The following is a 72,089-nucleotide window of genomic DNA, read 5'->3' on the forward strand; positions in this document are numbered from 1 at the left end:
AAAGACAAAAACATACACTTCTCTTGTTTGGAATTATTTCCACGCAAATCCAGACAATTGTCAAGCCATCTGTAAAGTATGCAAAGCAAGAGTGAGTAGAGTTAAGGAGCTTAACCATCTAGGAACCTCCTCCCTGTTATGTCACTTGCAGCGCATTCATCAAATTCCAAAGTGTTTGCAAAATTCTGAAACTTTGGCTAAAAATTTAACAATTAGTCCAGCGTCACCTAGCTGCTCCCTTCTCTCTGTTAGATCCAAGCTCCTGCAATCTCCACCACCAACACCTGCATCATCAACATCCTCAATCATGATCAGAAGTAGTCCTGCTGCATCTAATTTCATAAGCATGATTAACTCCTCTCCTATCCATGATTCCTCAGAAGGATCCTTGAGTGCTATGCCTGTTGCTGCTGCTGCTGCTGCTGCTGTGAGCGTATCTTCATCCCAGAAGGAGACCAGGAAGAAGATTACTTTTAGTAGTTTAATAAAACAATTGACTGTCAAAAAATCCTTTGTAAGGGGGGAACAATTATGACAACAGTCTCCCAGTTGCACAGTGGATTACTGATGCCATAACAGCTATGCTGGTATTAGACGCACAGTCCAGTATCCGTCACTAATGCAGTCAGTTTAAGACAGTTAATTAAGGTCTTGTGTCCCCGCTACCATGTCCTTTCTAGATTCCAGAACAGCAATTTCCAGTCTGTACAAGGACATTAAAAAAAAACTTATTAGTGTCCTCAAAAAATGCCATTGTACCCACTTTCCACTTGACCATAGATATGTGGACAAGCGGAACAGGGGAAACTAAAGATTACATGACTATGACAGCCCACTGGGTAGGTGTATTGCTAGTGCAAACATCAACAGCAACAGCAGCAACAACTAACAAATGCCAGCTCATTCAGAGGCAGGCTACTCTGTGTATCACTGGTTTCACTAAGAGGCATACCGCTGATGGTGTTGAGAACCTCTTAGAAAAACTCAGTGAAATCATTTTAAAATGACTTACCCCGCTTGGACTCTCATCAGGATTTGTGATTTCTGACAATGCCACCAATATTGTGAGAGCATTACATCTGGGCGAATACGCACGCGTTCCATGTTTTGCTCACACAATTAACTTGGTGGTGCAGGTTTTTTTTTAAATGACAGGGGCATGCAGGAGATGCTCTCGGTGCCCTGAAAAATTTTGAGAAATTTTTCGACATTCAGCAACTGCATGTCAAAGATTGCAGCACCAGCAAGTACTGTAGAATTTGCTCTGCCATCAGCTGAAGCAAGAGGTAGTAACTAGTTGGAATTCTACCCTCTATATGCTTCAGTGGATGGAGGAGCAACAAAAGGCCATCCAAGGCTACACAATGGCCTATGACATAGGGAAAGGAGTGGGAATGCACCTTAGTCAAGCCCAGTGGAGAATAATTTTCGTGTTGTACAAGGTTCTCAAATCCTTTGAACTTGCCACATGTGAAGTTAGTCCAGACACTGCCAGCTTGAGTCAAGTCATTCCCCTAATTCAACTTTTGCAAAAGCAGCTGGAGAAACTGAAGGAGGAGCTGAAATGGAGCAATTCCGCTAAGTATGTTGGACTTGTAGTTCAAGCCCTTCATTCACTTTGCCAGGATCCAAAGGTCATCAATCTCTTGAAATCAGATCACTATATTTTGGCAACCATACTTGATCCTAGGTTTAAGTCATACCTTGTGTCTTTCTTTCCAATGGACACAAATCTGAAGAGATGAAAAGAGATGTTGGTGAAAAATTGTCAGCTCAAGTGGCACATGACACGGCAGCATCTCCTCCTTCAGTTTCTGCGGCTGCCAGGAAAAAACTAAATTTTCCTAAGAGACCCACTGCTGGTGATGCAGATGAGTCAGTAAAACCTAATGATATCTGGTCGGGCCTGAAAGAACTGCCTACAATTAGTGACATGTCTACCGTGACTTTGTCTGATATGGTCACCATTCAGAGAATGGTTGATGATTATTTTAGGGATAGCATCCAAATAGGCATGTCAGACAGTCCGTTTCACAACTGGCAGGAAAAAGAGGCAATTTGAAATCCTTTACACAAACTGGCTTTGCTTTTCTTAAGTTGAACACCCTCCAGTGTGTACTCTGAAAGAGTTTAACCTTGTCACCTTGTCAGCGATCGGTGTAGGAGGTTACTTCCCAAAAATGTTGAAAAGATGATGTTCATTAAAATGAATTACAAATTCCATATGGAAGATCTTTACCAGCAATTAAGTAAAAAGAAATCTAGAGGCGCTTGTAATGGTGGATTCCAGCAGGGATGAATTAATATTGTGTGAAGGAGAGGATGTACACACTGATGGGGATGATGATGACTATGACAACATCTGATCTTACCTATGTTGTAAAGCCAGTTTGTGTATGTAGAGATTAAGGATGTGCATCGGACCATTTTTGCCGGATTTGGTTCTAATTCGTCGTCCGGATTTGGATTTGACAAACTGCGGTGACTGGCTTTGGATTTGGATTTTTTACAAAAATTGACAAAAAAGCTAAAATCACATAAATTGGGCTTTTTTTTCTTCCTAGAGTGTTACTAACCTCAATAACATTAATTTCCGAGCAGCGGCACATACACCACAGTTTAAAGCACATCTATGAAACATTGCCACACAGCAGTGGCAGAAATGAAAGGTAGTGCAAAATGGAATTGTCCTTGGGCCCTCCCACCCTTATGTTGGATATTAAAAAGGACATGCACACTTTAACAAACCAAGCATTTCAGTGACAGGGACTGCCACTTTGTGGCTGAAGTGCTTGGTTTGTTTGGTAGCTCTTTTTGTGGGGACCCAATTGGCTAAAGGCAACAGTGTGTACATCATCCGATTCCTCACACAGTATTAATTTATCCCCGCTGGAATCCACCATTACAGAAGTATCTGTACTGTGACATGATTGGTGGGAAAGGTTTTCCTCATGAAATTTCCAGTTAATTTTAATGAACATCAATTTTTCTACATTTTGTGGAAGTAGCCTCCTACGTCGTTCGTTCACAAGGTTCCCGGCTGTACTGAAAACTCTCTCCGAGTACACACTGGAGGGTGGGCAGCTTAAGTAATGCAAAGCCAGTTTATACAAGGGTCTCTAAATTGCCTTTTTTTTCTTCCAATATTCAAAAGGACTCTGTGACATGTCTACTTGTACAATGTCCTGAAAATAATCCTCCACCATTCTTTGGATGTATTAGATGGAGCAGTATATGGAGTTACAGTAGAGGTGTCACTGGTGTTGGGCAATTCTTTTAGACTCGACCAGATGTCAAAATGTAGAACTGACTTATCTGCATCACCACTGGGTCTTTTGGGATAGGTGAATTTTTTTCTGGCTGCTGCTGGAGAAACCGAAGGAGGAGACGTCATCGTAGTGCCATGTGTCACTTCAGCTGCCAACTTGCTCACCAGGAGCGCTTTGGATCTTTTAAGATCTGGGTCAGTTGAAAGAAACAGCATATGACTTACACCTAGGATCAATGATCAAGCATGGTTGCAAAAATATAATGATCAGATTTCAAGATCCCCGAGGATCCCGGCGAAGAGAATAAAGGAATTGGTCTGTCAGTCCAGAATACTTTGCGGAATCACTTTGTGTAATCTCCTTCAATTTCTCCAGCTGATTTTCCAAAAGCCTAATCAGGGGAATCACCTTACTCAAGCTAGCAGTGTTAGCACTAACTTCACATGTGGCAACTTCAAATGGCTTGAGCACCTTGAACAAGACAGAAAGTACTTTCCACTGTGCTGGGCTAAGGTACATTCCCCCTTCTCTCACAATGTCATGGCTTGTCGCATAGCTATGGATGGCTTCTTGCTGCTCCTCTATCCATTGAAGCATATAAAGGGTGGAGTTCCACCTCGTTACCACTTCTTGCTTCAGTTGATGGCCAGGTCCGCTGAGAGCCGGGGCGGGCCCGGGTAATAGGGGGCGTGGCCTAATCACGGGAGGCGTGGCCACGTCCCCTTCCCGGAAGAAAAAAAGATATGCAGCGCTGCGAAGCGGCGCTGTGCGCTGGGGAGGGAGATGCTCTGGGCCCCCTCAGCCCTGCTCAAAGCCAGGGGGGCACGATCAGTGTGATTGCTCCCCCCCACAGGCATAGGAGACTGCTGTGGCTGCTGCTCAGCAGCCACGAGCAGTCTCCACTGCAGCTCATAACACGCTGTGTGCTGGGCTGCTGTGAGGGAGGGGGAGCGGCGCTGGGCCCCTCAGGAAGCCCGGGCCCGGGTAATCTGTACCCACTCCCCCCCCTCTCGGTGCCCCTGTTGATGGCAGGGCAATTTAAACTGCTCTTGCAGGTGCTGCAATCTCCTGCACGCTGTTGCTGAATGCCGAAAATGTCCCAAAATTTCTCGGGACACATACAGCATCTCCTGCACACCCCTGTCACTTTTTAGAAAACCCTGCACCGCTAAGTTGATTGTGTGAGCAAAACAGGGGATGTGTTGGAATTCACCCAGCTGTAATGCTTTCACAATATTTGTAGCGTTGTCAGAAACCACAAGTCCTGAGGAGAGTCCAAGTGGAGTAAGCAATGTTTTTATGACATCTCTTCGTTTTTCTAAAAGGTTGTCAGCGTTATGCCTCTTGTTGAATCCGGTGATGCACAGAGTTGCCTGCCTCTGAATGAGCTGGTGTTGTTTGTTAGATACTGCTTCTGCTGCTGCTGAAGGCGATTCACCCACCCAGTGGGCCATCACAGTCATGTAATCTTTAGTTTGCCCACTACTGCTTATCATCATTTCTGTGGTTAAGTGGACAGTGGGTACAATAGCATTTTGTAGGCCAATAATTAGGTTGTGTTTAACGTCCTGGTACAGCCGAGGGGTGTGATATGTATTACCGCTGACCACATTCCCGACAGCGGCTGCCCGACAGAGGAGGAAATCCCGATCGTCCTAAAGGTAAGTATTTACTAACCTAACCCCCCTAACCCTCCTTAGGGGTGCCTAACCCTAACCTCCCCCCCTGTGCCTAACCCTAACCCCCCCTCTAAGTGCCTAAACCTAACCCCCCCTTCCCTGCTGCCTAAACCTAAGTCCCCCGGGGGGGGTGCCTAACCCTAACCTCCCCCCGGGGGTGCCTAACCCTCCCTCCCCCTAGCCTAAACCTAGCATCCCGGGGGGGTGCCTAACCCTAAGTCCCCCCCAGGAGCCCTAAACCTAACCCTCCCCCTCCCCCGCGGCTGTCCGCTGCGGTGCCCGGCATCCGCTTGATCGGGATGCCAGTCGCCGGTCTCCCGACGTCGGGCAAATGACAGGTGTCTAGATTTAGATGCCTGTCATTCGTCCCTAGTCGGGATAAAGCAGTCTGGAAGCTGGCGGTCGGCATTTGAACCATCGGGTTCCAGACTACATCCCCAGCCGAGGAATGGCTTTTCAGGTAAAATTAAGCCGAGATGGAATTTTGTACTGGGGACACAGAACCTCAATTAACTGTGTAAATCCCACTGAATTAATTGCGGATATTGGATGCAGATATAATACTAGCATAGCCGTCATGGTGCAAGTGACCTGCTGTGTGACAGGGTGAGAGCTGTCATACTTGTTTCCCCTTGGAAGAGATTCTTTAACAGTCAATTGTTTTTTTGGTAAACTACTACTAGTAGTCTTCTTGGTCCACTTCTGGGACGAAGATCCACCCCCAGCAGCAGCAGCAGGCCTAGCGCTCAAAGATTCAGTTTCTTCTGAGGTGTCCTGGAAAGTGGAAGAATCACAGTGACTTAGAATTAACAAATTGGATGCCGGACTACCACTGATCATTCCTGAGGATATTGAGGATGAAGGTGTTGTCGGTGGAGATTGCAGGTGCTGGGATTTAGTACAGAGAAGGCATCTAGCTAATGCTGGACTGCTTGTTATATTTTTAGCAGTAGTTTCTGATGTTATCAAACACTTGTCATGAGCTCGCTGCAGATGACGTAAGGGCGCAGAGGTTCCTAGATGCTTAACGTCCCTACCTCTACTTACTGTGGTTCCACAATGGCTACAAATGGCTTAACAAATGTTGTCAAGATTTGGGTAAAAATAATTCCACACAAAATATGTGGATTTGTTGGTTCTGTGCCCAGGCATGGTAATGGCCTTCTTATCTTGGCCAAGAGCTGCTTCCACTGGTGCCTGACTTATACAAACAAGATCCTCATCCTCGACATCCTCATTAGTGCAAGCGTCAGCTGCACATATATTCCCCTCATCCTCTTGCAATTCCACAGTGGCATCCTCAATTTCTATGTCCTCGGCAATACTGGTCATCCCCACAAATACAGATGGAACAGAAACTGTGGAGGATGGCTTCTCTGAAAGGTCAGACTTACACATAGCAATACCACTTGTGGGCTCACTTAGACTCTCCTCAGGGATTTCTGACATTTGTGTTTCTGAAAACACAGTTTTATCTACTGCCTTATTGGTTTTACATTTTTTTACACTTCTTCTATAGTCAGATTGAAAAGGTATTTTATTGTCATGAGAGGCAGAAGATGCCTCACTGACACTTGCAAAATCACCAGTCATAAATAAATGCAAAAGCCTGAGCCTTTCCTTGCCACTAGGTATGGTGAATGGTATGTTGAAAATTTTCAGTTTTTCTGCACTAGTCTTTAGAGGGTTTTTTTTTTGTCTTTACCCCTTTTTATTTCAGATACCCTAATTTTTTAAAGTCTCTATGCCTTTGAGCATCAGCTTTAGATGATAGTGATGGATTTCCAGCAGCTGTAGTGCTAGCATTTGCTTGCTGCTTCTGCTCTCCTCTCAGTTCGTTGTCATGATCCATATTAACAAAATCACTAAATTGTACAAAAACTACTTAGTAATAGTGTTATGTATTTATTTATATTATTTATTTATTACCACTCACTGTGAACTGGAGTCCTGGAGCTTATACACAGTGGGCTTATGCCCAGTACAGTGGGCCTATGCCCAGTCACGGAGCTTGTATACGCACAGTGGGCTTATGCCCACTCACGGAGCTTGTATACACACAGTGGGCTTATGCCCAGACATGGAGCTTGTATATAAACAGTGGGCTTATGCCCAGTAAAGTCACAGAGCTTGTATACGCACAGTGGGCTTATGCCCAGTCACGGAGCTTGTATACGCACAGTGGGCTTGAGCCCAGTACAGTGGGTTTATCCCCAGTCACGGAGCTTGTATACATGCAGTGTGCTTATGCCCAGTCACGGAGCTTGTATACACACAGTGGGCTTATGCCCAGTCATGGAGCTTGTATACACGCAGTGTGCTTATGCCCAGTAAAGTCACGGAGAACTAACGGAGGTCACCAGACAGATGTCCTCTACTCTAGTCACTAGAAAATTGCTCTGATTCCTGGGTGCCACGCCTTTTATAGAGGCCGAACGTCACCCGAGTCTCGCGAGAATCCGACGTCGGCCAGGTAACGTTCGGCCTCGAGGTAGAATCCAAGTCAGACGGGAACACCCGAACTTGCGTTACGGTGGACTCGGTTTCCACCTGTTCAGAGCGGTTCAGATTCCTCAGAATCTGAACCGCTCATCTCTAGTAGAGATCATTGCCACCAATGTCCACTGCGCATTGGCAGCTTGTTTTCTGGGGGCCCAAGCAAACCAATCATTTCAGCCACAAGTTGCAGTTCCTGTCGCTGAAGTGATTGGTTTGTTAAACTGTGAACGTCCTGTTTCATATATACAATATAAGGGTGTATGGGAGGGCCTAAGGACAATACCATCTTGCACCTTTTTCCTTTCCATTATGTTATGTTTTGGGCATTGCTGCCTGATATTTTTAACTGTATAAGTTTATGAATGTCCAGAAATTGTAATGGCCACAGACAGCATCTCCTGTATATCCCTTTCTTCTTTTTTTTTTTTTATTCTGAACCACCAAGTTGATGAGGGTGGGCAAATATGAGCAGCAGCACAGAGCATCTTCCTGCCAGGATGTGTGCAATAAAGTGAAAATACGTTTAATACAAAAATTACTTGAGTATATTGGCCACATACATACAATTTAAATGGTACATACAGTGCGTAAAGCAGGCTGAAGCATGTCACCTGTTGTTGACAAATAACTTCCAGTAGGCCCAGCAAACATCACAGATGCTGGGAATTTTAGTTCAGCCGGAGAACTACAGGCAGCTTTCCTCTGATGTAAACAGCAAGTCTTGGTCCCATTATCCCTAACAACCTCCCTGAATACAAAGTAAACGTCTGTTTACATTATGTTCTAGCAGCACCTCCACAAGCAAGACCGCCTCATTTCTATTGGATATATAAAAATTAAAACACCTCCTCCAGTCTTTTAGGAACTTGATCCTACATTGATCTTCCATCATAAATTTTCTTAAGAATCAAAATATTAAAATAACAAATAAATTAAAAACTAATCAATCCTTCCATCTTTTCCCTATCTTCAGCCCATAAACATATTCCAATTCCTTTGTGTCTCTGACCTAGTTTTTGATTAATGAAAACATTCTTGGTTTTTAAATTTCCTAGGGGTTGTATAGATTGTTAAACTGCCATCCTGTCCCCCTCTGCAATGCCACTCTGTGCTTTGTTGGAAGCTGAACTGCCACGTTAGTGCCGCCCACTGCTGTCGCTTAGCTTAGTCAGCTGTGAGCTGTGAGGTGGTCAAAATTGACTGGAAATGACTGGAAATAAATGTTATTGAGGTTAATAATACTGTAGGAACAAAAACGGGCCAAAATTATTTGATTTTAGCTGTTTTTATGATTTGTTAGAAACAAATACAGATCCAAAACCAAAACACGCAAGGGCGGTTTTGCCAAAACCAAATCCAGATCCAAAACACAAAGGAGATACAGATCCAAAACCAAAACACGGGGGTCGGCGCACATCCCTAGTATTTGTTTTTTTTAGCCTCAGTATAATAATTGAAGTCCCATTGTGAGCCATAGAAGAATAGTAAAAGTCAAATTCAATACAGATTAGTTAGATAGAAAGGCTATATTAGCAGTCCTTTGTATGTAAAACAGTTTCATTAGCAAGAGATCCTCGCAGAGTCGGCTGTAAATATTCCTTGGTCCGGTCAAAATAATAAATGAATAAATATCGGATGGTCAATGTGGTTTTTAGAGGAATCCAAGTGTCTTATAGGAGTATTCAATATGGGAGCGAAAACTCAGTTTTTGTGTTTATTTCGCACCTATGACGTCATTATCGCAGGTTTTAGTTTTACACCGTATTCAATTTCAAAGACTTTTCGCAGGTTCGGGGATAACTTTGCACCACTGAATAGGTGGTGAAAAAAAGTGCAGAATTGGGGTTTAGGGGTGCAGGCTTAAAAAAAATAGCCTGACCCCTTGGGAATGACATTTTAAAAATAAAAAAAAAATAGGGACACCCCAAAAAATTAATTTAAAAATTGGGGTGAAAAAAAAAATGGGAAAAAAATTGTTTAACAATAGGGAAATAGGTTCAGGGCTATTCTGCAAATATGCGGCAGGTGTAGTCTAGAATAGATTTATAGCGGCAGGTGCACAGTTGCAGAATTTAAAAATAATTACTTTAGGGACATAAAAATATGCTAGTACCCATTTTCATGTACCCCAAATTTGATGGGACCACTTAAAAAAATGAAAAAAGATAACCTAAGTGCTCTTCTGCATGACTTCTTCAATGTCGGGGAAAAAGCACCTGCCGCAGCTATTTAAATCCCCGACTTTCATTTGCAGGCTAAAACGGGGGAACCCATAGTGATCCCCCATGTTTTTACAGCTTTAGGGGGGTCCTACAATTTTTTTCAGGAAAATTTCGTAGTTTATCGCAAATCACACTTCGCCAGGTCCCGTTTTCGTAGATTTTGTATTGAATACGGGGATAAAGCGGCCGCGCGCCCGATACTTTATCCCAGAAAAATCTCCGATGTGGAGTGAAAAGTCCAGCACGGACTTTTCGCTCCCATATTGAATACCCCTATTATTGTTGTTAACGTGGTGAGCCTAATGCTTTTCCCTCAGGAAATATCCCTCAGCTTCTTTAGAGTCAAGTCTTTATGTGATACTTTAATTAAGTAATTAGCATGGGTTTGATGACATATAAAAGGCATCTTTAGAGGTCTGATGGCATATTAGGGTTATGTGGAAAAGTATGATGGCACAAAAGGAGCATGTTAAGGAGTCTGATGGCATATAAGGGCATGTGGGGGAGTGTGATGGCATATAAGGGGCATGTGGGGGAGTGTGATGGCATATAAGGGACATGTGGGGAAGTGTGATGGCATGTAAGGGGCATGTGGAGGGGGTCTGATTGAATATAAGCGGCACACTGATAGCAAAAGCTTGCCCCTGTGAAAGGGTATCAGCAACTGTGAGAAATCCAGCCTGATAGTGTTACCCAACCTCACCCCCACCCTACCTCATCCCACCCCATGCTCTGCAGAGAAGGCAGCCTGCCTGCTTCTGCACCCAATTTACTTAAAATAAGCAGGGAGACTGAATGTAAAGGGGTGATCTTTAGAAAGAAGACAGAATAAAAAGAGGTAAAAACCTGTGGAGTACAAAAGAGCTACAAAGCTCTCTGCTGCTGCTGATTCCTCCAACTCCTCCTTAAGGCGCCTATCCACTACACGATATCATGTAATGTGTCCCCGGAAGTGGTGTGCTCAATGTCCTTAACGATATTGCGCACCAACGCTGAACGATATATCGTTCAGTGACATTACCCTCCCTCATCCCTGGACTTGCAGAACCTGACAATATCGTCAGATTACCCTGCAAGTACGGGAGATAAGCGATGTCATCAACAACCAGTGGGAGCGCACATCGCTGGTCGTTGATGGCATATTCACTGGATGATATAATTAACGATTGAACTATAATGATATCCTTATCGTTCAATCGTTCATTATATCGTCTAGTGGATACGCGGCATAACTCCACCAGTTAATTTGGGCGCTAGTCCCATGGGACTGTGTAAATACAGGCATTACGCTCATGGGCTAGAGTTGGATGTGGCCACTAGGCCCATTGCCATAATTTAGTGGGCATTAGGCTCAGAGTTCAATAAGCGTGATGGGTTGACCGGCCTCCATACCAACCACTGGATCCCCACTTATACCACAAGGATTCATTGTTCATTATCAGCCACTGTACAGTACTATGGATCTCTCATGTATATACTGGGATCAACTATATATTTTAGGAAGTACAAGTGCTGTAAAACTGCCAGGGGTTCCTCAATTTGACAACCTTACTTCTTTTTATCATTTGATTTTCTAATTTATTTTCCATTTACAATAACCTGAGCCTCCAGCAGTTTCCTCATCCTCCATGTAGCCTCGACCCTCTGGCCGGGTCAGAGGAGTATGTGTGCTGGGCTCCAGTGACGTGCGGTGAGGTAAATGGCAGGGGAGGCACAGGCTAGTGGATAGTATCAGAGCCAGATTTACAGATACATATATGAGCCCAAGGGTTCCTGGGGGCATTATACAGAGGTGCAGCAGTATATAGTGCTGGAAATTTTGTGTGCTTTGATCAGGGATGTGCGGAAAAGTTAGACAGGGGAGGCAGTGCCTCACCCGCCATACAATTTTTACTCCAGAGTTTTGCCTATAAAAATGATTAGAATAATACAAAGAAGATATTTATAATATTTTCTTTACATTTTTCTTATAATTTGTATACTCAAAACTCTGGAGTATACTGAAGTATGTCAGGAAAGGCTCTGCCTCAGCTGACCGCACATCATTGCTGGACTCCTCCAAACAAGGCTCAGTACATTCTCCTGTGACCCCTGGGTGTCTCTCACCATAGAGGAGCCTATTATTATTATTATTGCTAGTTATATATATAGCACACACATATTACACTGTGCTTTACAGAGAATATTAGGCCATTTACATCAGTCCCTGCCCCAGTGGATCTTACAATCTATATACCCTACCACATGCTCACACACATAATAATAATAATAATAATACTACTAATAATAATAATTTTTATTTATATAGCGCTTTTCTCCCATAGGACTCAAAGTCGCTTTATAGACATCAGAAAACATGGTACATTGTACAAGGATTTGGTGTTGCAAAAAAATAGAAAACCACACAGAGATAATTAATATCAACCGAAACCTAGAGAGCACAATAAGCATATTGCAGGGTTGGTGCAGAGATTTTGGGAAATAACTTCCATGGGTTATATATTCCACCCACAAAGGTACCACATGAGGCAGCCGTCTTGGGCGCACTGCGTAGGATTACCCTAGGAGGAATAGGTTACGCCTAGAAGAGATGACACAAAATGGGTGGTTGCAGTGTCCTGATGCTAGGAGTAGGGTCCCAGCATAATAGTCAGGTTCATGTATTTTTCATCCCATCCACAAGTGTACCAGGTGAGGCAGCCATGATGGGCGCACTACGAAGGTTGCACTGTGGGTGATAAACCATACAAGGACCCAAGGAATATGTGGGAAAACTGACACACGTGTGGCAGTATGATATACCCTGTGTGAATAGATCCACATGAAGTACATCCTGCCCATGGAGGATGCACTTCAGTGGAGGGATAGCACACCAGTATATCATACAGTGGAGGTATAGCACACCAGTATATCATACAGTGGAGGTATAGCACACCAGTATAGCATACAGTGGAGGTATAGCACACCAGTATATCATACAGTGGATGTATAGCACACCAGTATATCATACAGTGGAGGTATAGCACACCAGTATAGCATACAGTGGATGTATAGCACACCAGTATATCATACAGTGGAGGTATAGCACACCAGTATATCATACAGTGGAGGTATAGCACGCCAGTATATCATACAGTGGAGGTATAGCACAGCAGTATATCATACAGTGGAGGTATAGCACACCAGTATATCATACAGTGGAGGGATAGCACACCAGTATATCATACAGTGGATGTATAGCACACCAGTATATCATACAGTGGAGGTATAGCACACCAGTATAGCATACAGTGGATGTATAGCACACCAGTATATCATACAGTGGAGGTATAGCACACCAGTATATCATACAGTGGAGGTATAGCACACCAGTATATCATACAGTGGAGGTATAGCACAGCAGTATATCATACAGTGGAGGGATAGCACAGCAGTATAGTATACAGTGGGGTGGAAGTACATGGTACAAAACAGGGAATAGTAAATACAGCAAACAGTGCTGCAGTTCGGGGATGAGATTTACAGGTGACCTGAAACATTTGAGAAATGAAATGCACTGAATGAATACATCCACGTGTTTGTTCATCCTGCCAAGAATGAACCATCCGAGGCAGCCATCTGGGGCGCACTGCCTAGGTTACATCTGGCAGGGTGTGCAAGTAGCGGAAGTATAACATCCAGGTGGAGAAAAAATAAAAAGAATAAATGGTGACCGCATTTTAAGTTAAAACCATGTTAAACTTAATCAGAAATGAAAAAATGATAGAGCGATCTGCAAAAAGCCACAGCGTCTCCTTCGCTCGAGTGTGCGAGTGTGTCGCATCCAGCAGTTTGTGGAGTTCGATTTGGCTGCAGCATGAGACAGCAGACGACCCAGTCTCAGGGAAGTGTAAATGAAGGTGGAGTGGCAGCATTTCTGTGTGTTCATGAAATTGTTTAATTTTGGTTAGAAAGTAGTCAAAAGTCTAAATCCAGTTCGAACTCCGGTTCTAACTCCATGCTTCAGGTTACATGCTTAATATGCAGGCTGCAGTGGCAGGCCAAGCCTGTGTGTGCAGGCTTTAAATTGAGTCCCTTTTGCAGGAGAGGCTAGGTCAGCTGGTACAGTGGGAGGGAATGTTTGAGCAGTTTGTTCAACAAGCTAATTAATGGTGGGGGAATATGCAGCCTCACAGTTGGAAAACACACACTAGGGTTCATTTTTGTTGGGGGCCAATTAACCTACCAGTATATTTTTGGAGTGTGGGAGGAAACCAGTGTACCCGGAGGAAACCCATGCAAGCACAGGGAGAATGTACAAACTCCACACAGTTAGGGCCGTAGTGGGAATCAAACCTAGGGCCAGAGTGCTGTGAGGCAGTAATGCTAACCATTACAGCGTTTGTGCAGTATTTGTTGTTAAAATGTTTTCAATAAAGCCAAGAAAGTGTTTAAATTATGTGTGTGGTGAAGTAACTTTCAAATCTCAGAGGCAAAATTTCATGCCACTTGTAAAAAGTGTTATGAACTTTACTTTGGGTAAAGTTATACACATTATGCCACACAATAGTAGTGCCCATTATACAATGACCACCGTAGTAGTGCCCCTTATAAAATGCCCACAGTAGTAGTGCCCCTTATACAATGCCCACAGTAGTAGTGCCTCTATGCCACAGGTTCTCAAACTCGGTCCTCACGACCCCAAACAGTGCATGTTTTCCAGGTCTCTTCACAAAATCGCAAGTTAAATAATTATCTCCACCTGTGTGGTCTTTTAAAATGTGTCAGTGAGTAATGAATACACCTGTGCAACTGCTGGGTGACCAGCAAAACGTGAACTGTGTGGGGTCCTGAGGACCGAGTTTGAGAACCACTGCTCTATACTATGGCCACAGTAGTAGTGCCCCTTATTTAATGCCAACAGTATAAGTGCCCCCAATATAATGCCCAGAGTAGTAGTGCACCTTATGCAATGCCCACAGTAGTAGTGCCCCTTATACAATGCCCACAGTAGTAGTGCTCCCTATGCAATGCCAAAAGTAATAGTGCCCCCTATATATGCCCACAGTAGTAGTGCCCAATGTATTAGTGCCCCCTATACATTGGCCACAGTAGTAAATCTCTCTATATATTGCCCACAGTAGTAGTGCCCCTATACATATTGCCCATAATAGTAGTAGTGCCCCTTGTAGTAGTGCCCCTATACATTGCCCATAATAGTAGTAGTGCCCCTTGTAGTAGTGTGCCCTATACATTGCCCATAATAGTAGTAGTGCCCCTTGTAGTAGTGTGCCCTATACATTGTCCAAAAAAGTAGTAGTTCCGCTATACATTGCCCATAACAGTAGTAGTGCCCCTATACATTGCCCACAATAGTATTAGTGCTCCTTGTAGTAGTGCCCCTATACATTGCCCATAATAGTAGTAGTGCCCCTTGTAGTAGTGCCCCTATACATTGCCCATAATAGTATTAGTGCTCCTTGTAATAGTTCTACACATTGCCCACAATAGTAGTAGTGCCCCAAGTAGTAGTAGTGCCCCAAGTAGTAGTACCCCTATACATTATCCACAATAGTAGTAGTGCCCCTATATACTGCCCATAATAGTAGTAGTGCCCCTATACATTGTCCACAATAGTAGTACTGCCCCTATATACTGCTTATAATAGCAGTAGTGCCTCTTGTAGTAGTGCCCCTATACATTGCCCACAATAGTATTAGTGTCCCTTGTAATAGTTCCCCTACACATTGCCCACAATAGTAGTAGTGTCCCCTATACAGTGCCCAAAATAGTAGTAGTGCCCCTTGTAGTAGTGCCCCTTGTAGTACTACCCCTATACATTGTCCACAATAGTAACAGTGCTCCCTATATACTGCCCACAAAAGTAGTAGTGCACCTTGTAATAGCGCCCCCTATACATTATCCACAATAGTAGTAGTGCCCCTTGTAGTAGTGCCCATTACACATAATGACATACATACATACAGTCAGGTGCATAAATATTGAGACATTGACAGAATTTTCATATTTTGGCCTCTATTCACCACCACAATGGCTTTGAAATGAAACAAACAAGATGTGCTTTACCTGCAGGCTTCCAGATTTATTTTGAGGGTAATTACATCCAAATCAGGAGAACGGTGTAGGAATTACAACGGTTTCTATATGTGCCTCCCACTTTTTAAGGGTCCAAAAGTAATGGGACAAACTAAACAATCCTACATCTAACTTTCACTTTTGAATACTTTGTAGCAAATCCTTTGCAGGCAATTACAGCCTGAAGTCTGGAACGCATAGACATCACCAGACGCTGGTTTCATCCCTGGTGATGCTCTGCCAGGCCTCTACTGCAAATGTCTTCAGTTCCTGCTTGTTCTTGGGGCATTTTCCCTTCAGTTTTGTCTTCATCAAGTGAAATGCATGCTCAATCGGATTCAGGTCAGGGGATTGACTTGGCCATTGCACAACATTCCACTTTTTAGCCTTAAAAAACTCTTTGGTTGCTTTTGCAGTATGCTTCGGGTCATTGTCCATCTGCACTTTGAAGCGCCGTCCAATGAGTTCTGAAGCATTTGACTGAATATGAGCATATAATATTGCCCGAAACAATTCAGAATTCATTCTGCTGCTTTTGTCAGCAGTCACATCATCAATAAATACAAGGGAACCAGTTCCATTGGCAGCCATACATGCCCACGCCATGACACTACGACCACCATGCTTCACTGATAGGTGGTATGTTTTGGATCATGAGCAGTTTCTTTCCTTCTCAATATTCTTCTCTTCCCATCACTCTGGTCCAAGTTGATCTTTGTCTCATCTGTCCATAGGATGTTGTTCCAGAACTGTAATGACTTTTTTAGATGTTGTTTGACAACTCTAATCTGGTCTTCCTGTTTTTGTGGCTCACCAATGGTTTACATCTTGTGGTGAACCCTCTATTTTCACTCTTGTGAAGTCTTCTCTCGATTGTTGACTTTGACACATATACACCTACCTCCTGGAGAGTGTTCTTGATTTGGCCAACTGTTGTGAAGGGGTTTTTCTTCACCAGGGAAATAATTCTTCTGTCATCCACCACAGTTGTTTTCTGTGGTCTTCTGGGTCTTTTGGTGTTGCTGAGCTCTGTGGTGCGTTTTTTCTTTTTAAGAATGTTCCAAACAGTTGATTTGGCCACACCTAATGTTTTTGCTATCTCTCTGATGGGTTTGTTTTGATTTTTCAGCCTAATGATGGCTTGCTTCACTGATAGTGACAGCTCTTTGGATCTCATATTGAGAGTCGACAGCAACTGATTCCAAATGCAAATGTCACACCTAGAATCAACTCCAGACCTTTTATCTGCTTAATTGATAATGAAATAACGAGGGAATAGCCCACACCTGTCCATGAAATAGCTTTTGAGTTGATAGTCCCATTACTTTTGGCCCCTTAAAAAGTGGGAGGCACATATAGAAACCGTTGTAATTCCTACACCGTTCCCCTGATTTGGATGTAATTACCCTCAAATTAAATCTGAAAGTCTGCAGTTAAAGCACATCTTGTTTGTTCATTTCAAAGCCATTGTGGTGGTGAATAGAGGCCAAAATATGAAAATTCTGTCAATGTCCCAATATTTATGCACCTGACTGTACATACATACAAACAAACAAACACAACTTACCTGAAGCCCCGCTCCTGTGCCCGCTGTCATCGGACCGCTCTTCGCTGTGCATTGTGGGAGACACGTCATAACCTGTCTACTAACACCCACTGCGGGAGCCGGAAGGCGGAGCTCAGGAGTGAGCTCTGATGTCTGGCAGCAGGGAGGGAGCTGCCAGTCGCCCGCTGGTAACAAAATCTCAGTGGGCACCTGGTCGGCATATGGAGAAGGCAGCGGTGGTGATTTCTCCATTTGCCTCTCCAGATGTTCCAGTGGGTGGCGGTGTACTAAGTATTGGAGAGTGATAAAGTGGAGCATGTAAAGTGACAGTTAGGAGCTGATTGGTTGGTACTTTATCTCCATCCACTTTATCACTCTCCAAGGATAAGTACATCTGAGTCTTTGATAAAGCCGTTTACAGGCGAAACGCGCGTCAGCACCACACGCTGCAGCCGGTCATAACAGCACAATTGTATGCTGTTTACACATGAGATATTATTTAGCTCGGGTGTATTGTTGCTGTCTGGACAACCTCCTGTACATATGCTAGCGGCGTACTCGAAGCTGGCACAAGGAAAACTAGCTAGTACACGAGGCTGTATCAGTCTAGCACAGTGTTATGTGACATCTGCAAATGAGTTCTGGGGACTGAGAATCCCTGTTCCTCTATGTTGACATATAGTTATTTACAAGGGGATTTGAATATCGATATTCTAAATTAGTATATGTATGAACCAATTCTAATGACAAATAACTGTAGCATGATTGCTCCAATGAATGACACTATATGATCATTCTGAAAAGTGGCTAATGTTCACAGTAACAACAAAATAGATATTATCTGAAACACTGTTGCTCCAGTATAAATACACTGGATGTTTATTTGATTTATGTGAGAGTTGAGCCTAATGAATAGATCTTTGGAACCGATAGCTAAATGGCACGAGTCAAGTATTAAATTATAACTAATTAAACCTCTTGTGATCTATATCCACTCTAACATTTGTGAGATCTCATTTAATCAAAAGAGAATTGTGTCAATAAATAATCAAAAACGTATATCTTTTGAAACAGTGATACAATCAGTGAGTCATACGACAGTGAGAGATATACTCCCCAAATGTATGCATTATATATGAACCCCGGCTATTATTAATTTGTATATATTTGACCGACGACAGGTGATATTTTAAATCACGTTTTTTCTTTCTATATTTCACCTATTTCTCATTCTATGTATTTTAAACATTTCGCCTTTTATTTTCTTGGACCAAATATTACCTTTTAAATAAAATAATAAAAGTTATATCTTAATACATAATTAGAGATAAGAAACCAATTACTGTGATCCCCATAGTGCACCAGACAAGATACCCTGCTTTTTCTTTGTGTGTTATTAATTTGATTCGGGTTGTCAGGTAGCACCTTCGTATATGAGTATATGATTACTAGAAATATGAATATGAAGCTATTTGGGGATATTAGAGAACAACAATAATTTATCTCGTAAAATTTAATACAAGAGATTTTTTCTGGTGCGAGGCCATACTTTATGTGTGTTTCTACATCTGAGTCTTGTTGGCATGTATTGTTTCTAAGTTTCACCCTCAGTGTTTTCTAGAAAAAAACATTCAAGGTCTTCATGACAGCTTCTAATCAGAAAACATTTATGCCCATATTCAATCTGAGGCGAAATGTCGGAACAGGCGATAATTTATCGCCAATGATGTCATTTTCACCTATTTGAAATATCCCCATATTCAAACACATTGACTTTTTGCCGGTGCGAAAAGTCAATGTAAAAAAGCAGGGATAATTTTTCGCCTGCCTTTAGCAGGAGAGAAAAAATGCAGAATTGGGGTTTAGGGGTGCAGGCTTAAAAAAATAGCCTGCACCCTTGGGAATGCCCCGTTAACACGAAATGTGCAAAATAAAGTAAAAAAAAAAATCGTGACACCCCAAAAAAATTATTTAAAAGTTTGGGGAGAAATAAAAAAATGGGGGAACAGTGTTTAAAAATAGCGAAATAGGTTTGGGGGTATTCTGTAATACTTTTCCACCTGGAAAACAGGCGAAGGAGGCAAAACTTTTTGCCTCAAATTGAATACGGGCCTTAGAGTTACAGTCAGGTGCATAAATATTGGGACATTGACAGAATTTTCATATTTTGGCCTCTATTCACCACCACAATGGCTTTGAAATGAAACAAACAAGATGTGCTTTACCTGCAGGCTTCCAGATTTATTTTGAGGGTAATTACATCCAAATCAGGAGAACGGTGTAGGAATTACAACGGTTTCTATATGTGCCTCCCACTTTTTAAGGGTCCAAAAGTAATGGGACAAACTAAACAATCCTACATCTAACTTTCACTTTTGAATACTTTGTAGCAAATCCTTTGCAGGCAATTACAGCCTGAAGTCTGGAACGCATAGACATCACCAGACGCTGGTTTCATCCCTGGTGATGCTCTGCCAGGCCTCTACTGCAAATGTCTTCAGTTCCTGCTTGTTCTTGGGGCATTTTCCCTTCAGTTTTGTCTTCATCAAGTGAAATGCATGCTCAATCGGATTCAGGTCAGGGGATTGACTTGGCCATTGCACAACATTCCACTTTTTAGCCTTAAAAAACTCTTTGGTTGCTTTTGCAGTATGCTTCGGGTCATTGTCCATCTGCACTTTGAAGCGCCATCCAATGAGTTCTGAAGCATTTGACTGAATATGAGCATATAATATTGCCCGAAACAATTCAGAATTCATTCTGCTGCTTTTGTCAGCAGTCACATCATCAATAAATACAAGGGAACCAGTTCCATTGGCAGCCATACATGCCCACGCCATGACACTACGACCACCATGCTTCACTGATAGGTGGTATGTTTTGGATCATGAGCAGTTTCTTTCCTTCTCAATATTCTTCTCTTCCCATCACTCTGGTCCAAGTTGATCTTTGTCTCATCTGTCCATAGGATGTTGTTCCAGAACTGTAATGGCTTTTTTAGATGTTGTTTGACAACTCTAATCTGGTCTTCCTGTTTTTGTGGCTCACCAATGGTTTACATCTTGTGGTGAACCCTCTATTTTCACTCTTGTGAAGTCTTCTCTCGATTGTTGACTTTGACACATATACACCTACCTCCTGGAGAGTGTTCTTGATTTGGCCAACTGTTGTGAAGGGGTTTTTCTTCACCAGGGAAATAATTCTTCTGTCATCCACCACAGTTGTTTTCTGTGGTCTTCTGGGTCTTTTGGTGTTGCTGAGCTCTGTGGTGCGTTTTTTTCTTTTTAAGAATGTTCCAAACAGTTGATTTGGCCACACCTAATGTTTTTGCTATCTCTCTGATGGGTTTGTTTTGATTTTTCAGCCTAATGATGGCTTGCTTCACTGATAGTGACAGCTCTTTGGATCTCATATTGAGAGTCGACAGCAACTGATTCCAAATGCAAATGTCACACCTAGAATCAACTCCTGACCTTTTATCTGCTTAATTGATAATGAAATAACGAGGGAATAGCCCACACCTGTCCATGAAATAGCTTTTGAGTTGATAGTCCCATTACTTTTGGCCCCTTAAAAAGTGGAAGGCACATATAGAAACCGTTGTAATTCCTACACCGTTCCCCTGATTTGGATGTAATTACCCTCAAATTAAATCTGAAAGTCTGCAGTTAAAGCACATCTTGTTTGTTCATTTCAAAGCCATTGTGGTGGTGAATAGAGGCCAAAATATGAAAATTCTGTCAATGTCCCAATATTTATGCACCTGACTGTAAATCTAATAGCATGTGCAATGCAGGCGTCGGCAATTTCCCAGCAAGTCTGCCCGTTGTTTTAAAGGAACAATCATTTCAAAGGCACAACAGTTTTGCTTTTTAAATGATTGCCCTTTTAATACATCGGGCAGACGTGGAGGGAACTGCACCAGGCAGGCTATTACATTCCCCCCTGCTTCACTTTTTGGTACGCAGTAACCTCATAATGCCAGAGCTATTATAGATTTTTTGCCATGCAATTATTACTAATCACTGAGCACAAATTGGGAGAACATATAAACTCTACACAGATGTTTGAAAATTAATGTAATATTTCCAGAGCTAGGAGACAGCAGCACTAACCACTATGCCGCCACATGGCCCTAAAAGAACAATGGATCCCTACGTGACCAGCTACACAAGCAAATGTCACATCCACATTTTTCTTCAGCCTTCTTGAACAGCTTTGATACATTTGTCAGATGTTTTCTTCTTGTGGGTTTTTGTTTTTGAGCACTTTTTCTGCAAGCACAAATCAAAACATTGCATTTCCACAGATAATTCCCTGGGTTGCAGTGATTTTGAATGATCTGCAGTGCAGGAAGATATGTATGTGTTAACCTTATATCTTTATCAAAGAATACATGTGCAAAAAGGCGGCCCATACTCTAGCGACGGACGGCTGCGTTCCTGCTGTCTCGAGATACCGGGTTGCAGGATCGGTGAAATCCAACATGTTGGATTTCACTGATTTGCCGATCACGATCAAAATATGATCGTGATTTGCAAATCGCTGAAATTTAATATGTAGAATTTCACTGATCCTCCGATGGATCACGGAACATCGATGGCAGCATTTCCAAACAGTGGCTTAGTGTTTCTGATCTGATCGCAAAATCCATCATTAGGTGTATGGGGGGCTTACAGGGGTATTCAATATGGGAGCGAAAAGTCCATGCTGGACTTTTCGCTCCACATCGGAGATTTTCCTGGGATAAAGTATCGGGCGCGCGCCCGCTTTATCCCCGTATTCAATATGAAAGCTACGAAAACGGGACCCGGCGAAGTAGGATCGGTGAAAAAAAAATAAATTTACCTGGAATAAGTTGTAGGACCCCTCTAAAACTGTAAAAACATGGGGGATCACTATGGGTACCCCCGTTTTAGCCTGCAAATGAAAATCGGGGTTTTAAATAGTCGCAGCAGGTGTTTTTTTCCCGACATTGAAGAAGTGATGCAGAAGAGCACTTAGGGTTTTTTTTTCATTTTTTTAAGTGGTCCCATCAAATTTGGGGTGCATGAAAATGGGTACTAGCATATTTTTAAGTCCCTAAAGTCTTTATTTAAAAATTCTGCAAATATGCACCTGCTGCTAATAGCCTATTCTAGAATACACCTGCTGCATATTTGCAGAATAGCCCTGAACCTATTTCCCTAGTTTTAAACAATTTCTTCCCATTTTTTTTTTTCACCCCAATTTTTAAATACATTTTTTGGGGTGTCCCTATTTTTTTACACAGTTATTTTTAAAATGTAATTCCCAGGGGTGCAGGCTATTTTTTTAAGCCTGCACCCCAAAACCCAAATTCCTCACTTTTTTTCGCCACCTATTCAGTGGTGAAAAGTTATCCCCGTGTTTTTTCAAAGACTTTTCGAACCTGCGAAAAGTCTTTGAAATTGAATACGGTGTAAAACCAAAACCTGCGAAAATGACGTCATCGGTGCGAAATTAACGCAAAAACTGAGTTTTCGCTCCATATTGAATACCCCTATTAATCTTTTATCTTTACCAAGCCAACTAATATAGCTGTGCAAACCACAAGTGACAACAATTAACTAAATTGTGGCTGATACATACCTACAAATGACAATCAATGACTTACACATGTGCTGCACCTAACTGTGTTTGGCAGGCTGCTAGTACAGCTCAGAATAATGGCTTTACATTGCTGTGCAGTGGGCTTATTAATGCTGATTTGCCACTGCACTCTCTTATCTAATGCTGAGGAAGGTCTATGGAGCATAACCCCCCCCTAACAGTCCTGGGCTCCACTGTAATGCTCATGGTTTTCAGTATATTGTGCCTACAAAACAGCATGGATTCATTTCGGTTAAATTTAGTGCACTGGGTAAGGAGTCCATAACGTTCAAACTTCAAATCAGAATCCCTGTGGAACTTTAATAGGTTGTTTTAAGTAGAACATATCTAGTGACACTAGTAGACTTTTATACTTTGCACCTGCAGACAAGAAAGGGAACGCTCACGTTTTATCCAGCATCCGCGACTGTGTTACTTGGATCCTGAGAAGTGCAAGTGGATTTGTGACCTTACATTCTTCTTATGATGGGTGCTATGTCTATGAGCAGGTAAGTTCTGTGGAGGTAGATTGTCAGGAGTTGCTATCACTTTGTTTGGTGCAATTTGGTGAATTATGGTATTGTGTGTGTCTATCTAACACCCCTTTCAAACTTGCAGAAATAAGCTGGGTTATTGCACAGGAACGTGCAGCATGTGTGTGTGTGTGTGTGTGTGTGTGTGTGTGTGTGTGTGTGTGTATATATATATCTATAGAAGAAAAAAATGAAGAAGAAAAAAAAAAGAGAAAACATGTTGCTCATTGTGTGGCTGTTTTGTCATCGCTATATTAGTGTCTATGCTATGACCCTAGGATCCTTTTTAGTAAATTAACCTACAGAAATGTTGATGAATGATTGTGGATATATCAATTGGACTTTAAGCTGTATAAATATTTTGATATACCGCTTTTATATCTAAATTCCGGGTCTGACCCGGAGGTTGGAACATGGTTCCAGAGCCGTAACTAGACTTTTTGGTGCCCTGTGCCAGAAAGAGCATTGGTACCCCCCTCATTTTTTCAAAGGGACATAATGCACCCAAAAAAGGGCCATGGCTTCATGGGGAAGGGCCAGGGAAGAAATAGGAAAGGCCAGGAGATGCAGGGGATGAAATAAGAGGAAGCTACAAGCAAGAATGATAATAAACAGAAATTTGACAGGCCCAAACAGCGCCCCCTGACCTGTGGTGCCCTGTGCGATGGCACCAGCGCACTACCCTGGCTCATAGTTGCCTACCTTTCAGTAGCTCTTCCCGGGAGAAGCCCGGGTAAGAGAAGCAGCAGGGGGGTGATGGGGGCGAGGCTTGACGATTTGCGTCATTAAGCCCTGCCCCCTCACAGTAAAATTGCCACGATTGGTTAAGATTTACATAGGGGGCAGGGCCAAACAACGTGATTCATGTAGAATCACGTCTTAAGCCCCGCCCCCTACACGGAGACCCGCAATCGCCGCAAGAATTCTCCTCATTCTGCCCACTTCACTAGGAAATGGGCAGAATGCGGGAGAAATGCCTACCCTTTCGGGGGTGCGGGGGGTTACCCGAAAAATCGGGAGCCTCCCGCAAAAACCAGGAGGGTAGGCATGTATGCCCTAGCTACGCTCCTGCATGGTTCCAATCCAGATCAGACCCGAAACTTCCCCAGCACCGACACAGGATATCCCTGAGTTGGCGCCTTTCACACCGGAGCTGGGTCTGCAGTGACCCGGCTTTTCCGGTGTTGAAGTGGACGCTTGGAGATGACATCACCTCCAAGCGCCACTGAAAACTGTCAATCGGCAGGCATGCGGCACGATCCCGTCATCGTGACTCGGATCGCGCTGTTTACACTGCAGGGTTTTGCGGGTTGTTCCTGTGTTAAACCGCGCAAGTTACCTGGGTTGGATTGCCGGGTCACTCGACCTGGGAATCCAACCATATTGACTTTTAAACCAAGTTGCAACCGGACTTAACCCTGCAATAACCCGGGTTTTAGCTCTGGTGTAAAAGGGGTATTAAAGTGGAAATCCACTTTTCAATTCTAACAGCATTCAGTGCTATCGCTACCATTTGGTGACCGTAAGGTGGTGTTCTAGGATGCCAGCATGTTGGTCACCGTAAGATGGTGTTCTAGAGCAGGGCCGTAACTAGGGTAGAGCGGCTGGTGCCATCGCACAGGTCCGGGGGCGCTGTTTGGGCATGTCAAATTTCTTTTTATTATCATTCTCACTAGTAGCTTCCTCTTGTTTCATCCCCAGCATCTCCTGGCCTCCCCTATCTCTTCCCTGGCCCTTCCCCATGAGGCCATTCCCCTTTTTTTGGGTGCATTATATCCATTTGAAAAATGAGGGGGGCTCCAATGCTCTTTCTGGCACAGGGCACCAAAAAGTCTCTGTTCTAGGGTACCAGCATGTTGGTGACTCAAAAAAATTAAAACCCACTGATTTCACATCGCTCATCTTCATCATTATGGAAAAAGTACTATATAAACACTAGGAGTGAGATGCTTTCATTGCAAATCAAAGTCTTTATACTCTGCACTGTATCAAGTGCTTCAACCGCCCATGCCGCCCTCGTCCCTTTGTGCGTGACTTCGGAGCCCCACCCGGAGCTCCAGCAGCAGTGCATGGAGGGTCTTCAAGACTCTACAGGCAGCAAACAGGGCAGGGTGCTCGCCTGTAGTGTCCAACGTCACACTCTCATTCTAATGTGGAGGAGTGGCTGCACTGACATCCCCCTAAGGATGGACATTGGAAGCTCACCATTGAATGATCACTTGGCTTCAGCCATTGACAGTTTCGAGGCAATGGCAACTAACCACTCAATGGAAAAAAACATTTATATGATTAGTGCATGTGCAGAAAAAGTCTGCATGCGCAATAGCACCCTGTGGCCTTTCCCGATGTTAAACAGCTGGATTTTAACATCAGATGGCCATCTCTTCCACACCATTTGATGGCAACTACCATCAGAAAGTCGCCATTGAATGGTGTAAACACTGATGTTGTGAAACATTGGAAGCAGATGTCCATCCCTACACCCCCATCCCTCCTTGCTACCTAAAGGGTGGAGTTCATTTTTGACACGTCCCGCGTGTCCACGCGTTCGGCGGGCACAGGGGATCACAGGGGCGCTCGGCCCCTTAGGGCGTAATAGTGCTCACACTGCCTCGGGAGCTGGCGACGGACACATTGTGGCGCTTGTGGACCGGCTCTCCGGTGCCATGGGTTCCCTGGCGCCCCCGGTGTCGCATCACGGCTTGGGAGGTACAGGCGCAGAGGAATCTCTAGGCCAAGGGCAGTCTAATTCTGTACAAGACAACAATGTTTGTGTCCCAGCAGGTGAAGTCTTATCGGATTTGAATATGCAGCGTCAAGCCGGAAGCGAGAGGGCCGTGGCTGCGGTCGCCGATGGTGCAACTGGCCAGTCGGATGGTGAGTCTTCCATCGATCCCGATTGGATAGATGGCTCCAGTACCAGTAGTCAGGAAGCATCGGCGCAGCGAAGCAGGAAGCATAGGCGCCATAGGTCAGAGCAGGGCTCGAATAGTCTTTCCTCCACCTCCTCAGACGACTCAGGGAAATCACGGCGATCAGGCAGGAAAAGGTCTAGGCGGTACAAGCGCAAGCACCGTTCGTCCAGCAGCAGCATGTCAGTAAACTCAGATTGTTCGGAGGGGGTGTTATGCTCTAATACAGGGGTGCTTCGTGGGGTGCGGCCCAGGATCTGAGACCGGATCAGGCGCGGCCGTTATGTCAATGTATTCGCGCTTACAAGCCGAAGCAAGAAGGTTTGGGTAGCCGCAAAGAAAAAAGGGGGGGCGGCCCTCGACAGGGTCAAGACATATCATGCATGGCTGAAGAACATGTATATCTTTGCCTCTTGCTACTTAGAGACACGGCCCGACGAACACATGCGCATTATTAGATACATGTACCTAATTCATGACATGTTTACTAACTCCAGAAGCGGCGCTTGGCGGGCTTACGATGAAGAATTTCGTCGTAAGCAGCATGGTCGAGAGATTATAGACTTCGGAACAAAGGACGTCGAGATTTTCGTGGACATCACGCAACCACAGCGCTTGCAAATGGAGGCGCCATCTTTTCTTAGGGGTTTCAAGGGGCAGTCAGCCGCGCCAGGGGGAGGGTTGGCGTGCAGGCCCGTGCGGATGGGGCAGACTTGAGGGTGCAGTCAGCACCACCGGTCCAGGTGGCTGCGGTCCCCCTCGGATGCACGGGGGCTCCACATGTTGTTATTCCCACATGGTAGGGCAGAAGGCCTGGGCACCATACGAGTTGCAAGGAAAAAGGGGGCAGTTGGTCCCGAAGTTCCCTTTTGTGGCGGGCTGTTCAGGCCCGCAGTTTTGTTATTTTTCTTACTATATATTAATAAGCATGTTGTTTCTGTTAGGCCATTCAAGTCCCCGCCACCATTTTTTGCCTTAGAAATTTAGTGAGTAAGAATTTATGCTGAATAGTTAGATGGTGCATTATATAGGTGATACTAAATAGGTCTATAGTTTTTGAGTGTAATAAAAAGCTGACCCAAGTTTCACCCAATGCTATGTCTCTGCTTCGTTATTTTAGATAAGTCATGGTGTGAGGTGTGGCATGAGTGTGTGGAGTGATCTGACCTTAGAGCGTTTAAGAGTGTCGCATGCAGCCATTGTCTTAAGGATACTGAATTTAAACCTCTATACGCTCCTGCCTATACCTTCTAAAACCTGCCTATACCTTCTAAAATTGACGCTATTTGCGTACGCAGTCATACAGTAAAATAAAAGACTTCAGACCTTGAAAATGTGTTTCCAAAGCACAAAGTATATTATTCAACATAAATACAGTAGGTTACACGCTGTGATCTAAAGACAATTTAGCACAAAGAAATTATACAGACCCAAGGTACAGTTATACATACGCACGCGCACTGGGACCAGTTACCGGCATCCATAAGAAACCTCCATCAACAGCTTCAGCATGAAGATTCCAGATTGGAGTCTGTAAGCACATTTATACCCTTACAGGGATAAGCAATACAATAGAAAAGTTTGGCATGGTTTCATTGGTTCCCAGTGCGGGTGTATCTGTTACAGGATATTTAACAGGTTGATTCAAATGGACACAGACCAGCCTCCGACAGCCTATTGTCTCTTTATTCCCCCTGCATGCAAATCTAAGCTGTTAACTTTACAAAGTACATTTTAGTGTTTTAACTCTCTACTGTTCATAAGTTGAGAATGCAGGTTGCGATCTTCTCACCGATGATACCGGAAAGCTGTTGAGAAAGAGTCGATCAGTATAACACCAAACACTGTTTGCTTATCATGTACTAAACCTTAGATACCAAATAATCTTTTATTTCACAATATTAGCAATAAATTAATAAACCCTGAATATTACACTTTGAAGCTATGGAACCTTTTACGTGAGTGTGCAGTGTGTATGTATTATGGGTTTGGGAAAAGACGCTAGTTAACTTGTGGCAGATGCGTATGGATGAAGCTAATAAACAGTGTCCACATGCAGGATTTCATGCATCCGCTAATGTGCGTTATGTTAACAGCGCAACTGTGCGTAATGTGCAGTGTTTATGCATGTCAGTCTATTTATGATGGATTTAAAATATATATTTATATATATATATATATATATATATATATATTATATTTCTTATCCCTTACTAACATTTTTAAACTGCAATGTAATGAGTTTCACTCTCAAACAGGGTGGAGACCCCCAGCCGATTGCTGGTGCCATCCTGTCTGACAGTGAGTTTAAAAGTTTTCTTCTGCCTAATTAGGATACCTGTGTCAGTTCTTTTCAAGCAGATTTCTTACCATTGTTCATTCAGTCAAATTCAAGTGTCTGGGCCATATTACAATTGCCACAGCTACACCTGTCCACATGTGGGGTCTCTCCATTTACATGCAAAAACACCCACAGTTCCTGGTGTATTGTCTTTTCTAATTACTTTTCTCAAGAAGCTGTTTTTCTACTTGTTTTGGTATTTTTCTATGCAAGGTTGTCCCCAGAATGGGCTTGTCACGGCTTCTAAAAGGATTACCAAAAACATTGTCATCTGTACTTAGCTCGTGAGTTGTAACTTAAAATGGCACTGGACGGCCATTCGCAAAATGGCGGCGTGCAGATTCTTATTTTGAAGATGGAGTCTGGTTGCCATTCGCAAGATGGCTTCGCGCCAAGCTAATTTTACACTGATTCTGTCTCAGCCACTAAACAATCTTCCACAGTCTCCTCCAACAGGCCACATATATCTTAAAAGTGTAAGTAAAGTCGAACAAACACAATTTGGTTTGATATTTAATTGATTGAATGTCCACGGGGATAGAAGGGGAATAATACACTATAATAAGAGCCATCAGTACTTAGGATCTCCATTAGGTTGCTTGGATACCACCAGTTAGCACAGCATCAACAGGAACAGTGACATAGAGGCCTATTCATCATCACTTAATTTTCACAAAAGCAGGTGAAAATGCACATTTTCACCTGCAATTGTAAAAATTAAGTGTTCGGGCCATTCATCAAGAAGGTAAAGCAGGAGATATCACATCTCCTACTTACCTTCCTCTTGCGGAATGGCCTGCTGTCCCTATACACTAGTATGGGGACATAATTCATCAAGCTCCAAAAATATTATATTTTCGGAGCTTGACCGCGGGAGCATTCGCCATCTTCAGATTGCTCCTGCTCCGGCATAGCAACCCGCTCCTTCGGTATGGGAAGGAGGTCCAGGTTGTGACGAGGGATGCTTTCAGATCCCTCTGCCCCTGTCCGGCTCCTTCCGCCAGATGTTGGGGCTCTTGTGCGCATGTGTGACCTGTAGGTCACGCAAGCGCAGTCCCATCACTGCTCCAGTAGGATCAGTGAAAAATTTAACTGTTCCGAAAAGGAGCAGTGAAGCAGCTGTCACCGTGCCGGAGCAATGATGAATTGCTCCGTTCGGAACCCGATAATTAACATCATGATTAGGCCCCATAGGGAGGAATTTATTAAATCTTCTAAAGAGAACAAGTGGAGAAATTGCCCATAGCAGCCAATCAGCTTCTAGTTAGCATTTATCTAGTACATTCTAGAAAATGATACAGTAGTTTGAATCTAGGCCCTGATTCAGAGCCGTTCGTTAACAGCAGTACGCTCGTTGCGTTCCGATGTTGTGACACAGCGCATGCGTCGGTGTTACACTGCGCATGTGCATACAGCAGATTGCGAGGTTTTTTTGTCTCGTTCGTCAAATAGCGTACAGGAAGTGACATGTCAAATGTGATTGACAGAACAGGGCGTTTTTGGGTGTTGACGGGGGAGGAGATGGAAAAACGCAGGCGTGGCGAGGCGTTTTTGGGGCGTACATACATTAACCAATACGAACGTCAAATGTGTTCATACCAACTCATACGTCACTGGATGATCCTCTTTCCCTTCAAAATGCTCGCACAGCTTAGGGTCTGGATTACTCGACCACATTGGCGATGGCCTTCTCCTCCGTCCCGGCACTCCACGATGTAGCATCGATTAATCACGGCTTGTCAGAAAATCAATTAGTGTGGGATTGAAAACCGGCTTGGTATGTGTTTGGAAATCGGTTTTTTGGGTTAGCACAAAACCGAACGCAGGTGGAAATCATAGCTGCTAATGTCAGGATTACACAATCAATTTGCGTACATTTGTGGGGGTTTATTTTGGGCTCATTTTTTGGTTTTTCCACTATTGTAACAATAATATCATCATGTTTAGGTTTTTTGGGCCATTTTTTTTTTTGCCAGGTGAATTTGCATCCTTAGGTCAAATTTTAAACGTTCCTTAAAGAGCCCTTTTTTTTCACCATGTAAAATGTTGTTGTTGAACGTTGTTGCCTTGTGGGCCCGGATTAAATGTAACCCATTTGGACAATAATGTCAGAATACAAAGTCGTACATTTGATGTAAATTTATTGCTATCCCCCCAAAAAATCATGCACATATTTTACACAAACATTTTTTGCAGTGTTCATTCCACAATATTTATTAACCGTTTGGCTGGGGGAGGGAGAGCGCCAGACCGGCTCCGGGATGTCATCGGGCTGGCCTGTCCAGAGGCAGATGTTGTGGCCTCTGGACTAGGCACAGGGCTAGGCACATTTTGAGGATTGGCTGATGTTGTGCCAGAGGTGGAGGATCCTGATGTTCTGGCAGGAAGGGAGGTCGGCTCCACCATGTGCTGGCGAACTAGCTGCTCCAGGGCATTGGTGATGCGGATGTTGGCCCTGGTATTTTCCGCCAGGGCCTGACCAATGGTCACGTTGGCCGCAGCATTTTGCTCCAGGGCCTCAGCCACCCATACCAGACTGGCGTCCATTCTCTGCAGAATCTCCGTATGGAAATCCGATTTAAAATTGAGTTCTGTGAGGAGGGACACTGCCTGCGAGGGGGATTGCCCTGGACTGGCTTCTGCAGGGTCCTCAGCCGGATGTACTGGTTCCTCCCCTGCAGAGCCAGCAGAAATTCTCTGCCCAAGGCTCCCCTCTGGAGCAGACTCATCCGCCTGTGTCTCTGTTGGGAAAATGAGAAAAGAGGAACATTACAATCTACATATTGGCACAATAACATTTCAGAGTTGGTTACATCACAATATTTACCTGGGACAACATGAGGAGCCGCAAACTCTGGCATGTCCGTATCCATGTTGGACACGCCAAACACCTCCACAGCCTGCACACACCCCTGTGCCAGCTCTTCTAAATCATTTAACTCCAATGACACAGGGGTGGGACCCCCACCTGTCCCCCTTGCATGCATAGCCCTGTCCGCCATTTTTTGTTTCAGGCGATATTTGAAGTCTTGCCATCTGTGGGTGAAAAAGGAACCATTATTTATTTTTTATTTTATTTTGTTTTTGGTTTTCGGGTGGTCAAGTTTTTACTTACCGCCGTTTGACATCCCGGGCTAGACGGACATAATCACCCACCCTATTGACAGCAACGGCTACCTCTTCCCACATTCTCCACTTCTGGCTTGCACTCATATTCCTGTCTGCCTGTGGCAGGATGTCCACACACTTCTGAATCAAAACCTCCATCTCCTTTCTTGTGAATTGTGGCTGCCTTTTCTTTTTGGCAGCTTTGCCCGGAATACTGGGCCCGGCAGCCTCTTCCATGTCATCCTCCTCACCTATTTGTGTAAATTTGGAGAATTGTCAACTTCACAACTTGCAGAATATTATGTTTCTAATTAATCATTGAGTCTAAATGCCTGAAATACTTACCGCCAGACTGTTGTCCATTGTTTCCCTGGTCTGTAGCCATGTCTGAGCTCAAAACAAGAAATACACCAGAATGTTTGGTTTGGCTCGTGACGTATTTATACATGCGTCCTTATTTTTCGGCCGCATCATTGATTGTGCGTTCCTATGATCCCTCCTTAATTTGTGCGGGAAACTAAACACTATTTATGGCTTGGGGCGTCTCGAGTTGAGGTGGCGTTTTTTGATTGTTGGAGGTTACGTTGGTTGGAGTTGATTGTTGGTGGGTTTTGGAGTTTGCGTTGGTGGAAGTAGTTTATTTTTTATATATTTGCATTTTTTATTTCCGTTCGCATTTTTTCTTTTGGATTTCTTTTTGACGTTTCTTGTTTTGGTAAGTTTTTGGAAGTCTAACTTTGGTTCAATTTGTGTCTCCTTCTGTTTTTGAATTTTCTAACTTTTTTTTGGCGTCATTTCATCTCTCTTAGGTTTTTTTTTGGCTCTGCCCCAAAGACCTTTTGATCCGGAATTTTATATATTATCTCTTGGTAAGTTCATTTGTTTAATTGTTTTGTAAATGTTCATGTTTGTCTTTATGCAACTTTGGGTGGCCTTACACTTGTACCATTTTGTTTTTCTAACTCAGAAATGTTTTAACTTTTTTTTTTTTTTTGTAGCTGCGTATTTTTTAACTTGCATTTGCGAACTAATTAGCGCATTTTTATTAGTTTCTATTGTGACTTGTATTTGCGAACTAATTAGCGCATTTTTTAGTTTCTATTGTAACTTGTATTTGCGAACTAATTAGCGCATTTTTATTAGTTTCTATTGTGACTTGTATTTGCGAACTTAATTAGCGCATTTTTAAATGCTTATTCATCCCGTTAAATTGTTTGTGTTTTCTCTTTAGCATTTGTTGCTTACATTTGGCCACAATTTGATGTAGTGTGCGCAATGTCGTTTTGCTCTTTGGCCAAATGTGTGTTTCTCCCCTTTTATGTTTTGTCTTGCACAAAATTTTGAAACAGAAATGCCCAGCATAAAATGATGTATATTTATGTTGTGATTATTTCCAGTTTGCACGTATCATGACAATACCCCGGCATGTAAGCATCAATGGATGGTATCATCAAGCTAAGTTATATTTATTTTTTGGGGGGAGTTAAAAAGCCTTACATTAAAATCTTGCCATTTCAGGTTGATCTGGGTCGGATTGTTCTGGCCATGCTCCCGGAAGCCGACCAACCTCAATCTCATTCCAGGCGTAGGCATCGTAGGCGTGCAAGGCCCCAGATATTTCGAACACGTGTCACCCTTTTTGGAATGCCCGATGATGAGGTTTTAAGACGCTACCGTCTTCCTCCCAAAATCATCATAGACACTCTCTCATTAATAGAGAGTGATCTTGAGTGGCAAATTGACAGTCCTACAGCAATACCACCACTTATGCAATTTATGGCAGTGTTACATTTCTGTGCCTCAGGATCGTTTCAAACAACGGTGGGAATAGTGGCGGGCATCTCCCAATCCTCCTTTTCCCGGATCCTGAAGGCAGTTATGGAGGCACTTTTCAAGCACCTCCATCATTTTATTCAAATGCCTTTGGATATGGGTGCCTTGAGTGTGGCCAAGGCCAATTTTTACCAAATAGCTGGCTTCCCACACATCATAGGGGTTGTGGATGGTACTCACATACCACTTCAGCCTCCAGCACGGCTGGAGGCAATATTTAGAAACCGGAAACACTATCACTCCCTGAATGTAATGGTGGTATGTGATGCCTTCCTCCAGATCCTGTCCCTGAATGCAAAATGACCAGGAAGTGCACATGACTCCTTCGTCATCCGGCAATCAGGGATATGGCACAAATTAAACAACCTACAAGCTGGTGATGCGTGGCTTCTGGGTAAGTGGAGACCTTTAGTACATAACAATGTTAAGCTTCATACAGAGTGCTCCTGATGTTGTCTATTCTTTTTCACAGGAGACGGTGGCTACCCTTGCACGCCCTGGCTGCTCACTCCTTATTTGGCTCCCACACCAGGGCCACAAAGTGAGTTTAATGCTGCACTTACAGCCACCAGGCAAGTGGTGGAGTGCTGTATCAGCCTTTTAAAAGGCCGATTCAGATGCCTCCACCGCTCTGGTGGCGAGCTCATGTATTTGCCGGATATGGTTTCGAAAATTGTGGTCCTGTGTGGGATATTTCACAACATCGCCATAAGGAGTGGTGTCCCAATGCAGCCAGAGGATGCCTTACCTGAGGATGGCCCCCCCGAGGTTGGTCGGAGGTCAGTATGTGGGGGGGCCATACGCGATGATGTGGTGGCCAGATATTTTAGGTAATTATTGACAAAACAACAGTGTTTATACCCAATGTGGTACGGTTTGTTTGAGAACATCTAATTATTTTTTTTTATTTTCTCCATCTTCTGTTTTTTTCCATAATCTTTGGCACTCCAACCAGGGCCGCAACTAGGGGGGGCTGGAGGTGCACGTGCACCGGGTGAGCCGCTGTACCTGGTGCCAGTGACCTCCAGCCCGGCACTGCAGAGAGGCTCCAAGCCGGACGTCCGCTGGTAATATTTATTACCAGCAGGCGCCCGGCTCCTTCTCTGCAGCGACGCGGTGTAGCCGGAGCCAGAGGCTGGAGTTCTCTCCCGAACTCCAGCTTCCGGCTCTCCCCACGGGCACTATGGGGGAGACATCATGACATCTCCCCCATAGTTCCAAGGAGCAGCCGGCGGACTGGACGCGACGCTGGATGCAGGAGCGGGGTTCAAGTTAAGTATTTTTTTTTTTTTTAATAAGCTGCACTACAGGGGCATTATTATGGGGGCAGGGGCATTACCACAGGGGCATTACTAATGGGGCATAGGCAATAAGGGGCATTACTAATGGGGCATGAGCACTACAGGGGCATTACTATTGGGGCATGGGCACTACAGGGGCATTACCACAGGGGCATTACTGTGGGGGCATGAGCACTACAGGGGCATTACTGTAAGGGCACTACTGGGATATTACTACGGGGGCATGGGCAATACAGGGGCATTACCATAAGAGCATGGGCACTACAGGGGCATTACTATGAAAGCATGGGCACTACAGGGGCATTAATATGGGAGCATGGGCACTACAGGGGCATTACTGTATGGTGGGCATTACTATGGGGGTATTAACATATGGGCATTACTATGGGGGCATTACAATATGGACACTACGGCAGGGGGAATTACATGGGGGGCGCCAAATTACTGTCTTGCACCTGGTGCCAAAAATCCTAGTTTCGGCCCTGCTCCAACGATGACTACTTCCTGCTACCCTTAAAAAACCTGTATGTGGAAATTTTGGGGATATATTATGGAACCCATATTGCAACGCCATATTTGTGGAATCATGTTGGCATGGGCATGGTCCTTCGTCAACCAGTTCTTGATTTGTTGTTTTTTTTTTTTTTTTTTTGGTATGTGTTGTATTTGTGATTATCACTGTGTGTTTTGTTTGTGAGTGACCACTTTGATTTTGACGTTATGTTGTGAATAAATGTCTTGAGAGTGTAATTTTGTACCTTTTTTTGAACGTTACAAGCAAGTGTAACCAGGTTCACACACGTTACATTTGCCTAAGGGCTAATCCAGTAATGACGCAAGTTGAGCTAAAATGTAATATGTTTTCAGGGTCCAAACCAACACCCAAAGGAATCCTGTACAATCAGTTGGCTTCGTAATATCGGCCTAAGCAGCTTGCACCCCAACTAGGAACCTGTAAAATGTAGTAATATCTAATTGTGACTACACCAAAAAAGGGAAATGAGATTGTTACTGTTAGGTGTTTCTTGTGCCTGTTTTACATAAAAATACAACACACAATCTTAGTGACAAAAATTGCAAATCCTTGCAGGAAGAGTCTACTTATGTCAGGGTAAACAATCTCTGATGTTGAAATAACGAATGAGACAGAACGTTAATTTGAAAATATTAATTTATTTAAATATAGCAAAATAAACAAAAAAAACTAGTCCCTAAGGAGGACCGACATATGGTCAAGGACCACCAGCAGACCGATTATATTGTCCCGCATACGGGCCACACAGGCGGCTAATTCAGCCCTACGCCTCTGTTCCTCTGTGGGTGAGAAAAGTGTGGGGATTAATACAACAATAATGAAACCACATCAAAAAAACAGCCAAAACAAACAAACCAACAATACAAATATTTTGAAACAAAGCATAATTACACCATTAAAACCCATCCCCCCAAAATGGTGTAGCCCAAAAATACAAGGCCAATAAACAAATTCCGACAGGTGTGATATGTGTATGGTGAAATCAGCAGTAACAGGTAAAGGCAATCTGCAAAATCACCAAAAGTCTACCCAAAAACTCAAAAAAAGGGAACGACACATGATTACATACAAACAGTTTGTGGCGAAAAAGAAACAAAAACAAAAACATACCGGTAGAAAAAACGGCAGCTCCAGAAGGCCCTCCCTCGTCCTCCTCGGAGGTGCCTCCATTCCCCAACGATCTGGGCGGGGTAATTTCAGAATCCGGGGAGGGGGTAATTCGAAGAGGGGTGGTTGGAGGGGAGGGGGAATTGGGACGGAGGGGAAGGAGCCCCGAAATTTCTGCCAGAGGGTCTTGGAAGGCTGGGGAGGAGTGGGAAATAGGGGAATTTGGGGTTGTGGAGGGTTGGCTGGGGGTTGGGGAGAGTGGGCGTGAGCGCTGTCTGGGATGACGATGACGCCGTAGTCTTCGCTGTGCCCCTAAAAGATGTGAAACAAATTGTGGTTAGTTTCAACCCAAATCCGAGAAAAACACTATTTTATGACCGAAAAAAACGAAAAACATGGCCATGCAGATATGAGTACAATGCATAAATATGACATACATGAAAACATGGCCATGCAGATATGAGTACAATGCATAAATATGACATACATGAAAACATGGCCATGCAGATATGAGTACAATGCATAAATATGACATACATGAAAACATGGCCATGCAGATATGAGTACAATGAATAAATAGGACATACATGAAAACATGCACATGCAGTTAGGGCCACAAAGATAAACATGAAAACCACAGTCCCTAAAACTTACTTTCTGCGATCTGCATGTGAAAGCATGCCAGCAAGCGGGGCGTCCGCCGTTGCAGGTCCGACCACCTGCGCTCCAGCTGCCCGATCTGGCGGCGTGAGCCGAAGGAGCGCAGGCGGCCCCGTACCTCTGCATATGCGGAACGCTTTTCGCGATTGGTGATGGGTGGAGGCTGGCTGGTGATCCGCCTATCCATCACCTCCGTTAGCACCAGCAGCTCGCGCCTGGTGAATGCGGAGGCTCTCATGATGGCAATGGTGTATTTGTTAAAAATCGTTTTTAATAAAGTGCCAAAAATTATTTTGATTGGCTAATGTATTTGGGTAATTAACAGGACCAATTCTATTGGTTAGTGTATGAGTCATGTGTTCGACAGGGCCAGAAATCTCTTGAGAGTTATGATAGGCTTGATGCAGTGACATGCGTAAGCAAATTTAAATAAAGAAATGAACCCCGGGAAATATGCGGGTAGAAAAACAAATAGAACAATTGTTTAATTGGGGCTAACATGTATTTTGACAAATAAAAGCGAATGTTTAAGCCGTACGCATTCTGCGGGTAAACACAAACACGGACAAGATTAAAGTTTATTGCATTGTGTTTAAAAAAAAAAAAAAAAAAAACACCAATTAAGCTAATTGATATATTGATTGGCATGATACGATTGAGGGAGGTAGGCAGAATAAACGAGCAGGTAATCGGAATCTGACAGTCCCACTTCCGGGTTGTACTTGTGCGTGCGTTCCCTTCAAGCCATTTCGGGGATGTACGCTCGCTATTTGGCACGCTCGTTAGTTAGAGGAGGGGTCGCTTGAGTTTGGGGAGGATGTTTGGCTGCGTTCGAAAATATGAGCGAGTGCTTGAATTTACATATTTTTTTACGTACGCCGAACGTACGAACGGCCACTTGCGTCCGGGTCTGAATGAGGGCCCTAGTTGCTATAAGCCACATCTCCACTTATTGTAACTGTACAGCAGCAACAATGACTTGTGACATGAGACTCTTGGTGTAGTGAGGTCAGTGCCACAACAGATACCCAACTCCCCCTCCAGAAGCTTATTGTATCCGATCTGTGTATGGACAGACATCCAAACCTCCCTCGTGGTGGGTGGGGAACGTCCTCTCACTGGCTGTAATTCTCATTCCCTATGCCATAGTTTAATGGTGGAAGGCTCCATGCAAGACCATTCATAGGTATCAGTGTAGTAGGTCATCATTTTACAATCCTCCCTATTCAATGGTTAATGCATTAATAGCCCGTCATATGGAATATAATAGCATGCTGCAAATATAGTTGACTAGAAGCTAACAAAAATGTGCAGGATGTTATGGGGGAAAGCCTGGATAAACTGGCCTGCAGAGATAAGTGATCTGTGGTTTGTCAGGCCATCCTACTGTATATGAATTGTGTATATATCTGTATGGCACACAGGAACGGGATGGTACAGTGAACTATGAGAACGTCATGGTTGCAGATATTGATGTGAGAAACAAGACTATGATGGCTACAGAGATGGGCAGCCCATTAAGGTAACCTTTTCCCAATGATCTGCCCTGTTTGGCTGAAGCTGGCATATGACTGATAAGCGCTACATGGGTACCATAGTATCCAATTTACAATTTCCAATGTAAACTTAGTATGTCCTCTGTGTGTTCTCCTCTCTCTCTCTGTGTAGGCTGCACATCCAATGTAGCATAGATTCCAGTGATCGCTCTACACAGAACGCTAGTACACTCGTCCCATCATCCTCTCTCCCTCTCTCCCTGATGCTGCTTCTAAACCACCCACCTTGCAGACGAGGTTTGCTAAAGGTGGTTATTCTACTAATTTTTTGCTGCATGTGGACCCCTAAATATATAAGGACTCAAAATGTGTGTATATTGACATTATAGAGCACCTTAAGGACAGATGCCAATGTCTTATACAAATACCCCAAGCTGGCAGTTGCCAAAACCGTTGCTTTTGGATAATGACCTGTTGTAGAGTGTTTTTTTTTTTTTTTTTTTATTTTGTTTTCAATTTTTTTTTTTTCTTTAGGGGGCTGTATATATTTTACTTTTGTTTACTGGTAAAGTCTTGCTAAAACCTTTGTTTGTTCAGCGCCTTGTGTTACAATTCTAGACCATACTATCTGCCACTACTACTACTGTTCTGAAATACAGTATGCTACTTCATGTAACTTTACAATTCATCTCTTATCCTTTCCATTAGTGCACAATCATTCTACTTGTGTCTCGTTTTTTGCTCAGATGACCTGTATATGAAATACTACGTTGATGGAGAGCATCCTGTGGTAAAGCAGCCCCAAGACCCTATTCTTATCGAGGTTCGAATATTACACAGCACAGAATTGAACTTGACATTAATTCTTCATCAGTGCTGGGCTACCCCAACCAAAGACCCGGAGCATGAGCTTAAATGGCGCTTTCTGGTTAATGGGTGAGAAAACTGACTGGACATTGACTGGCCCAAATGACGTGTGTGTGTGTGTGTACACGTTGTATAATGTGGTTTGTATGCACATTGTATTAGGTATTTAACCGTCTAACTAACTAAACCAAAAACAATTTTATGTTCTACCTTGAATATCTGGGATCTATGGTCCTGATTCACGGTATGGTACGGTATTGCACAGCCGTAGGGAACCACCTGTGCAATACTGTACAACTAATTTGCTAACGCAGCCAGAGGCGTCTGGTGTACATGGCATCACAGATGCGAGTGCTGCATCCTAAGATGCAGCATGGGCTCTTCTGCAGTACCATCTGCAGTCTGAGTGACCCTGAGGTTACTCAGGTTGCCCCTCACAGCTCCGTAGTCAGGAAGTCTGTCGGAAGACACAGACCCTGGCCTTTGCATTCCCAGAAAAACGGGGCAACGCAACCACTTTTTACAGGATGGAGGCCAGTCTCCTCACTCCCCGCCCCTCTGGGGAACTGCATGATCTCGCAGTAGAAGGCCGGCGCATGTACAGTACAGATCCTGCGCATACACCGATCTTCTAACATCAGAGTAGTACACATAGTGCCTACCAGGGCCGTAACTAGGGTAGTTGCGACCTGTGCCATGGCACAGGGCACCGCAGGGCAGGAGACGCTGTTTGGGCCTGACAATCAGGGCCGCCATCAGGGGGGGACAGCCAGTACTCCTGTACCGGGCCCGAACAGCTGAGGGGCCTGGACGCCGGCAACCAGAGTTAATTGCTAATTTATTACCCTCATACAGGACAGCTGAGGCTGCTAAGTGCTGGCCGGAGAGTTCTATGAATGAGTCATCACTCACTGCTCAGCAGTGTATGATGACTCATTCATTAATGAACTCTCCAGCCAGCGCTGCATGACCAGTGTCCTGCTTCTGTTACTGTGTGAATCAGGAGTAGCTGCAGGAGGACCAGCTTATATAATAAAGGTAGGAGTACTGGTCCCCCTCACAGACAGGTTCCCCTCTCAGGACCCTATCAAATTAGTTACTTCAATCACCTCTGCCTCCATAGTTGCTCCACCCTCAGCTCTCCTCCTCTCCTCTCCTCCCCCTGCTCTCATTGGCCAGATAATGTGGGCACTGCACTGAGGAAGGAAATGTGAGAGAGCAACTGCGGTGCCCACACAGAGGTACCTCTGCTCCATCCCTCCCTCCTACACAATCTGCCCCATTGCCCCCTGTACTATGCCTATCTGCCCTCCCCTCCCCCTCCTATACAATCTATCCCCTGTACTATTTCTGAATCCTGCTCTGTCCCCCTGCCCCTCCTATACAATCTGCCCCACTGTCCCCTGTGATATACATGAATCCTGCTTCTGTCTCCCCCTCCCCAAATTTCTATCTCTGTACTCTCCCCATATGTGCCCATATCTGTGCCCCAGTTCCCTCATAGCTGTGCCTTTGCCCCCCCTCCATCTCTGCCTCTGTCCGCTTCCCATTTTTGACTCTGCTCCTATCCCATCTGTGTCCTTTACTTAAGGGTGCCTCTCTCTATTTGCACCTCTGCCCCCTTGCCATGTCCGTGCTGGGCCTGATTCAGAGTGATCACTCGCTGCCGGGCGATTGTTGCTCAATGTGCATGCATCTAATCCGCAGTGCGCGTGCGCAAGCCAGTCTCTGCGATGGGAAATTGTGCTCTCATAGCACACAGACTGTCCGCTACTTTGAGTGACAGTGTCGTTTGTGGGTGGGTAACAGGGGAAGGTGCTTGTAACGGGGGAGTGTTGTTGCGAACGCAGGCGTGTCAGGACAACAAAACGCTGTTTAAAGGGCGTGCATAATTAGCAAAGTAGCGTCATTGTACACGTCACCTCCATGTATTTCAGCCAGCACTGATCGCAGTGCTTGTGGCAGGGTAAGGCTACCTCAAGGGCTGCAATCAGCTCCGATGGCTCTCGATGTTACCTCCAACAATCCCAGGAGATGACTTGTGTTGCGAGGGGAAAGGGGGCGTCTTAACACACTTGCGAGCGCTCAGTGCCATAGCTCACTAAGACATAGAGGGCGTCCTTACGCGATGCAGTGCGATCACATAATTTAAATATCCGGCCCTTTTTTTTGCAGTGAGCGAGCGCATCTTGAGAGCGGGTCTGAATGAGGTCCAGTGTTCCATGCCACATACAGTAATTGAACCTCCGGATGGCAGGTTAGTACAGTTCTGTTGTAAATCATTAGGCTTTTCTCAATTTAAGAAACAAAAAATCTGTTTATTCTTTTTTAATATTTAAAGGAAAAAAAAAAAATTTTTTTTTTATATATATATATATATATATATATATATATATATATATATATATATATATATATACACACACACTCCAGATACCAGAGCTCAACCTCACCCCTTTGCGTCCACCAGACCTTTGGGGGGAAGAACAAAGGGGGTGGGGGGGCCCTGCCTTTTTCATTTGTACCGGGCCCCATGATTTCTGATGGCAGCCCTGCTGACAATTTACCTGTTTGTTATCATTCTCAGTAGTAGCTTCCTCTTCTTTTATCCCCAGCATCTCCTGGGTTCCCCTATCTCTTCCCTGGCCCTTCCCCATGAGGCCATGGCCCTTTTTTCGGGTGCACATCTTATGTCCCTATTTGAAAAATAGTGGGGTCGGGCACCAATGATCTTTCAGGCACAGGGCACCAAAAAGTCTAGTTACGGCTCTGGTGCCTACTACTTTGAATCAGGCCCTATGTTTGCTCAAAATTGTTACTGTAAGCTTCCAGTGAAACCTTTTCAGTTTCCATTCAAAAAATATTAAATGACCACAATAAATTTCCATCTCCTGTCATGTAGGTATATAGAACACTGTCTACCTCTTTGGGCTCTATTTACTACAATCCGCATATTGAATGCAAATTGTAGTGTGATATTAACGACTGAATTCGCATTGCGAATTCAGGCAATATCACAGGGATTTACTACAAATCCCTTGCAGGGACAGAGCTTGCGATAAAACTCTGTCCCTGCGAATCCCCTTTGGAGCCTTATCACAGTATTTTCGCAAAAAATACTGTGACTAAGTGCCTGCGCATGCGCTGACTGGCCGCCGCTGCTAGCCCCCCAGCGCTAAGCCCCCGCAATCGCCAATCGCGGACCCCCCTCTCCCGCGCCCCCCCCTCCCTTAATTACACTTACCTGCATGATCCGGGTCTCCGGTGATGTTCTCCATGCCTCCGGTCAGGTGATCTCCCATACTGCACTGGGACCCGATCACCTGATGACCGGGCAGCAGTGCACTATGGGAGACGAGCTGACCGAAGGGGAGTCATCACCGGAGGCCCGATCACTGGTCCCTGGAGTCAGGTAAGTCCAATTTTTTTATTTTATTTATTTTTTTTACAGTATCAGCTTGCGGTCTGTTTAGACCACACAGCTGATTACTGGGACAGACTCCCGGCTCTGCTCTCCCAGTTAGAGCAGGCCAGGAGTCCGGTAACCGGGGGAGACCCTGGATAATGCCACCTCCAGGTGGCGTTATTATCACAGGGCTTTCCCCAATATTTTTTCACATTTTATTTTTAGTAACTCTGGTCAGATCACATTTCCCATTACAGTTATGGGAAATGCGATCTGCTTTACTAAAAATAAGTGATACTTAGGGGTTGGAGTAGAATTTTACGAATTCTACTCCAATTGCCCTGTAATAACTATAGGTGATACTAAAATAATGTGAAAAGGGTGTGAAAACACCATTTTTCACTTTATTTTAGTCAAAATAATGTTAATAAATAGAGCCCTTTGAGAGGTCATCTAAAATTGTGAAATGGATTTTACACATGGTCGGACTGTCTAAATGGCACTTCTGGCAAACACCAGAAGGGCCAATGGCCTGATGGGCCGGTCTGGCGTAGCAATGCCATCCAGGGCTCTGTTCGGCTGTCATGCTGAGACTATGTGTGCCATGACGCCACGCCCTTTGACTTGTGGCACACCCAGTGATGTGTAGCCATGCTCCTTTGCATATGCAAAAAGTGTTAGAATTGGTTCTCTTGGTCCCAGTCCATCCCTGGTTTTGCACGCGTTTTGAAATACTTTGATGTTTTTAAGGTCTGTTTGACTAGAGCCAGATCAGTTCGGTTATCAGTCTTTATCCAATGTACCGCCTATGTTCCTGGGATTTGAAAATCTGTACCCAATTGGACAAGAACAATGTTCCTAGCAGCACAGCATATTTTATGAGATGAGTGTTTGGCCCATCCACTTGTGTAATTGTTTTGGAGAGCTCATAACTGCATGTGATGGGAGTGCAGTTATGATATGGAGAGTGACAAGTAGAGGTAGCTACAAGTTAGGAATTGGGCTATGGAAGCAGCAAGGTAACACCTTATCCCAGAGTATTATGATTATTGTCATGGATTTGTAGGTTCTACAATGCTCTAGCCAGTGGGGAAAACAGGATATGTACTGTATATAACACAGGGACATGACAGATGGATCAAATAAATGCAGACATGAAAACAAAGGGTAGGGAGGGCGCTGCTCATGAGCGAGCTGGAACTATAATTTGTAGAAGACACAGCTAAACACAGATGGAGGTTTTGCTCTCTACAAAGACCAACTTGTTACCAAGGCTTACACCCACAAATCAGGCATTGACTATAAGGAAATGTTCCGGTCTGTTTAAAGGTATGGTCATTGCTGTATCTTCAGTGCATGATTTGCTGCTGTACCAACTGGAATTTAATTCAGCCTTAAACACTGAGCTAGTGGAAGATATTTACATGGAGTCACTGGCACACTACAATGTTAATGCATTTCCAGAGGCAAAAGTATGTCTGTTTAAATAATTGTATGGTCTAAAACAGTGGTGTCAAACTCTGGCCCTTCAACTGCAGTGGAACTACACATCCCAGAATGCACTGTTAGAGTTTTGCTATTAGGGCATGTTAAAATTGTGGCAGGGCATGCTGGGATATGTAGTCCCACAGCAGCTGGAGGGCCCGAGTTTGACACCACTGGTCTAAAACAAAGTGGCTGCTGCTAGTGCTACAGAAACAGCCAAAGAAGTGTTGTTGTGGCTGAAGGTGACTGTGAATTAGGTCGCCTTAGTCCAAATGACCATCAGCATTGCAATCAACAACTAAAGTGCAAGTGACTCGTCTTCCAGCACCAAAATATCATGGTTGGTCTAAGCTGTTTTTTTGCAATAAGAGACCATTTCATAAGAGAGCTATTAGTCAGTGTAAAATTAGTGACTAATGAGAAGAATCTTGCTGACCTATTGGCAAAGGGTCTGACATCACATGTGCTATATGCCTTCCTATGAAAATGTGGACTGGAGTTTTAAAATGTTTGTGTATCCTCCCTTTGTATTTGAATACAGGTAAATCGTCCAAGGTTCTGAATGTCTTGTCTTGTATATTATGTAACCAGAGTCCACCTTGAGTGAGGAGGGGTGTTGAGGAGCTGCCGCCTCCATCTGCAGGGTTTCTGGGACTCCATCTTATAGCAACAGATGTGCGCTGATGTCATGGCAACCTCTGACCCAATGTGCTCCTGGTTATGCCTGATTTGTCTGCGCATTTTGCTCCTCCATTAGAGATGGTCATGCCCCTGAGCATCTCCTTGAGACAGACACTGCAGGCACCTATTAGACCCCCTGCTATTACTACTGTGTCACCACTGCCAGGCACCATATACACCCCACTGCCAGCAATGGGTGTACGTGTTCCAAGTACTACACTGAAGGTTCCTGGTTGTATTTCATTAATGAGTATGAGAAAACCTTTTAATAGTGTGCAAACCTATGATAAGTATTTAACTGTGATTTACTGTAGGTGCCGACTTACTGGTGATAACCATATGTCACAGGAGAGGTCTCCTGCAACATACAACGGATTGAGCTTTCCATCCCAACAATACAAGCGTTTTCTCATTAATATCAGTCATATGGAATACTCTTTAAAAATGGCTTCCAGTGGGCTGGTAAGCATTGGCCAATGCTAAGGTTACCAAACCTGTAAATGAGTTGCATCTTGCTTTTGAGCCTTGTTTATAAGAAAAGTGACTCCAGTTTCCTGTAGAGATGAAGGTTATAATCCTGATCACCAGTGACATTCTGTACTGCACACCTTACCATGATGTGATGGTAATTTACCAATGTAACTAAAATGGTTCGCTAATGACACAGAAGTTGCCTTCCATGCATTAGGGAAGATATACTGTAGAACCCTGCACCTTTCTAGTGCTAACATGGTCGCTACATCTGTCACTGGCAAATAGCCAGCAGAGCTTTTTAACCATAGATGCACATTAGATGGGGAATTAAGAGACAATCCTGCACATATTGATTAAAGTTAATCTCTTTTTTTCTAGAAAAAACATGCCCAGATTGGAGACTTAAGCAACTTTGGTTTTACAGCTGTTGTGGAACTAAAAGACCCAGCATGGTCTAGCTGGTAGGGCATGCTAGGTCTTACAACTGCTATGAAAGCCTCAATATCTCTTGATATGCAGATCTATTACTAAAGACAAATTTAAACCTCTATAGCCGTGTTTCTCAAATTCTGTCCTCGTGAAACATCAGTAATCCCAAAAATACAATTTGCAGATTCTGTGACCCCTGCCTCAATTTAAAGTTTCACCAATCTGCCCCCATACATTACAGATTTTTCAGTGATTTGCAGATCATTTTCAGCAAATAGATCTGCAAAACTTGAAAGGATAATCCTTTTACTAGTAGTGATCGGCAAATCAGCTGATTGTTACCATACATTAGCAATCTACAGCCGCAACTGATCTGTAAAATCCAACATATAGGACAACCTGATTCACCAATTCCAATCACTTTTTGGTCTGAATCTGTGAGCCCCAATCGTCTGCAAAACGCCCAATTGATTGCTATTGTAGGCGGGCCTTAGCCGTGTGTGGTTTTAAAGGTATCCTCAGAAATACTTGGTACCACCTGTATATCTATTGTGTTAACACACCTGTGTTCCAAATAGATCTGGAAGAGTTTAACATTTTTAATTGACAGGTACCAGGTTCTGGAATGGGGAATAAATAGAAAATTAAAACCCTCTATTTTATGGGATACGGTCAATATCCCGACAGTCGGGATCCCGGCACTTCGAATGCCACCGGAATCCTGACACGTCAGAATCCCGGCACCGGCATCCTGATGGTAAGTAGTGGGATTAGGGGGAGGGTTAGGATTTGGGAGGGGAGGTTAGGTTTAGGCACTAGATGGAGGTTGGGTTAGGGTACTTAACAGCCGTTGTCTGTATTATTATTATTATTATTATTATTATTATTATTATTATTATCCTCCTTTTATTTGTATGGCACCACAAGAGTTCCACAGCGCCTATCTGGATGCCGGCGTTGGGATCCCAGTGGTCAGAATCCCGAGTGCCGGCATCCCGTGCCCAACCCTATTTTGGAGCTATTTTATAAAATCCTTGTCCTGCTAATCAGTTAGTTGTGCTGCAATTCTAACTCTTCTTTGTTTCCCATATTTTTTCTTTTAACAGGTATATTTCCACTGCCGTGCTTCAGCATGTTTTTGTGATGTGCTGGAACCCTGTATATCGCTGCACCAGCAAGGAAGTAAGAAGATAAATACTAATGTTTATACAACTTATTGTGGGGATGATTATCTACATTTCATTATGTTGTAGGACTGTTGTGCTATTCCCATTTGCCCACAGGAGAGCCTGTGAAATGATGTCCGACAACCCTTTTGTAAAACCAAAAAATACTTCTGGATTATTTATTATTGCTTTCTATTTTATACACTTGTATTTTTGTTTTTATTCTCCTTTCCTGGCTTGGCATACAGCATTTATGCACAGTCCTGGGTATGTTAGTTTCTTCTGTCTCGGGGGGGGGGGGGTGGGGGGGGGGGGGGGGGTGTATGTGTGTGTACAGTGAGGATTTAGCCAAGTGATGTATACACCAGCAGAATTGCATTTGACTCAGTCACAAGTTCAGTGGCTTAACCAGTAGTGTAGATTATTAAGTGAAGGTACAGTATAGCTGTACTCACTTTTACACTGGCTAAGGCACGGAGTGGGGTAGGGACAGCTCACCAGCCGGTAACAATCTTTTGTATGTGGGTAGCGGTGCAAGGGGCTGGAACAGCTGTATCGCAGGTAAAAGCAGCAGGTCTTTTGGAGCTAAGGAGAGAAGTCTGTCTCCCACAATGCCAGTCTATGCTAGTGATGTGTGTGGACTCTAGTGTTTAAGTTTTGGCAGCTAACCCTTAAGTGTTTTGATTTGTATACAATTGATAAAAACCGTTAAATCATGTAATTTGGACCTGTTTACATGCAATCCAAAACCTCAGACTCTCTGTTTTGAAATCAGAGTTCCACACTTACAGCAGACCCGAGCCAGTACTCTGTTTTACCCAGGACCCAATATGTTCCAAGCGGACTCTATTTGAATCGGAATCCCAAATTTTGGGTGTGTTCGGTTTCAGGAAAATTGAACCACAATCTCTAGTCTAAACACGAGTCAAGATGGCACCGTGCATGCGCAGTAGTAATTTTGGTGGCCCTCTTGTTAAGGGAATGAAGTATCATCCCTGGAGGAGCCATATTGGAGAATGCACAGTAACACACTCCCATTCTAACACTTGTAAAGGAGAGCTATGAGGAAGATGCTTGGGGGGGCAAGTATAACACTGCATGCTGGCCGATCCCTCAGCTGATGTAGGGCATTTGTGTGCAGTGCATACTGCTTTGTACAGTGTAGGAATATTGAGATACCGGTGAAGTTAATTCGCACCTACTGTACACTGTGAACACCTAACAAATGATTTACCCCTAACATCGGAGTTGGCTCTTTGTAGAATAATTTCACAGAACATATGTATAACTAGGGGGTGTAGGAAGCTACTACTGGCAGTAAGCGCAGTAGCACGCAAAGCCATCCTGCAAACCTGGTTGCATCCAGATCCTCCCTCAGTGGACCTTTTCAAAGCCAAGCTCTTTTATCTCTTTAGATTGGAATGGGTGGGAACAACGCTGGAAAGAGAGGAAAAATTAGAACAGTTATTTGAAGTATGGGAGAGCTATATAGCAACGCTCTCCACAGCCATTAAATCTCCAATTCACATCTCCTTCTCAGATATTACATGGTATATGCTCCGTGTGGTAGACAATGATCCGCCGATTTGTTTGTGATCTTTCTTTTTCCTAAAAAAACCTAAGTCTGCAGAAGTGAAGGATTGCTTACATTTTAATGCTGAATTTCACATGATCTTTTGTATTCAAAGATATTTCATGTTATTTCTCACTTTCATGAAATGTGTAAACTGATGGCCATCCTATTCTATCTGAAGGTATTATATATACATGTGTAGCCAGGCATCTTTATGCTGTCTCAACTGGTTTGGATTTGTATTGAATATTTTTTTTTTGAGGGTCAGCTCCTCATACTGAGATCGCTGCAGTCAGTCTTAGTAATATGACTAATTATTACCAGTGCCATTAGCGCTTATACTGTGTGTACTGTATCTTTATGCTGGATGAAACTGTGATTCACAATAAGAGCTGCAGGTTCATTATCTGTCTAATACACATTCTCCTCTTATAGGTCTGAGATCAATACGTGAAACTGCTGGAAACCTGACCATCCTGGTGTCCTCCAAGGGGCCAGTGTACTTCTCACCTGCTCCGGAGACTAATATCTTTGGTAAAGGTGTGCATTAGATTATCAAATGCTCATTGGACATGATTCGGAGTTGGATGCATCTGCGCCCACTTCCTCGTCCGGCCATCCATGCATCTAGAAGTGTATGAGTTGACCCTCCCACTACTCATCCACAGCTGTCCTCCTTGCTATCTGTTTTGCACACACCCTATGCTGGCTGCAAAAGATCAGTCTGAAACAGGCGTTGCGTCCGGGCCCCTCAAACAAGCATGGAAGTCAGGCTACGTGCTCCCACTCCCACAAGAAGCAGCTCTTCCGTGCGTCTGCCTGGCTGCCGTCCAGAAACTCCTATTTCACAAAAGGCTACGACTGCTCAACATGAGACTTGCACAGACCCTAACTTCCAGCGCTAATCCAAATAATACTTATAACCAAATGTTGGTATGATTCAAAAAGTCCTCCAATTTTTTCATCAACACTAGATGATAAAGCAGCTCGAAAGCAACGTACTTTCCCAATGGATGTTGCTATATCAAAGCGAGAGAAAATGGATATATAGTTAAGTACAGTTTAATACATGAAACATAAACACAAAAAAACAAATGCATGGATCCAAATGATAATATTCGTCAGCTGCAAATCGCTGATGTAAACATCATATACAAGCAGTGTGCATAAAGAGCATGTAGAGCAGGAATCATCAAATGACCAAAATTTCAACAATTACCAGCAGGCAGAAAAGAGCTGACAATGGTCAAATCTTTAAAAGCATGTGAGGGTGCTGTGACCCAGCATCTATCCACAGCATATACTGGATACAAGCCGGTGTCCTTCACACATTCCCTGGAGCGTCATAATGTGGGGTCCCGGTTTGATACCAACACGTTTCGACCCTTACCTAGGGTCTTTTTCAAGGTTCACAATCAGAATGGTCTCATCAATAGTCTTAGTCCGTTAAATACCCCGTCCAGCCTATCAGAGCGGTCCGGGCACAACTGGTCTGTATAAGTCAATTTACTACAAGTCCCATGACTCTCTGCTGTGTCCGGCCTGTCTCATTCATTGACAAGAAGCACGTGATTCCTCTTATTCTGCTTTGCTCACACGGTCAGGATGCTCCTTCTGTTCCTATAACAACGCGGCGTCACTTCTGGTATGTAACCATGGTGATCAGATGCATCTTACGAGTGCAACATGATCTTTGTTAAGCTCAGTATAACATATTTGTTGAGCCTGCAGGTTCTTTGCTGGGTGTCCCGCGGAATGAGGTATTCGGTTATATAAAGTGCTTGGTGTCTGCAGGTTTCTTTTCTAATAATCAATAAAATATAAATAATTAAAACCACATATATAAATATACAAAAAATAAATTTGATAAAATAAAGTATATTGATGTGCAAAAGAAGAACACACTGTTGCATTATGGTAACATCCATTGGGAAAGTACATTGCTTTTGAGCTGTTTTATCATCAAGGGCTCTATTTATTAACATTATTTTTACTAAAATAAAGTGAAAAAGGGTGTTTTCACATTATTTTATTATCACCTAAAGTTACTACAGGGCAATTGGAGTAGAATTCATAAAATTCTACTCCAACCCCTAAGTATCACTTAGTTTTAGTAAAGCAGATCGCATTTCCCATAACTGTAATGGGAAATGTGATCCGACTAGAGTTACTAAAAATAAATGTGAAAAAAATATCAGGGAAAGCCCTGTGATAATAACGCCACCTGGAGGTGGCGTTATCCAGGGTCTCCCCCTGTTACCGGACTCCTGGCCTGCTCTAACGGGGAGAGCAGAGCCGGGAGTCGGTCCCAGTAATCAGCTGTGTGGTCTAAACAGACCGCAAGCTGATCACTGTAAAAAAATAGTGAAAAAAAAAATTACTTACCTGCCTCCAGGGACCGGTGATCGGGCCTCCGGGGATGTCTCCCCTCCGGTCAGCTGGTCTCCCACAGTGCACTGCTGCCCGGTCATCAGGTGATCGGGCCCCAGTGCAGTATGGGAGATCACCTGACCGGAGGAGTGGAGGACATCACCGGAGGCCCGTAACATGCAGGTAAGTGTAATTAAGGGAGAGGGGGGGGGTCGCGGGGAGGAGGGGGGGTCGTGGGGGGTCCGTGATCGCGGGGGAGGGGCTTAGTGCCGGGGGCGGGTCTTAGTGCCAGAGGGGGGGTAGCAGCGGCGACTGGTTGGCGCATGCGCGGGCACTTAATCACGGTATTTTTTGCGAAAATACTGTGATAAGGCTCCGAGGGGGATTCGCAGGGACAGAGCTTTATCGCAAACTTTATCTGTCCCTGTAGTAAATCCCTGTGATATTGCCTGAATTCGCAATGCGAATTCAGGGCCTGATTCAGAGCCGGACGCAAATGGCCAATCGTACGTTCGGCGTACATGCCGAAATATGTAAATTTAAGCGCTCGCACGTAATTTCGAACGCACCTAAAATTCCACCCCAAAGACTACTGACCCCTCCTCTACCTAACGAGCGAGCCAAATAGCGAGCGTACATCCCCAATGTGGCTTGCAGGGAACGCACGCACAAGTACAAACCGGAAGTGGGCCTGTCCGATTCCGATTACCTGCTCGTTTATTCTGCCTACCTCCCTCAATCGTATCATGCCAATCAATATCTCAATTAGCTTAATTGCTCTTCACATGTTTTTCGTTTTTTTTTTGACATGCAATAAACTTTACTCTTGTTTGTATTTACCCGCAGAATACATACGGTTTAAACATTAGCTTTCATTTGTCAAAATACATGTTTGAGCCAATTATCCATTTGTTTTCTGTGTTTTTACCCACGCATATTTTACTGGGTTCATTTCTTTATTTAAATTAGCTTACGCATGTCACTGCATCAAGCCTATCATAACTCTCAATAGATTTTTGGCCCTGTCGAACACATGACTCATACACTAACCAATAGAATGGGTCCTGTTAATTACCCAAATACATTAGCCAATCAAAATTATTTTCTGGTCTTTATTAAAAATGTTTTATTAAAAATACACCATTGCCATCATGAGAGCCTCTGCATTCACCAAGCGCGAGCTCCTGGTATTAACAGAGGTGATGGACAGGCGGATCACCAGCCAGCCTCCCCCCATCATTTGACTTTGGTTTTCATGTTTATCTTTGTGGCCCTAACTGCATGTGCATGTTTTCTTGTATGGCCTGTTTATTCTTTGTACTCATATCTGCATCTGCATGTTTTCATGTATGGCCTGTTTATTCTTTGTACTCATATCTGCATGTGCATGTTTTCATTTTTTGGGGTTCAACAATTAGCGTTTATCAAGGTGATGTTCTAAACTAACCTCAATTTGTTTTCCATCATTTAGGGGCAGAGCGAAGACTACGGCGTCATCGCCGTCAAAGACGGCGCTCTCGTCCCCTCTCCCCAATCCCCAGCCAAACCTCCTCTACCCAAAATACCCAAAATTCCCCCTCCTCCCCAGCCTGCCCAGACCCTGTCGCCCATCCCTCTGTGCTACTTCCCCTCCATCCCAATTCCCCCTCCCCTCAAACCACCCCTCTCTTGACCACCCCATCGCCGGAATCGGTCATCACCCCTCCCACCTCCTTGGGAAATTTGTCCACCTCCGAGGAGGACGAGGGAGTTGTTTCGGGGCCAGCCGTCATTCAGAACGGTAGGTTTCCCTTTTATCCTTTTTTGTTGTTGAAAATGTGTTGATCTAATCCTTTGTCTGTGCCTTTTCCTTTTTTTGGTTTGCCAAAAGTTTTGTTATATATCTGTTTGTATTTACATTTTACTGCTGATTTCCCCATACACATATCCCACATGGCAAAACAGTCAAACTTGTCTGTCTGGTTTATTTTTTTATTTTTATGGTTTTTTGTTTGTTCATTTTTTGGGCCTTCTGGGTTTTGTTTAAAATGTGCTTTTGGTCACACTATTGTCACTTTTTGATAACTCTCTTTTGCTTGTGTTTTTTTGGAGAATCTTAAATTATGGATTCATTGTAGTAAGCCCCACAATTTTCTAACCCACAGAGGACCAGAGGCGTTTGGCGGCCCTAGCCGGATGCGTACAAGTGATGCGGGGGCACGTGATCGGCCTGCTGGTGGTCCTGGATCGTATGGCAGGGATCCTGCGTCCCTAATTTGTTTATGTTATCCGCAAATTATTTTTCATAATTAAAAAGTTAAATTTGGAGTTCAGTCTCATTCCTTGTCTCCATATATTAGATTGTTTATACTTACATAAGTAGACTCTTGCAGCAAGTATTTGCAACTAATGTAACTAAGATTGTGTTTTGTTGTTTTTTAGAAAACAGGCACATGAAACAGCTAACACTAACAATCAGTTTGGCGCGTTTATTTTTTTCCTTTTTTCACTTTAAAAATTTTACATGTTCCAATTTTGGGGGAAACCTGCTTAGGCCGAGATTCCAAAGCATACTGATTCTACATAATACCTTTTGGTGTTGGTTTGGACCCAGAGAGCATAGTTAAATGTGCAAATTGCGACATTACAGGATTAACCCTTAAGCAAATTTAACGTGGGTGAACCTGCTTACACTTGCTTGTAATGTTCAAGTAAATTTTTGGAATTACAAAAGCAAACAATTTATTCACCACATAAACAAAAAACAAAATTGTTGGCTCACAAACAATACACACAGTGATAACAAAATGTAAAAACCATCAAACACCATAAGAAAAATTTAAAGAAAAATCAAGAACTGGTTGACGAATGAGCATGCCAACATGATTCCACAAATGTTGCGTTTCATAATTGGGTCCAGAATATATATCCAATGTGTCCCCATGAAGGTTTGTTTTGGGTAGCAGGAAGTAGTCATCGTTTCAGTCCAAAAGATTATGAAATAAAACACAAGATGGGAAATAATAAACCAATTAATTTGATGGTCTCAAAAAAACCTTACCACATTGTGTCAAAGAACTTCTTTTGTGCCAATAATTACCTAAAATATCTGGCCACCACATCATCGCGTATGGCCCCCCCCACATACTGACCTCCGACCAACCTCGGGGGGGCCAACCTCAGGCAAGGCATCCTCTGGCTGCATTGGGACACCACTCCTTCTGGTGATGTTGTGAAATATCCCACACAGGACCACAATTTTCGAAACCATATCCGGCAAATACATGAGTTCACCACCAGAGCGGTGGAGGCATCTGAATCTGCCTTTTAAAAGGCCTATACAGAGCTCCACCACTTGCCTGGTGGCTGTAAGTGCGGAATTAAAATTACTTTGTGGCCCTGGTGTGGGAGCCAAATAAGGAGTGAGCAGCCAGGGCGTGCAAGGGTAGCCACTGTCTCCTGTGAAAAAGAAGTGACAACATCAGGAACACTGTGTATCAAGCTTAACATTGGTATGTACTAAAGGTCTCCACTTACCCAGAAGCCACGCATCACCAGTTTGTAGGTTGTCTAATTTTTGTCATATCCCTGATTGCCGGATGACGAATGAGTCATGTGCACTCCCGGGTAATTTTGCATTCAGGGACAGGATCTGGAGGGAGGCATCACATACCACCATTACATTCAGTGAGTGATAGTGTTTGCGGTTCCTAAAAATGGCCTCCAGCCGTGCTGGAGGCTGAAGTGGTATGTGAGTACCATCCACAACCCCTATGATGTGTGGGAAGCCAGCTATTTGGTAAAAATTGGCCTTAGCCACACTACGGGCACCCATATCCAAAGGCATTTGAATAAAATGATGGAGGTGCTTGAAAAGGGCCTCCATCACTGCCCTCAGGATCCTGGAAAAGGAGGATTAGGATATTCCCGCAACTATTCCCACCGTGGTTTGAAAGGATCCTGAGGCACAGAAATGTAACACCGCCATAAATTGCGTAAGTGGTGGTATTGCTGTAGGGCTGTCAATTTGCCACTCAAGATCACTCTCTATTAATGAGAGAGTGTCTATGATGATTTGGGGCGGAAGACGGTAGCGTCTTAACACCTCATCATCGGGCATTCCAAAAAGGGTGACGTGTTCGATATATCTGGGGCCTTGCACGCCTACGATGCCTACGCCTAGGACGAGATTGAGGTTGGTCAGCTTCCAGGAGCATGGCCACAACAATCCGACCAAGATCAACCTGAAATGGCAAAAATTGAATGTAAGGTTTGTTTGCCCCCCAAAAAAATGAAAAATACTTATCTTTACGATACAATCCAATGATGCTTACATGCCGGGGTATTGTCATGATTTACCAAGCCTAAAAAACAAAATACCCGAACAAGGAAAAAATGTTGGGTGGCCATTTAGGATTCTTAATTTGGTAAAAGACAAAACATAAAAGGGGATAAACACACATTTCTCCAAAGAGCAAAACGACAGTGCGCAGACTTCCACAATTTGGGGCCCAAAAAACAAACAAGATTGCTAACGGTAAATATCACCCAATTTAACTACAGAAAATAAGCAGTCAAAAATGCGCTAATTAGTTCGCAATTACAATACAGAAAATAAGCAGTCAGAAATGCGCTAATTAGTTCGCAATTACAATACAGAAAATAAGCAGTCAGAAATGCGCTAATTAGTTCGCAATTACAATACAGAAAATAAGCAGTCAGAAATGCGCTAATTAGTTCGCAATTACAATACAGAAAATAAGCAGTCAGAAATGCGCTAATTAGTTCAGACATTTAGGAAACACAAAACCAAAGGTAAAAACTGTAAGGTGAACAAAAGTAGCGAAAAAAATTACATGAACATTTAACAAACAAGTGAAAATCCAAACTTACCAATACAGGATATATAAGTCACCGGACAAAAAGGTCGTTGGGGCAGAGCCAAAAGAAACCTATAAAAGGATAATTGTGAAAAAATTAGAGAACAAAATAAAAAAAAAGATAGCCAAATTGAACAAAAGGAAGACGGCAAAAAACTTACCCAAAAAATACACCACAAATAAAAGAACCACACCAAAAAAGCGAACGGAAAGATAAACTCCAAAAAAACGCACAGAAAAAAACGCCAAACACTGCCAAATACAATTCCCGCCAACAATCCACTCCGACCAACGTAACCTCCAACAACCAACACCCGCCACCTAGACTCGAGATGGCCAAAGCCATAAATAGTGTTTATTTTCCCGCTCAAATTAAGGAGGGATCATAGGAACGCACAATCAATGATGCGGCCGAATAATAAGGACGCATGTATAAATACGTCACGACCAAAAACAAACGGTCTGGTGTATTTCTTGTTTTTGTATAAGAAATGGCTACAGACCAGCCAAACAATGGCCAAGAGGCGGCCGGTAAGTTTTTCAGGCATTTCCAAACAAGGATTATTTTGAGACAGAATATAGTGAAAGTTTGCACGCTACAATTTCACATTTTCTTGGAAAATAGGTGTGGAGGATGACATGGAAGAGGCTGCTGGGCCCAGTATTCCGGGCAAAGCAGGGAAAAAAAAAAGGCAGCCACAATTCACAAGAAAGGAGATGGAGGTTTTGGTTCAGAAGTGTGTGGACATCCTGCCACAGGCAGACAGGAATATGGGTGCAAGCCAGAAGTGGAGAATGTGGGAGGAGATAGCCAGTGCTGTCAATAGGGTGGGTGATTATGTCCGTCTAGCTCGGGATGTCAAACGGCGGTAAGTAAAAACTTGACCTCCCAAAAAAAAAAAAATGAAATAATGCAGGAATAATGGCTACTTTTTTACCCACAGATGGCAAGACTTCAAATATCGCCTGAAACAAAAAATGGCTGACAGGGCTAGGCATGCAAGGGGGACAGGTGGGGGTCCCACCCCTGTGTCATTGGAGTTTAATGATTTGGAAGAGCTGGCACAGGGGTGTGTGCAGGATGTGGAGGTGTTAGGCGTGTCCAACATGGATACGGACATGCCAGACTTTGCGGCTCCTCATGTTGTCCCAGGTAAATGTTGTGATGTAACCAACTCTGAAATGTTAATGTGACAATATGTAGATTGTAATGTTCCTTTTTTCTCACAGAGACACAGGCGGATGAGTCTGCTCCAGAGGGGAGCCTTGGCCGCAGAATTTCTGCTGGCTCTGCAGGGGAGGAACCAGTACATCCGGCTGAGGACCCTGCAGAAGCCAGTCCTGTGCAATCCCCCTCGCAGGCAGTGGCACTCCTCACAGAACTCAATTTTAAATCGGATTTCCATACGGAGATTCTGCAGAGGATGGACGCCAGTCTGCTACGGGTGGCTGAGGCCCTGGAGCAAAAAGCGGCAGCCAACGTGACCATTGGTCAGGCCCTGGCTGAAAATACCAGGGCCAACATCCGAATCTCCAATGCCCTGAGCAGCTCGTTCGCCAGCACATGGTGGAGCCGACCTCCCTTCCTGCCGGAACATCAGGATCCTCCACCTCTGGCACAACAACAGCCATTCCTCCAAATGTGCCTAGCCCTGTGCCTAGTCCAGAGGCCACAACATCTGCCTCTGGACAGGCCAGCCAGAGGACATCCTGGAGCCGGTCTGGCACCCACCCTACCCCAGCCAAACGGGGAAAGAAACGATGACAGCACTGGCTACTTTGCCCACACTCCTTCTGTGCTTGCCCCATATTCCTTTCTGGCCAAAACTTCCCTCTCCTTTCTTGTGAATTGTTTTTAATATTTTTTTCGTTTTTGTGCAAAAAATATAATTTAATCCAAAAATATGTGTCAAATATTAGTGGGTAACAAGGACCCCAAAAATGTACGTGACAATGCACATGATTTGTTTAAAAATGTGTTTGGAAAATAAAACCTACAAATTGTTCTCAACTGTATTGTGACATTAATTGACAATTGTTTTATAGTTAATTCTGGCCCACAAGGGAAAAACGAAATCTGAGTTTGGGACTTTCAAAAAATCAAGGGTTAAAACAAAATGTTACTTTAAAAAACACTTTGGAATAAATGTTAAAAAAAATAACAGACCAATGCAAAAGGTTACAATATACACAAAGATGATTACAATATTGTTACAAAATGCAAAAATACTAACCAAATTGTAAAATACATTACTACCAAAAAACGCTAATTGATTGTGTAATACTGAAATTAGCAGCCGAGAATTTCAGCTGCGTACGGTTTTGTGCTATTACAAAGTGAAAAAAAAAAAAAAAAATACAAGCTGGTTTTCAATCCAAAATTGATTGTTTATCTGACAAGCCGTGATAAATCGATGAAACATCGTGGAGAACCGGGCAAAAGGACAAGGCCATCGCCATTGTGGTCGAGTAATCCAGACCCTAAGCTGTGCAAGCAGTTTGAAAGGAAAGAGGATCAGCCAGAGACGTATGAGTTGGTACGAACACATTGGACGTTCGCATGAGCTAATTTATGTACGCCCCAAAAACGCTTCGCCACGTCTGCGTTTTTCCATCTCCACCCCCGTCACCGCCCAAAAACGGCCTGTTCTGTCAATCACATTTGACATGTCACTTCCTGTTCGCAATTTGCCGAACGAGTGAAAAAAAACTTGCAATCTGCCGTACGCACATGCGCAGTGTTACAGCGGCGCATGTGCGGTGTCACAACATCGGAACGCTATGAGCGTACTGCTGTTAACGAGTGGCTCTGAATGAGGGCCTCAGTCGGTAATATCACATTACAATCTGCATTAGCAATGCGGATTGTAGTAAATAGAGCCCCTAGTGTTGATGAAAATTGGAGGACTTTTTTGAATCATACCAACATTTGGTTATAAGTATTGTTATTTGGATTAGCGCTGGAAGTTAGGTGCCTTTCTGTAAGTTTGTACTGTTTTGGTGGAGGGGGAAGGACACCTCTTTTCTGACACTTTCCTGCTAGCTGCTTTCCGGTTGCGCACTTTAGTTCTGTACACCCATTTTCTCTTTACTTGCACAGACCCTGTCTGCAATTTTCAATACATGTGCAGTCTGCAGAGAATGCCGAGATGCGCCCATTTCTGTGGATGTGTTCAACTCTGAATCGAGTGCATTGTTTTCCTGAAAGAGAAATTTGGCTTTAGAAAAGATTTTACCTAATACCTATAATTCTAGATGTTAGAAAAAGGAGGGGGGTTTAACCCCCTATTGTTCCTCAGCACACTGAGTAATACTTGCAACAATATATGAAGACTATATGGTCATAGAAATTCAGAGATATTGGTTGCATGCATTTGCAAATACATGGGAAGCTGCTAGGCCTCGTCACGGCTTCTTTGTCACTAGCAGTCCCTAACACTAAGGGGTTCACGTCTGAGGCGCAGTGCACCCCGAACAATGTCCAGCCCAGGACCCCCCCAGGGCATCACACGAAAATTTGAAAAAGAGTGACCGTGCAGTGTAAAGTATAGATGTGTAAGACTAATAAGTGTTGAAAAAAGGGGTTAAAATATATGTGAAATATTACATGAATAAAATATAAACATAACAGGTGATGTGAAAAGCAACTATGTGTATTAAGTGGCCTCTCCCTACAGGTAGATAAATGATGATGATGATGTATGTTGAGCGTTCCATTACAGTTCTGCTGGCTTATATTGTGCCTGGTGACACCCACTGTTTTATATATGACTTCTTTCTAACTGCACTCTCTCTCTCTCTCTTATAGGTTCTCCTCCTATCCCCAACAACCCCCTAGACAAGGAGTGGGTCAGGATAACTATTGTGGTCAGCGTTCTTACTGCCATATTAGTAGTTATTTATGTTGTTAAGAGATATAGGGCTCCTAATGTGAAAAACTAATGAACTTGTACAACCTTAACATTAAATATCACTTTATTTTATTACACGGCTCATCAGGCTTTTCTTGTGCGTTGTGGGGTTTGTTTGTTCTTTTTAGCAAAAGTACTGGAGTGCTGCTGCAGGTAGCAACACATGAACCAGGGCTCTATTTATTAACATTATTTTTACTAAAAGTGAAAAAGGGTGTTTTCACACCCTTTTCACATTATTTTAGTATCACCTATAGTTATTACAGGGCAATTGGAGTAGAATTCGTAAAATTCTACTCCAACCCCTAGGTATCACTTATTTTTAGTAAAGCAGATCGCATTTCCCATAATTGGTCAGATCACATTTCCCATTACAGAGTTACTAAAAATAAATTGTAAAAAAATATCGGGGAAAGCCCTGTGATAATGCCACCTGGAGGTGGCGTTATCCAGGGTCTCCCCCGGTTACCAGCCTCCTACTCTGCTCTAACGGGGGAGAGCAGAGCCGGGAGTCGGTCCCAGTAATCAGCTGTGTGGTCTAAACAGACCGCAAGCTGATTACTGTAAATGAAAAAAAAAAATTGTCAATTTTTTTTACTTACCTGACTCCAGGGACCGGTGATCGGGCCTCCCGTGATGTCTCCCCTCCGGTCAGCTGGTCTCCCATAGTGCACTGCGGCCCGGTCATCAGGTGATCGGGTCCCAGTGCAGTATGGGAGATCACTGACCGGAGGCCCGGAGCATGCAGGTAAGTGTAATTAAGGGGGAGGGTGGGGTCCGCGATCATGGGGGGCGGAGCTTAGCGCCGGGGGGGTAGCAGCGACAGTCGGTCGGCACGTGCGCGGGCACTTTGTCACGGTATTTTTGGCGAAAATACCGTGACTAGTGTGCGGAGGGGATTCGCAGGGACAGAGTTTTATTGCAAGCTCTGTCCCTGCAGGGGATTTGTAGTAAATCCCTGTGATATTGCCTGAATTCGCAATGCGAATATATTCAATATGCGGATTGTAGTAAATAGAGCCCATAGGGGCCTATTCATTAAACCTAAAAATTCTCTAGAGATAATTAGGTTTAGAACTCGCATGGAGTTCTACCTAATTATAGGTGGAATTCATCATTCCACCTCTCCATAAGTATCTATTCCGAAAAGCTGTCATTTTTGCAATGACAGCTTTTCGGGAAATAGATACTTTTCCCTGCCTACACTACCTTATAGCATCTGGAAACAGTGCTGCGCATGCGCTGTTACATCTGTAAAACCAGCGCATGCGCAGCACTGCCTACAGATGCGTTAAGTTTGTGGACCCCCCGACTTACCTGTCCGCGCAGCAGCCTCCGGCTCCATTCTGCTGGTCTGTCATGTGGTTTCCCAGCAGACCACATGACAGATTAGAAAAAAAAACCCTTTTTTTTTTTCTAAACTTTCTTGTTCTCTGCTGGGGAGCACACATGTCTGACCAGCCTCCGGAGCCTGAGGACGGAGCAGAGCGCCGGAGGGACTCGTCAGGGGACCTGCACACGCGGATACAGGTAAGTCGATTCTGCTATTCGCCACCTCACAGTGGCGAATAGTAACTGCATCAAATTCCGAAAATTCATAATTTTCGGAATTTGATGAATACCACAATTTCCACATACCCATACTAATGTATGGGGAGTGTGGAAATTAACACAGGGGAACTTAGCACAGGAAATATCACAGATATCTCCTTGCTAAGTCTGTTCATGAATACCAAAATAACGTTATTTAAGGAAAATGTCCTTAAAAACGTTATTTTAGTGTTGATGAATAGGCCCCATAGTCTCTCTGATCTATATTGAGAGTAGATAGAGGGCCAACTGAAGTTGGGGTACTGTACATGCAGCCTGGGCAGCTGATTACAACACCATTAGTGCCATTGGCCAAAGAGGGTCAACAATTTATATCTAACCTGGAGTTATCTGAGAAACTCTGCTATAGCCCCTCCACTCTGTATTAATGAGATGTCCCCTCATGTTCTCCCATTGAATAATTGGATGCTGAGGACTAAAGACAACTATTAAGTTCCTGCGGCCCTTCTTGGATGTGTGTTATTAAGTGGTTAATGTATTAATATGCCACTTATCACTACGCTAAAAGACCTACTTGTCACAGATGCAGGGCTGTAACTGGGGGTGTGTTAGTGGTACTACTGCGCAGGGTCCTGAGGATGGTACGGTCGTTGTCCCACAGCACATGCATTTGGCTTGCAGGGTGCCTGGAATGACACTCTGCAGCCAGTAGTGCTGCTGCAGAACTGCTTGGAGCATCTGCACCCTGTAATGCAGTGATTTTCAACTCTGTGCACTCTATGCAAGATTTTAAAATTGCCAAGGCACACCATCTGGCTATACGGCGTGCGCGACCTAATAAAAAACATACGTATTGGCTTCCACAAAAAAAGACACACCCACTTGCCTCCATAGGAATAAAACACACTGGGAAGCCGACGGATGGATTCCCGACTGTCTAATCCCGGCAAGGGGTTAAATGACAGGCGTCTAAATCCCGACGCCTGTCATTTTACCTATGCTGGGAGCCCGACACCCGGCTTACCGATCGAAGGTAAACCGGGCGCGGACAGCCGCAGGAGGGATGGGAGGTTTAGGGTTCCCGGGGGGGACTTGGGGTTAGGCACCCCCCCCCGGGAGTTTAAGGTTAAGCTAGGGGAAGGGAGAGGGTTAGGGTTAGGCACCCCCCGGGGGACTTAGGGGTGCCTAAACCTAACACCCCCCCCCTTCCCCGGCACCTAAACCTAAGGGAGGGTTAGGGGGTAGAATAGGTTAGGAAATACTTACCTAGGGACGATCGGGATTTTCACTGCTGCCGGGATGCCGCTGTCATTCATACGGAATCCGAAACACCACATTGGCCTCCACAGGAATAACGCACACTATATTGGCCACCACAGGAATAACACACACTACATTGGCCCCAGGGGTGTATCTAGGGGTCTCAGCACCCCTTAAAATTTTCAGAAAAATTACTCTGTGAAGGGTAAACTGGATGCAGCCATATAGTCCCTGCTCTGGTTTAATTCCCTGTATGTGTTATTCTTCTTTCACCCCCTCCTTCTTCCTCATCTGTGTGATTGTGCCCTCCCCACCTCTTTCCGTCTGTGTTATAGTGTACCCCCTCCTCCCCATCTGTGTTGTTCTTGTCCTCCGCCCTCCTCCTCGTTTTGTGTGTCCCGGTCCCCCACCCCCTTCACTTACCTCTTCTCCTTCACTGTCAGGGCACCTCCACGGGTGTTCGAAGGGCTGAGGTGACTGTTACTGCTAGATCCTGGGTGATTGGCGGGGCAGACAGGCAACGCGGTGTGCATGACCTGTGATGTCACGCCGCCGCGTCTAGGCACGGCTCAGGCATCTCTGCTCATGCCAGAGGAGCTCAGTGGCAGTGCTGCCCGGTCTGTTCTGTGACTGGCGGCTGTGGACCTCTCACACCGCGGCACACTAACAACCTCTGCTGTAAAGCCATCCTAGCAACGCTCCGGGCGGTGCTTTCTTTCCTGGTGTCGATTGCTCCGCCTCCTCCGTGTCACGTCACATGTACAGGGTGGACCATTGCAACATTAAGACCTCCTGCTAGCACTGGAGGTGGGCAATGTATTATAAAGTCATCGGAGAGTGGTTATGGTAACTTACCTCTCCAACGATCTCTGGGCCTGATTCAGACCCGCTCCCGAGGGCCGAGCGCTGCAAGCGTGTCGATGTTGGGCAAGTGCACATGCGCACGACGGAGGCTGCTCCGTCGTGCGCATTTGCGAGACCCGGATAGCGACGGGCAAGCTGTCGCTCCTGGTCTCACACCAAAAGGGGCGTGCTGTCGATGGTGCATGACCGCATGCTCCCTTTGGTGGGTGTGCCGGGGGCGTGGCTGCGCAGACAGAGGCGTTCCCATGGGAACGCCTACCGTCTGGGGCTGGCCCCACTGACATCACAAGTGATGTCAGTGGGTGGACTTCTTGCTCTGTAAGAGCAAGAAGTCCACTGGGACTTGCGGCAACGAGACCCGACCACAAGGGTCTTGTCACAAGTCCAATGGTCGCGATGGTCTTGACCATCGCGACCATCATCCTGGCCACTCGCACTAGCTATGCGAGCGGCCAGGAGGCCGCTCTAAAAAAACAATAGGCGGGCACTGATTCAAAGCGAGCACTCTGAAAGAGCGTCCGGCTCTGAATCAGGCCCACTGTCCCATTTGTGGCTGAAGTGATACGTAATGTTCCTGGGTGACCGTGTTGAGTGTGTGTGTGTGAGATTGCGCTCTATTAGTGGACAAGTGATGAAAAGCACAGCCTATCACTTGTTAAAAGAAGACTGGGAAACCCAATGTCGAAGCTGGTTTAGTGGCTGAGACAGAATCAGTGTAAAATTAGCTTGGAGTGACGCCATCTTGCGAATGGCAACCAGACTCCATCTTAGAAATAAGTATCTGCACGATGCCATTTTGCGAATGGCTGTCCAGCGCCATTTTAGAGAAACTCACTTAAGTACATACGGCGATGCTATAATTAGCATCATGCGATCGCAATATTATTAGCATTATGCAAACGCATATCTCCCCATATTCCATATACACAGAAAATACGCACATTAGCGAATGTACAATACCCTGCATGCGAACGCTGTTTATTAGCTGCATGTGTGCACATCTGCCCCAAATCACATAAATCTAACTAGCGTCTTTTCCCAAACCCCTAATACTTACACAATGCACACCCACATAAAAGGTTCCATAGCTTTAAAGTATAAGATCCAAGTTTTATTCCTTTATTACAAAATACAAATACTGTGAAATAAAGGCTATTTAGTATCTAAGGTTTAATACATGATAAGTAAGCTGTGTTTGAGGTTACACTGATCTGCACTTTCTCAACAGCTTTCCGGTGTCATCGGTTTGAAGATCGCAACATGGATTCTCAACTTATGAACAGTAGAGAGTGAAAACATTAAAAATGTACTTGTAAAAGTATCAGCTTAGTTAGGCATGCAACAAGCTGTCGGAGGCTGGTCTGTGTCCATTTGAATCGACCTGTTAAATGTCCTGTAACAGAAGCACCGTGAAGGAGAACCAATGGGATCAGCAACAAACCTCTCTATTTTGTTGTCTATTTCTGTAAGGGTATAAAAATGTATGTTGTGTGTTGTGACCCTCTTCTGGAGTCTTCTTGCTGATTGATGGAGGTTTCTTGCTGATGCCAGTATCTGGGCCCAGAAGCGTGTGCGTATATGTATAACTGTACCTTGGGTCTGTATAATTTCTTTACACTAAATTGTACTTAGATCACAGTGTGTAACTATCTGTAAAGTTACTTGAATAATACTTTATGCTTTGGAAACACATGTTCAAGATCTGAAGGCATTTATTTACTGTATGACTGCGTACGCTAATAGCGTCAATTTTATAGGCAGGTTTTAGAAGGTATAGGTAGGAGCGTATAGAGGTTCAAATTCAGTATCCTTACCAATATTTCCACAGTCCGCCTTTTCATACATTTTAGAGATGAATATAGGGGACATCGCAGCTTGATGCATTAGCCTCAATGTGACCATAAAAGTCAGTTGTTCGCCTTGTGGTGCCCTCAGAACTTATAGTAATGATGGGGACTGTAATGCCTATCCTGACTGGTTTGTTTTCTTTCTTTCTCTGGGGAAGGGATGTACTAATGGATGAAATGCACAGAACTCTGGAAACCCTAGTTTTTGGAATTTTGCCCGCTTTTCCATATGTGCCAAGCTCCGGATTGCAATGCATTCTAGAGCTTGGATCTGGTGGGTAACACCATCTTTAGATGGCATTACCCAATAGAAGCATATGGGCTTCTGTTCGCAACTGTTCCTGAGAGCCCTCCGCTGTGTGTGCATCCTTCTGTGGAGGAGGATGCCAGAAGGTCTTCTTGGTCATAAACCTAGAAGTCACTCTATCACAAAGGAGAGCTTTTACCAGGAGAGTTGTCCTGTGCAATTTTCTAGGTACATACCGGCAATACCGAGCGCACATCTGCTGTCACTAATATATTTTTCCCAGGTAACTTCTATTAACGTATTAAGGACCTGATTCAGCAAGGATCAAGAACTGATAAAGCTTATGCAGACTGTCGATTGTCGCGTACTGCGCATGCATCACTGCGATCGCAGAGAGTATGCAGACCCATTGCAGAGTGATGGACGGGAAGTGCTGTTTGGGGAGTGGTGATTTGGGGGGATGGCTGAGAAACATAGGCATGCCAGTGTGTTTGAATGACATTGCAGGGGCGTGCATAAATTAGCCTCTGATCTGAATGGATTACTTTGCAACCAGGTCTACTTTTCCCTAGAAAGGAGTGAGTCTCCAGGAACCAACATCATCTGAAGATGACATAAGTGTCACCCTACTAGTGTATGGGGACTGTGGTCAGCATCGGGCTGCGGATATTAGTGATCTAATCTAAGTAATGAATGTTCCTGATACTGGGATTTTACATATGTAAGTGGAAATTACTATTTTAATTTACATTAAGTGATAACTGCACCCCGGCCCTAAAAGTCTTGAGACTTTGAAAAGCACCACATATGTATGAACAGGTCAAAGTACTGTACATCCCCCTCCCATCTCCACTACCTTTCAGTCAAGTCAGGGAAAATTCTAAAGTCTGATGGGTAATATAGCAAATGTATTTTGGACCTGGAGGGAATATACCAGATTGAAGCCCAGTTATCCCCATCAAATGTCTCTGACCATAGGCATAACTACCGTAGGTGCAACTGCTATGGGGTTCATCTTCCTGCTCAAAGTTACATGTGTTATATACATTTTTCACAATTGAGTGGTACATAGGGACCCTTAAACTTTTACTATGGCGCCTTTGGATACCTAGTTACGCCCCTGTCTCAGACATCAGATGTCCAATCAAGTATTCCAGATGTGACCAGGATAGAGAGGTTTTTTTTTTTTTTGAGGGAGCCCCATCTCAAAGCTTGTAAGCGATGCAATGTTACACGTATTACAATGTTTTTTGGCAAGAGATGGATGCCTAAGTGACAAACTAGAAAACCCTCCTGCACATGACTTTAATAGAGCTAGGCGATCCAAAAACTAAAGTAATAATTTTAAATATAACTAAATTGAAGGATATGTAAATAAGAGGAGAGCACACTCGTTTGTTATATATATATATTTTTTTTTAAACAATTTTTATTGAATTTTCAATTTTGTTTTTGTAAAGACATAGAAAATAAAAAGGGAGGATACAGAAAAAGAGAAAGGGGAAAAATATAACAAGGGGGGGAAAACAGGCAATTGTCAATCAAAATATCACATATAATTAAAAAAAAAAGTCAGTGGATGACCTACAAAGACAGTAAAAAACACTCCAGAACTCCCATTATACTACAAACCAAAATATAGAACACATCCCAACTTTGATATATCAATGTGTGGTTACTGAAAGACATGAATCCGTCATTATAAATTCCTGCCAGCTGAACCACTTAATCATTGGTGAGTTACTCGTTTGTTATATTTTACTTCATTACAAATGTTCACATACATTTTAAGCTTTTAAAATAGCAGTCTCAGCCGCAAACAGGTCCTCTGGCTCCTGATGGTATCTATCCGCCACGATGAGGGTCAGCTACCCACGGACCACCGTCGTCTCTAGAAACAGCAGCCTCTATCTGGTAACTCTCCGATATGCAATCCCGTACAATAAAGAATATATCATTCCACAGCACATCAATGCACAAATATAATATTTAAAAGACTGACCATAGTACATAAAATAAAACTGCCGGTTATATATAACCTCCTAAAATAGGCTATAAATGCATAAACATATGGGCCGATACATCAGCTCCTGCTACACTTACAGGTGTGCACCATATAAGTGACACAGAAGGGAAACCATCCGACAACACCCATGTCACAGGAATCGGTATGAATTACCGCCAGACCCAAATCCGGTGGTTCAAATCCCGACAGCGGCTGGCTGACATGGCTGAAAATCCCGATCGTCCCCAGGTAAGTATCAACTAACCTAACCCTCCTTAGGGGTGCCTAACCCTTTCCCTCCCTTCCCCTAGCCTAACCCTAATATCCCGGGGGGGGCTGGGGGGTTCAGGTGCCTAACCCTAAGCCCCCCAAACCAACACCCCCCCCCCCCGGTCTCGGTAAGATGGCAGGCGTCCAGATTTAGACGCCTGTCATTTAACCCTCGCCGGGATAAAGCAGTCGGGAAGCCGGCTGTCTGGCTTACGTCCGCCGGCTTCCCGACTGCATACCATGTCACAAAGGTGCCATTCTAGCTAAGCAGAAAAGGGGCGATGTCACTTTCCTCGTTTAATTCACCAGGTGAAAAGGTATTTAAAGTGTAAATCCAAAACTCTTCACATTTGGATAGTTGTAGCAGCATATTCACCTTTCCCATCATCTAATTTAACGTGCTATAACCTTAAATTTAAGATCATCCAATTTGGAATCACAGCATGATAAAAAATGTTGGGGGACACTCTGATTTTTCACTTTGTGCAGGATGTTACTAGTATGCTCTAGAATTCTTAGCTTTAACTGCCGTTTCGTCTTGTCAACATATCGTTTTCCGCACTCTAACAAATAACACAAATAACGTGTGTGCTGTTACAGCTCAGTTTCCCTCTTATTTTCCATATTTTACTATTGTCCATATTAGAAAACTTTATTGTTCTTATTGGTGAATTTGCATCTATTACAGGGAAGAAAAACCGAAAGATTGCATAAGAAGAGAGGTGTTTTAAACCTCTAGGATGGGGGCAGGCATGTATGCAAATTACTTGTGGGAGTTAGCCTATGGCAAGCAGGGGCGGGTTTGTAACAGGAACTTTATATAATGGGCTAGAAGTGTGGGCCAAAGCCTCTTTGTTCCAGATTCTGGTCAGTAACAGAGATTAGCATGGTACAGTGTGTGCTGTTAGCATTGATACTCTTTATTGCTTTCTTGTTTTTTGATTTCCTTCTTGTCTTATATCCCTGTCTCTATTCTATATCTCTCTCCCTACTCATCTCTCTCCCTATTCTTCTGTCATATTTCTTCTCACATTCTTTTCTTTCCCTCACTTTCCTGGCCTGTCAATTTCGCTGTGTAGCGTCCCTGTTTTGGCCCTGTCCCTGTTTATTAGTGATCAATACCCCATCCCCGCCATTCTGTGCCTCCTCCTGCCCGCTTACAGCTGCCTGAGGCTGATCTGGGCCCAAACCGGCGTCGTGGGGCGGCCCCTGCTGCGGACGCGGCGGGTGCTTTTCCCGGCGCCGCACTAGGAGTGATGCGGGGCCCACGCCAGCGCGTGGGAACGGTCTCTGCCACAGACGCGGCGGATGCCGTTCCCGTCGCTGCTTCTGATGGGGATCGGCGTCGTGGGGTGGCCCCTGCCGCGTGTGCGGCTGGTAGTGCCTCCGTCGCCGCAGCTGTCCGGGCGCAGTGTTCACGCCGGCGCCCGGCTCTGTTGAGCCCGGGCCCGGCCGGGGCTCCCGCTGACAGCACAGTTGGTCGTGGGTGGGAGCGCACCGCGTCAGCTGCACGCGGGCGCGCTCTCCCGTCAAGCGACCAGATCACAGCCTCCGGTAAAAGGAGGAGGCCCCGGCGGGGGCATAGAGCCCCATCCGGAGGCGGCAGGGTGCCTAGGGAGTTAAGCTCACCTAGGGGCCTTCCCGTTCCCCGCTCACAGCGGGGCGCCCGCCATGTTAGTGAGCGGGGGCCGGGGCTTAGTCGAGGGGGCAGCCATTTTACAGACAGTTTGTCCCCAGCTCATGTTACCAGGTCTGGAGCTCAGGGCCCTAGTGCTAGTGGGATAGCGCAAGCTCAGTCAGCCCTGTAGTTTTGGGTATTGCCGCCCCTCCCCCCATTGCTGTGCAGCCAGGACCCTCAGCCATTGCGTCGGCCTTATCAACTCTGGCTGCTGCATTTGCCCCATTTTTAGCAGCTCCGCCAGCAGGCCCTTTGCCTCACCAAACTGTCGCATCTGCGAACGTTAACGCTGCAGGGGTGCAAGGGGGGTCAGAGATAGGGCAGTTGGTGCAAGCATTGAGGACTATTGCTCCTAGTTTGGCCCAGCGAAGTTTAGTAACTACCGCACCCTCCCTTCTGCTGAACCAAGAATCTGGTCAGGGCGGTGCGGATGTTGGGTTGCCTGCCGCAGAGGGGACAGCAGGCGTCCTTTCTTCTTTTTCAGATGACGATGTCGAGGAAGGTGAGCTGGTGGATTTAGACATCGGGGAGGGGCCGTCCAGATTTTCCTCTGATACCGTGACATCGGAGGGTTCAGGTGGGTCTTTCTCAGACTCTAGTTCTTTGACGTCTTCTTTTCTTCCTCTATCTCTAACGCGGACAGCGCTGGCAGAGCGCACAAGCGAGCGTCAAAATACGCAAAATTGGAGGCAATACTTGCCGCATTAAGATCCGCAAGGGAGACTGTGGATATTTTTGCTCTTACGGAGAAAGCTAAGAAGGCGTTTTTAAGGCGGCTAGAGCAAAGGGCGGTATAGGTTTGAAAGCATTCAAGTCTTAAAATAATTGGTTGGCGGTTTCTGCATTTTCTCAGCTTGTTATTTGGAGATGCGTCCAGAGGAGCACTTGAACGTCATCAGATATCTGCATTTAATTCACAGCATGCTGTCATCGCCAGGGGCATGGCTTGGCGCGCTTACGACGAAGGATTTAGTCGCAAGCAAGATGGCAGACAGATTATGGATCTAGGCTGGAAGGACGTGGAGGTGTGGCTGGAGGTCGCGCAGCCTTTCCGTCGTACGTATGAGGGGTACAACGCAAACAAAACGCTAGTTCGGTACGTCAGGGCCAACAGCAGGCGTCTGGGGGCAAATGCTTCGCTTTTAATAATTCCACCTGTACGCAGGGACGAAAATGTCGTTTTCGTCACCCCTGCTTATGATGTAGTGGCAACCACCCAGTTGCCAAGTGCTTCAAGGCGGGTGCTCAGCAACAGCCTGCTCAGTCAGCAAAAGGCGCTAGTACTAAGTAAAGCTCCATCCCCTGTCTGTGTCGCAGCGATACCAAATGGTTGAGTTGGTACCCTGTTCTGCAGTACGCAGAATTATTATTATTATTTTTTTATTTTATTTTTTTCTTTAAAAGGTTTCAGCTTTGGTTTCCAGTTACCTATTTGCAGGGATGTCGACACAGGTTCGCCTAGGACTTTGAAATCTGCGTTCGAGTTGCATCACATTCTTATGGTGCATACACACGATCAGATTTTTCCTTCAGATATGAACGATAACGATTTTTAAAATCGTTCAGTCGTTCATATCTGAAGGAAAATCGTTCTTATCTGACATGCCTGAACGATGGACGATCAACGATGCGCGTTCCCGTTTGTCAGATAACGATATCTGACATCTGATGGGTTTGCAGTCAGACTTGGACGATTCCATTCATTTTAATGCAGTCAAAAATCGTTCAATCGTTCAAATCGTTCAAAACTTTGGTAAAATCGTTCAAATCGTTCAATCGTTCATCTGACAAATCTGACAAGTCTGACAAATCTGACCGTGTGTATGCTCCATAAGGGAGAAAGTGGCTGGTGAGGTTAGCTTAGGACACATGGCTGGGCCTTTTGCAGAACCTCCCATAAGGAATCTTGTGATTTCCCCAGTGGGAGTGGTTCCCAAGAAAATTCCAGGAAAATACAGGCTCGTTCAGCATCTGTCTTATCCGTCAGGCTCGTCAGTTAATGATGCCATACCAATTGAGGTTTCCTCGGTGGTGTACCAGTCGTTTGACAATGCTTTGGACGTGATTAGGTTTTATGGTCCAGGCGCACTGATGGCTAGGATAGATGTTGAGTCAGCTTTTTGTCTACTTCCTCTACACCCAGAGTCATTCCGGTTTATGGGTTTTCGCTTGGACGATGGATATTACATAGACAAGTGCTTGCCTATGGGATGTTCGGTGTCGTGCATTTTTGAGCGATTTAGCACCTTCTTACACTGGTGCATGGAGTTTTCTTGCGGTGGCCATGGAATAGCCCACTATCTCGATGACTTCTTGTGTGTCGGCCCTTCAGGTTCAGATAGATGTAGTTATTTGTTGTTTTCTTTGCAATCGCTGTTTATTCATTTTGTAGTTCCCGTTGCTGCGGACAAAACTGGGGG

General features: G+C 44.3%; 1 pseudogene across 1 annotated transcript; it reads left to right on the plus strand.

Moving 5' to 3' along the window:
• The first annotated feature begins 22,974 nt into the window (after positions 1 to 22,974).
• Positions 22,975 to 59,978, plus strand: LOC148514033 (zona pellucida sperm-binding protein 4-like; annotated as a pseudogene). The gene is made up of 9 exons (XR_015879469.1): positions 22,975 to 23,171; positions 23,288 to 23,409; positions 38,655 to 38,752; positions 38,899 to 39,034; positions 39,473 to 39,662; positions 45,480 to 45,627; positions 47,175 to 47,250; positions 49,243 to 49,347; positions 59,845 to 59,978. The product of XR_015879469.1 is annotated as a zona pellucida sperm-binding protein 4-like (transcript).
• The last annotated feature ends 12,111 nt before the right edge of the window (positions 59,979 to 72,089 follow it).

Source organism: Taudactylus pleione, unplaced genomic scaffold (assembly GCF_031769625.1).
Source record: "Taudactylus pleione unplaced genomic scaffold, aTauple2 ptg000262l, whole genome shotgun sequence".
NCBI lineage: Eukaryota > Metazoa > Chordata > Amphibia > Anura > Myobatrachidae > Taudactylus > Taudactylus pleione.